Source organism: Pongo abelii, chromosome 4 (assembly GCF_028885655.2).
Source record: "Pongo abelii isolate AG06213 chromosome 4, NHGRI_mPonAbe1-v2.0_pri, whole genome shotgun sequence".
Classification (NCBI taxonomy): Eukaryota; Metazoa; Chordata; class Mammalia; order Primates; family Hominidae; genus Pongo; species Pongo abelii.
Window position 1 is genome coordinate 139531642 of NC_071989.2, and position 70859 is coordinate 139602500.

The 70859-nt window shown below is 39.7% G+C and overlaps 2 protein-coding genes across 5 annotated transcripts; one reads left to right on the forward strand and one right to left on the reverse strand.

Annotated features, from left to right (window-relative positions):
* Positions 1–1839: 1839 nt before the first annotated feature.
* HINT1 (histidine triad nucleotide binding protein 1) lies at positions 1840–10023 on the reverse strand. The gene is given in 3 exon segments (NM_001131229.1): positions 1840–4388; positions 7364–7468; positions 9865–10023. Coding segments are annotated over 3 exon segments (381 nt in total). The 5' UTR covers positions 9976–10023; the 3' UTR covers positions 1840–4223.
* Positions 10024–15587: 5564 nt separating this feature from the next.
* On the forward strand, positions 15588–50112 carry LYRM7 (LYR motif containing 7). Of its 4 annotated transcripts, NM_001131406.1 has the most exon segments (6): positions 15756–15821; positions 24884–24956; positions 26858–26928; positions 31617–31698; positions 44208–45868; positions 47321–49351. In NM_001131406.1, coding segments are annotated over 5 exon segments (315 nt in total). In that variant the 5' UTR covers positions 15756–15803; the 3' UTR covers positions 44279–45868; positions 47321–49351.
* The last annotated feature ends 20747 nt before the right edge of the window (positions 50113–70859 follow it).

Below are 70859 nucleotides of genomic sequence, written 5' to 3' on the forward strand. Positions count from 1 at the left end.
GCCACAAGAATCACCTGAACCTGGGAGGCAGAGGTTGCAGTGAGCCAAAATCACATCACTGCACTCCAGCCTGGGCAAGAGAGTGAGACTCTGGCTCAAAAAAAAAAAAATGTGGTGCTATGGTCCCCACAGGAACTGGCTTACACTCTACTTAAAAGCCCAATTGTTATCTCCAAGTTCTAACCCCTCTTTACCCTGGCAATCTCAACCTCTGAGCTATTTCTAAGAGCAGAACAATCAAATAGGCTGCTATGATTGTTAAAATCCCAAGCCACCTTATATAAAAAAGTTTCATCACTCCTGAATCATAGGTCTTATATTAATTACAATAAATACTCCTAAGTATTATTACCCAAACCATGAAATCTCAGTGGCTTAACAAAATTCAGTGTGGGTCAGGAGTGTGGCAAATACTCCCCCATGCAGTCATTTGGAGACTTAAGCTCATTCCATCAAACATCTCAATCTCCTCTGTTGAATCCTTTCTGCATCTTGTCAACTAAAGAAAAGAAAAAGCAAAGGAGTGCATGGGAGATATTTCAGGGTCTTGGAAATGACATACATCAGTTCCTCACACATTTCATTAACCAGACAATAGGTATATGGCCCCACACAGCTGAAAGGATGCAGGGAAATGCAGTCTAGCTGTATGCTAAAAAAGAAAAAAAAAATTAAGACAACAAGGTATTTTGGTTAACATTGCTGTTACAAATTACCCCAAAACTTGGTGACTTTATTATCACCCCATTTCTGTGGATCAGGAATTTGGGAGATTAGACAGGTGCTTGTACTGTGGGGTCCTTCTCATGAGGTTGCAGTCAGATGCTAATCAGGACTGCAGTCATCTTGAAGGCTCAACTAGGGCTGGGGAGGGTCTGCTTCCAAGATGGTTTATTTGCGTAGCTGACATATTGCTGGCTGTTGGCAGGCCGAGTTCCTCTCAACATAACACGTTTCCAGTGGGCTGCTTGAGTGTCCCTGGCCATAGCAGCTGGCTTTCCCAAGTATCTTAGTCTGTTCTGGCTGCTAGAAAAGAATACCATAGCAGCCTGGGCAACATGGTGAAACCCCATCTCTACAAAAAATACAAAAATTACCCAGTGTGATGGTATGAACCTGTAGTTCCAGCTACTCAGGAAGAGAGGTGGGAGGCTCACCTGAACCCAGGGAGGTCGCGGCTGCAGGGAGCCACGATCATGGCACTGCACTCCAGCCTGGGTAACAGAGTAAGAAAAAGCCTGTTTCGGGGAAAAAAAAAATACTATAGACTTGGGTGGCTCATAAACAACAGCAATTTATTTCTCACAGTTCTAGAGGATGGGAAGTCTAAGATCAAGGCACTAGCAGATTCAGTGTCTGGTGAGCCCACTTCCTGGTTTGTAAGGACTTTATTCTCATTGGGTTCCCACATGGTGAAAGGGGCAGGAGCTCTCCAAAGTCTCTTTCACAAAGGCACTCATCCCACTTATAAAAGCTCTGGTCTCATCATTTAATCACCTACCAAAGACCCCACCTCCTAATACCATCACATTGGAGGTTAGAATTTCAACATACAAATTTTGGGAAACATAAATGTTCAGTCAATAGCAGTGAGCAATCCAAGAGACCACAGTCTAAGTCATAATGCCTTCTGTGATGCAGCCTCAGAAATCATACTATCATTTGTACCATACTGTTTATTATGAATCAGATTCAGTGAGAAACACAAGGGTGCAAATACCAAAAGTGAGGATCCTTGTGGGCTATCCTGGAGACTGGCTACTATATGAGGTTTGGTGAATATATGCCACAAGACAGTTTTGGGCAGAGGTCACAGACAGAACCAGCAAGACAACTTGGTGGTTGTCTACCTGATTTATTAACATCAGCTTAACTAAATCAGTGGTAAAGACAATATGCATGATAAAAGCCCAGCCAACCCTCTTATACGTAATACAAATGCATCTCATTACTTCATTCTTTACTGTGGCACAAATCCCTCCAAAACTCCTCCCTACACCTTCCCTCAACATAAAATATAAAGTCATAAAAGTACTAGGAAAGGCCGGGCGCAGTGGCTCACGCCTGTAATCCCAACATTTTCGGGGGCCGAAGCGGGTGGATCACCTGAGGTCGCGAGTTCGAAACCAGCCTGATGAACAAGGAGAAACCCCGTCTCTACTAAAAATACAAAATTAGCCGGGCGTGGTGGCACATGCCTGTAATCCCAGCTACTCAGGAGGCTGAGGCAGGAGAAATGCTTGAACCTGGGAGGCAGAGGTTGCAGTGAGTTGAGACTGCACCATTGCACTCCAGCCTGGGCAACAAGAGCGAGACTCAGTCTCAAAAAAAAAGTACTAGGAAAAAAAAGAATAATATTTTAAAATCCTCTTAGGGTGGGAAAGGCTTATGAAATAAATTTAAGATGGATGTATTAACTATATAAACATTTTAAACACCATAAACAAAGTAAGGGGACAAATGACAAATTGGGAAAAAATTATGTGTTGCACATAAAGAGCCAATTTCCCTCGTCTCCCCACCTCCAAAAAAAAAAAAAAAACTATTTTAAAAAATCACTAACAGGAAATAAAATTTTAAGAAAAACAACTTTCAATTAAATGTGTCAAAATCCTACAACAATCTTTTTAGAGATTAAAAATGGAAGGCTGGTCACAGTGGCTCACACCTGTAATTCTGACACTTTGGGAGGCCAAGGTGGGTGCATCACCTGAGGTCAGGAGTTCGAGACCAGCCTGGCCAACATGGTGAAACCCCATCCCTGCTAAAAATACAAAAATTAGCTAGGCATGGTGGTGTGCGCCTGTAGTCCCAGCTACTTGGGAGGCCGAGGCAGGAGAATTGCTTGAACCTGGGAGGCGGAAATTGCAGTGAGCCAAGATCATGCCACTGTACTCCAGCTTGGATGACAGGATGACTCTGTCTCACAAAAAAAAAAAAAAAAAGGAAAAAACCTGTAAGTATGAAGAGAATGGGAGAAGAAACAAAAAAAAATTATTAAATTTTGGAAGCTGGAAAGTGCCCACACAAAGAAAAGCAAAAAAGCAAAGCTATTAACCTTGTATTAAATAGAACCTTAGAGGCCGGGAGTGGTGGCTCACACCTGTTAATCTCAGCACTTTGGGAGGCCAAGGTGGGCAGATCACCTGAGCTCAGGAGTTCGAGACCAGCCTGGCCAACATAGTGAAACCCCATCTCTACCAAAAATACAAAAATTAGCCAGGCATGGTGGCACACACCAGTAATCCCAGCTACTCGGGAGGCTGGGTGAGGCAGAATCACTTGAACCCAGGAGGTGGAGGTTGCATTGAGCTGAGATCACACCACTGCACTGCAGCCTGGGCGAAACAGCAAGACTCCGTCTCAAAAAAAAAAAAAAAAAAAATTAAAAAAAACAGAACCTTAGAAAGGCCAGGGTACATGGTGAGACTAAAAACAAAAGGTTGGTTGTCAGTCTACATGAAAACTCAGACCCTGACAAGTTCCCTTTCCTACTCTATATGACGTAGCCAGATTTGTGCACAACTTAAATATGTTTATTAATGTGAGCATACACATTTAGAACAGTGGGGTTTCAATTGGAAAAATGAATTATAGGTAAAATGTTTTCAAGTCTTTATAATAAATATTCAGATGGAGTTTAAATAGCAAGGAAATACCAATGTATGGCTTCACATGGTCATCAAAGATTATGTCACAAACCTACTTTCATCCCTTCCAAATTACGCCCAGAGTCCAGGGGCAATGTGGGCAGAACATAAAGCACTGTTTCTAAACCCAAAATGGTCAATTTCCAATGTTCTTAGAAAATGTGAGAATTAGTTTAAAAATCTAAGTTGGACCTATTTTAGCCTGGAAAGATATTTCAAAGTTAAAGCTAAATTTATAAACTCTCATTATTTGTCTTCAAAGACTAGTAACACCATTAAAACAATGCAATGTTCATATGTTGAGTCCTCCTTGGGAAGAAAAAGCAAGAAACGTCCAAAATTATAAACCCACCTTCACATATTCCAACAAATATATTTTTAAAATAACAAATCAAATGCAACATTCAGCGAGACTATAAGCCATGCAACAATGTCTTTTATTATGTATGCGGCTTTAAAATTATTTCTTGAATCTCTCCATACACAGGCAAAAATAAGTGTGTTACTTAACATACTGGAACTTGCCTAACTTAATCATTGCCTAGAGAAGAGAAAATTATCCCCAAAACGTGCTTAACCAGGAGGCCAATGCATCTGCCGACCTCCAAGAACATGGAGATGAACATGATAGACAGACTGTCCACCATCTGAACCTTCATTCACTACCATTCGATAACCCTTATTCAGGCCCAGATCAGCAGCACATTTCTTGCCAACAATCATTAAGTGTCCAAGAAGCTGGAAAAGGAAAAAAAAAGTTTCTTAGGCACAGGCAATTTATTACTTCTTGCCATTAAATAACAAACTGTCAAGCTGAAATATCAAATCTTAAAACTCTCATTGAAATACACCCCTTTGAGCAAATATTTGGAAACTCTTAATCCCAACAGAGCATAATCTATAACTGGAGACCCATTAAGCTTAGGTATTTATCATTACTAATTTCAAGAAACAAATTAGAAATAAAATCTGCTGTTCAATTAAACTTTTTTTTTTTTTTTAAGAGATGGGGTCTTGCTCTGTCACTCACGCTGGAGTGCAGTGGCACGATCTCAGCTCACTGCAGCCTGGACCTCCCAGGTTGAAGTGATCCTCCTGCCTCACCCACCCAAGGAGCTGGGACTATAGGCACATGCCACCACACCCGGCTAATTTTTGTATTTTTTTGTTGAGATGGGGCTTCTTCAATGTTGCCTAGGCTGCTCTTGAACTCCTGCGCTCGGGCAATCTGCCCACCTTAACCTCCAAAGTGCTGGGAATACAGGCACAAGGCACTATGCCCAACCAAAAAAAAAATTTAATTATATTCCAAGTGGTGTTTAAGTTTTCTTAATAAAGCAAGACATCTTGCTTTCTTTATGACTTCCTTATGACCATTATGGATTTTCCTGTGAACACTGCCAGATCTATTGCATTGTCTGGGGACTTGTAGGATCCTGTGGCAAATACCTAGTCTCACTCTGTGTCATCCTGTTTGTTTTTTGGTTCTATCTACAGTCAATTTGTCTCTATTTACACATGGAGTCCACTTGTGTGTTGCCAGCTTTCTTCCCTAATAAAAGTTAAAGGGGAGAAGGTTGGCAGGAGAAAAGAACTTTAACTCCCATTTCACTGCTTATGCTTTCCCATTGTGAGAGAAAAAAGTTGGGAGGGTTAACTTCAACATTCTAAAAAGCTCTCAGGAAAGGGAACTCCTTTAATTCCTTTGGCAAGAAAAGAGGGAAGGGAGAGAATCTTACGTTTCTATTCCCATTACCTTAGTAAGCCCCAGGACAGTGGACTCTGCTTACCTTACTCATGCAGTAAGGTCCACTGTACAGATGGACAACGGACAGAAAGTGTAAGTTGGGGAAATTATGATTTTTCAACTTTACAATGGTGTGGAAGCAATATGCATTCAGGAGAAACCATACTTCAAATTTTGATCCTTTTCCAGACTGGTGATATGCAGTAAAATACTCTTACATGAGATATTCAACACTCTGTTACAGAATAGGCTCTGTATTAGGTGATTTTGCCCAACTGTAGGTTAATGTTAAGTGTTCTGAGCAAGCTTAAATTAGACTAGCCTAGGCTGTAATGTTCAGTAAGTTAGGTGTATTACATGCATTTTCAACAGACATACAATATTTTCAACTTATGATGGGTTTATCAGCATGTAACCCCATCTTAAGTTGATGAGCATCTATATAAAATCTTGTACAGCAGATACCTATACTGGTCACAACATTTAATTATGAATTAGCACAGTTTTAAAGCTGGTTCAGTAAACGTTTCCTGGCAAACAACTGTCTTCTAAGTAAAAGAGATGACCTTAAAACACTAATTTAGAATGTTAACTGAGTAAAAATTAACATTTTATTATCCTTACAGAAAAGAGCTGCATTTGAGTAAGAAGCTCTGACCTTAAAATGCCATGACTGTCTAATTATACTAAATGTTAAAAATTTGTATTCTGGGGCTGGGCATGGTGGCTTACACCTGTAATCCCAGCACTTTGGGAGGCTGAGGTGGGCGGATCACCTGAGGTTGGGAGTTCGAGACTAACCTGACCAATATGGAGAAACCCCATCTCTACTAAAAATACAAATAAGCCAGGTGTGGTGGCACATGCCTGTAATCCCAGCTACTCAGGAGGCTGAGGCAGGGGAATCACTTGTACCTTGGAGGCAGAGGTTGCGGTGAGCCAAGATCGTGCCATTGCACTCTAGCCTGGGCAACAAGAACAAAACTCCGTCTCAAAAAAAAAAAAAAAGAAAAAAATGTATTCTGAGGTTTTAATGTTACTGCATATAAGATGGTATTTTACCATTAAGTACTCGCTCTAATCTTTGAACTCTGTGATTTGTACAAATATATTGAATTAAAAATTAATGCCCTGAAGTTTCTAAGTTTCAGAAATAATGTCTCACTTTACAAAGGTATCCCCAAGTAAATACAACTGACCCTTGCACAATATGGGTTTGACCCGTGCAGGTCTACTCATATGCAAATTTTCTTCTGCCTCTGCCACCCCTGAGACAGCTACAGCTAGACCAACCCGTCGTCTTCTTCAGCCTCCTTAACATGAAGATGACAGGGATGAAGACCTTTATGATTCACTCCACTTAATGAATAGTAAATATATTTTCTCTTCCTTATGATTTTCTTAACCTTTTTTCTAGCTTACTTTAAGAATATAATAGGCCAGGAACGGTGGCTCACGCCTGTAATCCCAGCACTTTGGGAGGCTGAGGAGGGCGGATCACGAGGTCAGGAGATCGAGACTATCCTAACACGGTGAAACCCATCTCTACTAAAAATACAAAAAATTAGCCGGGCGTGGTGGCAGGTGCCTGTAGTCCCAGCTACTTGGGAGGCTGAGGCAGGAGAATGGTGTGAACCATTGCAAGGCGGAGCTTGCAATGAGCGGAGATCATGCCACTGCACTCCAGCCTGGGCGACAGAACGAGACTCTGTCTCAAAAAAAAAAAAAAGATAATAGCAAGTGTTGATAAGGATATGGAGAAGATGGAACGCTCATTCATTGCTGGTGGGATACAAAATGATGCAGTAACTTTGGAAAACAGCTGGGCAATGGAAGTCCTAATGGTTTTTCTGGTTTTTCCTTAGTAACGACCTTAGGAAGATGAAAATGTGACAGCACTTTAAGGACAAAATTAATCTCACAATTTAAAAAGCAAGAAAATAAATCATGTTAGAAATGTACTTACACTTTCATCATCATCTTCTGCCACAGAAATCTGGGATATATGTTTCTTGGGTATCACCAGAAAATGTGTTGGTGCTTGAGGGGAAATGTCATGGAAAGCAAGGCACTAGGGAAAAGGGAAAGAAATAAATAAATCAAACTTTTAGTATATTGGTAGGATAAAACTTATTTCAACAAGTATTTACTGAGCAGTAACTACATGGGGGGCACTAGATGCTACGAAAACAGAAGTGTACACATTACGAATGGTGCCATGGTCCTTCCCATGGAAGTCTTTTTTTTTCTTTTTGAGATGGAGTCTCACTCTGTCACCCAGGCTGGAGTGCAATGGATGATCTCAGCTCACTGCAACCTCCGCCTCCTGGGTTCAAGCGATTCTCCTGCCTCAGCTCCCAAGTAGCTGGGATTACAGGCACATGCCATCATGCCCAGCTAATTTTTGTGTTTTTGTAGAGACGGGGTTTCACCATGTTTTCCAGGCTGGTCTCAAACTCCTGACCTCAGGTGATCCACCCGCCTCGGCCTCCCAAAGTGCTGGGATTACAGGCGTGAGCCACTGCACTCGGACTCAATGGAAGTCTTACGGGAAGACCAACTTTAAATAAAGGTATAATCACCAAAGGTCACACATGTTACAAAGGAAAAATACGAATGATTATTACAGGAAAAGCCTGATTTAGATTAAGTGTTTAGGGACAACAACTCTGAGGCAGTGACATTTAAACTGGGAGCCAATGAATGCATAGAAATTGGCCATGCTAATCCTTGTCTGCCTCTCCAGATCTCCTGCAGCTCTTCACATGGAACTGACCTTCTGAGCTCTCTGCCCTCAGAGCTTTTTCAATGATCCTCTCCCCCTCCAAACCCCAACTTCCGTCTAACTTAAACTGCTAGACATTCCTCCATTCCATTCCCAGCACATACATGATTTCTGGGAGAAAAAAGAAAAAACAGAAAAAAACCTCTGATTCCCCTCCCCGTCCCATTACTCCCAGGTCAGAGTCCTAGTTGTGCAATTTCCTGTTTTTTTTTTTTTTCTTTATGATAGCAATGAGTTTTGTAACTACATATTTGTCTGATACTTGATTAATATCTATTCTCACTTTACTCAACTATTTAAGAAATATACCTATCCTTTTGTGTAAAGCTGAAGAGTCTATATATGATACACATTCTTCAGCATTTAGACTAATTATTTAAAACAGTGTCTGTAAATACACATACGACATGAATATTTTCGTATCTCTTGCTCACTGCTGAAGTGAAAGCTGTTTTAATAAAACCCATCCACACTTATTTGTCTCAGGAGTAATTCTACTGGGTACTCCCTACAAAATGCTGATTCATTTAGAATGCTTCCTGCTGTTATACAGTTGGACTTCGGTGGTTCAAATGTAAATTTTTCAACAACCACTTCTCAAAGGCAACTGCAAACTTTAAAAAGAAATATTTTTTCTAAAACCAAAGAATTTCCCCTGAGTAGAGACAAAGTATTTTTTTAAAAATTCACCTAGAGGAACCTAATTAAATCTTTGATAACGTTTTGAATCTAACTAAATGACACTAGTAGAATAAATGTTTTTCTTATATTTTATATTTCCTAAATTTAACAAAACTGTTTACAATATTTGTTCTAAATCAGCCAATCTGCCCAGCTTTATCTGAGATCCAATCCCAAAAATACAACTGTCCACTAAATAATTTACACAAGATATCTCAAAGTCACATCAACTGGGATTTCACCTACAAGAAGTCAACAAAAACTACAGTCTTAGTCTCTTGGCATAAAATTACTTCCTGTTGAATACAAAAAGAATCATTCAGCTGTTTGTAAGTCCAAAATGTTCAGCGGGAGAGGTCAAAGGAAAGCAAATCTCAGACGCGGGCCCACTTCTTATCTCAGGAGATCGCCTCGCTAGCCCAGGGTAGGCCTTGGGGTGGAGAGAGGGATAGGAGTAGGGGTAGGGGTGACGGTGGCAAGCCGCACCCCGCGGAGGAAGCCGGCAGGCCCAGCCGGTCCGCGCACCTCCCAGCGCCCCTGGGGCCCTCGAGCACAATGCCTTGCTGAGCAGCGCCCAGGAACGCCGGGCCCTGGCAGGCCGGCTGTGCGCGGGAGATCGCGGAGATTGGGCCTGAGTCAGGGAGCGATCGGGTTTCTCTGTCAGGCAGAGCGCTGGCGAGATTTCGAGATTCCTGATACAGGCAAGGTCCGAGGCAGCCGGGGAGCCGGCGGGCTTCCACGCGGGGGCCCCAGGGCGCCCGGCGGCCTGGCCCGCGCCCGGGGCAGATAACAAGTAACCGGAGCGCCGGCACGCGCCGGCAGGCCGCCTCGGCGTGCCCGGGCCCTGTCCGCTGGCTGGGGGCCCGCTGGGCCAGGGCGGCCAGGTCCCTTCCCGTCGCCGATGCACTCGCGACCCCTCCTCTCCCTCCGCGAGAAACCCGAGGATCCGCGGACGATACCCCCCCCCTTACCAGGCGAGCGAGGTGGTGCCCAGTACCTACCCGGTCATCCTCGAAAATGATTTTGGCTGGTATTTCCTTGCGGATGATCTTCCCGAAGATCGTGTCGCCACCAGGCCGAGCGACCTGAGCCTTGGCAATCTCATCTGCCATCTCGGCCTCTCTCCCGCGCGGCGGCCAGCGGAGAGGCTCGGGAGGAGTGAGGAACCCGCTGAGCGTGCGGCGCGAGAGGGCGCAGCCAAGCCTGCGCAGGTGCCCCGGCTCTGGCGCCCCAGCTAATCTTGCGCGTGCGCACTGGCGACCTGGGCTGCGAGTGCGGCCAGCGAGCTGCAGCGCCGCAGGAACTGCCGCAGGGACCGGCTTGGGGAAGTTCCTAGTCTTGAGCTCTAAGGAGATTCCTAAGTCGTTTTTCTATCCTCCTTTCTTGTCTCCTGGGGAATGCAGTTACTGGTATAAACCCTTCGTCTGCCCATGGACAATGGTAGGGAAAGTTGGATATTGTAACTGACAAGATTTGATAATTTAAGTGGTGCTGGTTGCAACTTAGCACTTAGATTATTTAAGGTCTTGCAGCTGTAGCAGATTTTAAGCCTTCTCTTCAACAGATTTTTTTTCTCTCTCTACCAGTGGTTCTCAAGCTTGACTACACATTAAGATCACTTGTGGAGCTTTTAAAAATCCCCGTGAACCTGGCTGCACCCCAGATCCATTAAATAAGAATCTTTGGAGATAAGCTCCAGGCATCAGTAGTTTGTAAACCTCCCTAGACTGCTCTGCAAAGAATTTTTCCCAGCAGCAATCAACATAATGTATTAATAAAATGACCCACTTTAAAAAAAAAAAAAAAAAACCTTCCTTAATCCCACATCCCCCTCCATATCTTTGCTCGTTTTATAAAGAAGTTTTCTACATACCATGTCAGCTTTCTTATCTTTCATTTTTGAGTCCATTTCCCTCTTGTCAAGGTCACTAAGGACATCCATTTATAAAATCTTATAGACAATTCCAGTTATCATACTAGACCTCTAAGTGTACGTATTAAGAAAAAGTATGGCTCCTCAATGCCTTTTTTTTAGATAGATTCTTTCTCTGTCGCCCAGGCTCGACTGCCGTGGCACAATCTCGGCCCATTGCAACCTCTATCTCCTGAGTTCAAGCGATTCTCAGGCCTCAGCCTCCCAAGTAGCTAGGACTACAGGCGCGCACCACCACACCCAGCTAATTTTTGTATTTTTAGTAGAGACAGGGTTTCCGCATGCCGACCAGGCTGTTCTCAAACTTCTGACCTCAGGTGTTCCACCCGCCTCAGCCTCCCAAAGTGCTGGGATTACAGGTGTGAGCTCAACTGCCTTTTATGATTACACTACTACTCTGTCTTGGCAAAATTATTGAATGTGGTTCCCTTTAATCTCAAAAGTGTTCATTTGGTACTTTTGCTATCAAAGACATTACTGGGACAATTGGTAAAATCTAAATAATGCCTATAAATTAGATAATAGTTTTGAAGTCATGTTAATTTCCTTTCATAACCACAGAAAAATTGTCAAAATCAGTTGGTCTGGGGTGGGGCCCTACAAGTTAGGTTTCTAACTTTCCAGGCGATACAGTTGCTGCTGGCCCAGGAACCATACTTGAAGAACTACTGATACAAGGGAATGTCTTTGTAGGAAAAACCCACTGAAGTATTTAAGGCTATGGGTATCATGTCTGCAACTTACTTTCAAATAGTTCAGAGAAAAAGTGTCTGTCTATAGGTAAGTAGAGAAATAGAAAAGGATAAAGCAATTACAATAAAATATAAACATTTGGAGAATCTGAGTGAAAGGCATATGCAAATTCTATGTATTATTCTTGCAACTTTCATGTGTCTGAAATTGTCAAAATAAAAAAATGTGTGCTGGTTTGGATAATAAATAATATGGTCAGCTTTCATTCCATCTGAAGGCTTTACCATCTATATAGTAGTGACTCTCAAGTATTTATCTCTTGACCTACCTCTTCCCTTAATCCCAGACTGGTCTGTGATATACATTACAGCCTATTGACCACCTCCGCTTAGATGGCTACCAGGCACTGCGATTTTATTTTGACTCCCTCCACAACAAACAAACCAAAACCTCCTTTTGCAGGATTCTGTATCTGCTGTACCACCATTCACCCAGTTACTCCAGCCAAAAAGCCTTGAAATCATCCTTAAATCTTCTCTCTCTACTTTCAACACACATCGCTAAGGATCTAATCACTTCTTATCTCCTCTACCTCCACTACTCTAATCCAAGCTACTAACATCTCTTTCCTGGAGTACTTTGAAAGGCTCCTAGTTGGATAACCTATCTGCTTCCATTGTAGTTAATTTGTCACACAGCACCCAAAATGATCTTTATAAAATATAAATCATAATGTCACTCTCCTGCTGGTAATATGCTAGTGTATAACATCACAGAATAAAATCCAACACCCTTACCTTGGCTTATAGGGCCCTGTGTGATCAGGCCCATTGCTGCTGCTTCTACCTCATTTCTTTCCATTTCAACCTTATTGACTGGCCTCACGCAAACTCAGTGTGCTAGGCAGAAGATGCCCATGTCCTAATCCCTGGAGCCTGTGAATATGTTACCTGGTAAGTGGGATTTTGTAGATGTGATTAAGTTAAGGATCTTGGAATAGGGAGGTTCCTGCATTATCTAGGTGGGCCCAAAGTAATCACAACAGCCCTTGTAAGTGAAAGAGAGACACAGAAGAGTGAGAGTAAGAGAAGGAGATGAGACCACAGAGGCAGAGGTGAGAGTCTGAGATTTGAAAATGCTCGGCTGGGTGTGGTGACTCACGACTGTAATCCCAGCACTTTGGGAGGCCGAGGTGGGCGATCATGAGGTCAGGCGTTTGAGACCAGCCTGGCCAACATGGTGAAACCCTGTCTCTACTAAAAATACCAAAAATAGCTGGGCGTGGTGGCAGGCGCCTGTAATCCCAGCTACTCAAGAGGCTGAGGCAGGAGAATCGTTTGAACCTGGGAGGCGGAGGTTGCAGTGAGCCAAGATCGCACCATTGCAGCCTTGGCAACAGGGTAAGACTCTGTCTCAAAAAAAGAAAAAAAAAAAGAAAAAAGCTCCATTATTGGCTTTGAAAATGGAAGGAGTTGGGCCGGGCGCGGTGGCTCACGCCTGTAATCCCAGCACTTTGGGAGGCCAAGGCAGGCGGATCACGAGGTCAGGAGATTGAGACTATCCTGGCTAACACGATCAAACCCCGTCTTTACTAAAAATACAAAAAATTCGCCGGGTGTGATGGCAGGCGCCTGTAGTCCCAGATAATCAGGAGGCTGAGGCAGGAGAACGGCGTGAACACGGGAGGCGGAGCTTGCAGTGAGCCGAGATCGTGCCACTGCACTCCAGCCTGGGCAACAGTAGGAGACTCCTCCTCAAAAAAAAAAAAGAAAAAGAAAAAAGAAAATGGAAGGAGCCAAAAACAGGTAGCATTTGTAAGTCAGAAGCCCAAATTGAGTTTCACTGAGCTAAAATCAAATCAAGTGTTGGCAAGGGTGCATTCCTTCTGTATGCTCTAGGGAAGAAATCATTCCCTCACCTTTTCCAATTTCTGGAGTAGGCTTGCTTGGTTTGTGGCCCCTTCCTCCATCTTCCTCCATCTTCAAAGCCAGCAGCAGAACATCTTCAAACTTCTCCCTGACTCTGCTTCCTTCTTTCACTTATAAGGATCCTTATGATTACACTGAGTCCACCAGACAATCCAGGATAATCTTCCCATCTCAAAATACTTAATTTAATGACATCTTCAAAGCCTCTTGTCATATATAACATAGTCAGAGCTTCCAGAATCTGAACAGAGACATCTTCTGGAGGCCATTATTCTGCCTACTACATAGTTCTGTGAACTTACATGATGAACATGCTGGAATTTCCTGTTCAGTTCTGCGACTTATACTTTGAAATGCAAACTTTAAAAAGACAACGAAATTTCAGAACCTTCCAAATTTATTAAGCCAAGGGGGCAAAGTTAAGCCTTGAAAACTGAGTCATGTAATACAGCTGTTTTTCTTCTCTGGTGCATGACTATTGTTGCTTCCAGACCTTTGTGTTGAGATGTTATACATTAATCAGACTCCCTATTCTTCATTTCAAACCTAGACTACATAATATTAGAGCTGTAGACCCTTGTGATTGTTACTTTTTTACAATAGAATATTAAGCAACCACCTTAGAGTGTAATCAATACTATTAAGCAACCACCTTAGAGTGTAATCAATACTAGCCAATCAGATCTTAAATCTGGATGTTATCCATTGTTTGGAAAATGTTGTAATTCTGTTCGGCATCTCCATTTTGTCTTATATAAACCATCTTCAATTTTCCTTACACTGGAAGCACTGATCACCATTCTTTGGTGTCTACATGTTCCCATATGACTGCCCTCATACTTTACAGTTGAATAAACCTTTTTAACTGGATCCTTAGCCTTTTGATTATTTTGGGGTGACAAGACAAACCAAGCCATGTTCCCAGAACAACTAGAATAGTGAAGAGCCCACCTCATATGTGGAACAGTTAAAGGAGACATGCAAATTTATTTAAGAAAAGAGGAGCCACAGAACTGAACTGATTCTGTCATTATAGAACTGTTTTAAAATATCAGCAGATGAGGGACTTTGGTTAACTGAATGCAGGACAGTACCTAGCAAGAAATCATCACAATAAGTTACGAATTTTCAGGAAGCTGCACTATGAGTCTACAGTGAAAATGGGGGAGCGGGGACGGGGCATCTTTTAAATCACTGTCAGCATTCAGAAAGCACAATGCAAGGTCCAAGATCATCTAGTTTATTGTTTCTCAGATAAAAGACAATATCCACTATACTTGGTTTAATCGCTTCATTACGTTAAATGTTCTGCAAATAGAATGCATCTTAATTTTAAAAAAATTGATTATCTTGTTATTCTCAGAATGACTTGCAATAATTCCTTAAAATAACATAGATGACAGAGAAGGAAAAGGGCCTGGAAATCCATTGGTCCAGATCTTTCATTTTTAATAAGAAGTCAATTTTACCTAAAAGTTAACCTGAAAGGCTATACGGGTAGGGAAGGAGAAAAATTATGCAGTAGGAACAATAGGAAAAGGTTGTGGCGCGTTATTAACGTGACTACAGAGTTTTTTCTTGATGCTTGCAAGGTCATAAGTTAAAACGCACTTAAATACTTATGATTGTTTCTAATTATGATGCTGCTGATTAATTACCCATTTCTGACCTCTTTATCAGCAAAACCAAGGTGTAGAGAGAGTTGAATAGGCAAAATGTAAAGGGTAAGACTAAGCTTTACGGTCAGACATAGCAGATTTGCATCCCAGATCTCCATTTACTAGCTGTGCGAACTTCAGCGAGTAATTTAACCTCACCTTCTGAGGAAATAAATGAGAATATACGCATAAAATTTTTAGGAGTCAGTGTTTCAATCAATGCCCGCTGCAGTTGTTAGGACTTGGCTTTTATTTATGCACATTTCCAGAGAGATAGTCGCAACTGGGAAACGTTAAAATAAAGGTTCTTTTACAGGCGATCCTATACCCTAAACAGGAGGTAACAAAACGCGGGTGCCGACGCCATCCACTAAATACAAACCCAATCCGCCTAGCAGAGGATCCCTGCGCCGGAAGTGACTGTGCCCCAACTAACATGGCGTCCAGGTGATTTCCGTTCTCTTCTGGCCAGTAATTGGGCTCTGCGGCTCCTCGCGATTTTACCAGTTCCCGTCCGTTTAGCAAACGCTTTTAGCAAACGCCCGTTTAGCAAACACCTCCTCCCTCCTTTGGAGGAGGGCGGGGCTAAAAGGGAGATGCTGCCTGGTGATTGGTTGTGGCGCGTTAGTATCGCGCTACAGGGAGTTGGACAGTTAAGTCTTTGATTGGTTGCTGAGGGGCGGGGCTACTCGACTGCTCCGGAGGTAGCGGCCGCGGTGAGGAGAGCCATGGGACAGGCAGTCAAGGTGACAGGGCCCGAGAAGGGGTGGGGACGATGCCGTCGGGGAGGGTATGTTCGCGGCCTTGAGAAAACTGTCTGGAGTCTCTGGAGGCTGGGGCTCCGGACCCTTTACGGAGGATGTGGCTGTTACCCCAGAGAAGCCAGATGACCAACTTCGAGGGGCAGTTGAGGGTTTGTGCAGGTGCGGAGAGCGGGAGGCACCAGTGTGGTTCCTACTTCTTGGTACTAACTTGGTACGCAGTGTTTATCCATGATACAAATCCGCGACTTGAGTTCTGCCTTCGTTTAATCTTCAGACCGAGTATTTGTCTGAGGGACCCATTTCACATCCCTGGGAAGTATAGGAGACGCCAAAGGCTGACCTGAGCAACAGCAGTTCAATGAGGTGAAAGTTTATTCAGATAAACAGAAGGTGCACAGAAGTCTAGCAGCCAAGGAAACCGAACCCCAGCAAAATTACTTGTCAAAAGTAACATAGCAAGACAGAGCAGGGACTGGTGAGACCTGAGCTCACTGAGCTTGGGATGTGGTGGCTGTGCTCGGATCATCTCTCTGAGTACCTACCTGGTCTCAGATTCATTTATCACTCCCAAGCATGATGCACGTTCCTGCCCGGCGCACAATTCTCATTGGCAGCCATCCTTTAACGTTTAACATCAGCATGGCCAGTTGGGATCTGTAGTTGTCACTGGCTGAAACATAAACATGGGGAAATGGCCCGCTATAATATGGCGAAGAAAAGCAGTGTTTACATCTAGTCAATAATAGGGAACCACCAAGCAGCCCTCATGTACTTTTGTACATAATGTCACAGCACCAATAGAAACAGAATTGCTCAGGGTTATTCATTCAAAAATTTCTTTGAATGTCCATAATAGCTATTATTATAGCCAACAACCAACATTTAGCCTATATTGTCTAAGCATAGTGGATGCAACAATAAGCTGAACATCTTTGCCTTCACAAAGAAATCTAGCAGGTGGGGAGAGCTTAAACAGTTATTTCATTACAGTTGTAATAAATGCTTTGATTTGAAACTACAGTGTTTTGTGAGCATATAACTAGGATTTCACATACGATCTCTCAAGGGGCTGGGTGCAGTGGCTCACACCTGTAATCCTAGCACTTTGGGAGGCCGAGGCGGGAGGATCACGTGAGGTCAAGAGTTCAAGACCAGCCTGGGCAACATGGTGAAACCCCATCTCAACTAAAGATACAAAAATTAGCTGGGCATAGGGGTGGCTGCCTGTAATCCCGCTACTCGGGAGGCTGAGGCACAAGAGTTTCTTGAACCTGGGAGGTGGAGGTTGCAGTGAGGCGAGACTGCGCCACTACACTCTAGCCTGGGTGACAGAGCAAGACTTCATCTCAAAAAATAAGTAAATAAATAATCTCTCAAGGAAGTTCAGACCTGACGTTTGATTAGAAATTAGCTAGAGGAGAGAAAAAAGTATTCCAGAAAGGGCAGCTAGCACATGGAAAGTCCTTGAAGTGGGGATTTGGTTGGAACACTTGGATACAAATGGAATTAAGTAGGATTCATATCAAAAACACTTTTGGTAGAGCCTACAGTGTATAGAAGGCACTTATGCTACATGTGGGAAGATACAAAGGTGACCAGTCCAACAAGGGTGACAAGATCCTACGTCCAAAAAAAAAAAAATAGGAAAGTGAAACCTAGCACAGAAATTATAACCCTTAAAATTAATCCATTATTCAAGAAAATTGAGGCAAGAAGACTGTTACTTGTCCAAGCTTACATTAAGTGACAATCTCACATTCAAACTCATCTGACTATAGAGAATCCACTTTTCATCTACACTGCCTGAATTGTCCAATCAGTATAAGTAAATGAGGAAGAGAATACAATCTGTGACCTGGCTTTCTGCATTTTAATAAAAGCTTATCTGCTTCAAGGTAATGTTAACTCCAATAGTGCTATGGCAATAATGATAACATTTTCTTACACTAGTCCTCTTAAATTAGGGATGCTAATTTGTTGTACTAATGTTGTACTTTAAATAGCATGTAAAACCATTAGGTTTACTTACTTCTCATTTTTTTAATCCCATGCAGCATGTCTTCTCTGCTCTTGCAATATGAAAGTCCCTGGGATTCTATGATGCTTGCAAAGCCCGTATTTTTACCAACAATCTCTTCAAGGCAATCCAGGCTTTTACTATCAAGCACCTCAGAATTATTCCAGCCTCTGCACATTACTCAGTTCCAAAGCCACTTCCACATTTTTAGATACAGGCATACCTAGGTGATGCTGCTGGTTTGGTTCAAGCCCACGGCAACAAAGTATATATTGCAGTGAAGCGAGTAACAGAAGTTTTTTGGTCCCAGTGCACATAAAAGTTATGTTTACACTATAATGTAGTCTATTAAGTGTGCAGTAGTATTATGTCTTTAGAAAGTACATACGTTGGCTGGCAAAGTGGCTCACGCCTGTAATCCCAGCCCTTTGGGAGGCCCAGGTGGGTGGATCACGAGGTCAGGAGTTCGAGACCAATCTGGCCAACACAGTGAAACCCCGTCTCTACTAAAAATACAAAAATTAGCTGGGTGTGGTGGCACATGTCTGTAATCCCAGCTACTCAGGAGGCTGAGGCAGGAGAATCCCTTGAACCCAGGAGGCAGAGGGTGCAGTGAGCCGAGATCGCACCATTGCACTCCAGCCTGGCCAACAAGAGCGAAACTCCGTCTCAAAAAATAAAATAAAAAATAAGGAAGTACGTACCTTAAATAAAAAATACTTTTTTGCTACAAAATGCTAACAATTATTTGAGCTTTCAGAAAGTTGTAATCTTTTTGCTGATGAAAGATCTTGCCTCGATGTTGATGGCTGCTAATTGATCAGATTGGTGGTTGCTAAAGGTTAAGATGACTGTGACAATTTCTTAAAATAAGACTACAGTAAAGTTGACCACATTGATTGACTCTCTCACCCACAAAAGATTTATCTGTAGCATGCGGTGCTGTTTGATAGCATTTTACCCACAGTAGAGCATCTTTCAAATTGGATTCAATCCTCTCAACCCCAGCCACCACTTTATCAACTGAGTTTGTATAATATTCTAAATCCTTTGTTGTTATTTCAACAATGTTTACAGCATCTTCACCAGGAGTGAAGTGATGTGAGTGATGATCTTCATAAACTCAAGAATCCACTTTCTTTGCTCATCCATAAGAAGCAACTCCTCATGCATTTAAGTTTTATTGAGATTACAGCAATTCAGTCACATCTTAAGGCTCCATTTCTTATCCTAGTTTCACTTGCACTTTCCACGTATCTGCAGTTAATTCCTCCACTGAAGTCTTGAACCCCTCAAAGTCATCCATGAGTGTTCAAATAAGTTTCTTCCAAATGCCTGTTATTGTTGCTATTTTGACCTCCTCTCTTGAATTCTCTGAATGGCATCTAGAATGGTGAATCCTTCCCAGGAGGTTTTCAATTTACTTGGACTAAATTCATCAGAGGAATCACTATCTATGGCAGCTATAGCCTTATGAGTCTTTTAAATAAGACTTAGAAGTCTGGCTCACGCCTCTAATCCCAGCACTATGGGAGGCTGAGGTGGGCAGATTGCTTGAGTCAGGAGTTCAAGACCAGCCTGGGCAACATGGCAAAACCCGTCTCTACAAAAAGTACAAAAATTAGCTCAATGTGGTGGCATGCGCCTGTGCTCCCAGCAACTTTGGAGGCTAAGGTGAGAGGATCGCTTGAGCCCAGGAGATCGAGGCTTCAGTAAACCATGATCGTACCACTGCACTCGAACCTGGGTGACAGAACAAGGCCCTGTCTCAAAAAAAGGACTTGAAAGCCAAAGTTACTACTTGACCTTGACCTATGGGGCTGCAAAATGGATGTTGTATTGACAGTCATGAAAACAATATTAATTTCCTTTTACATCTCCATCAGAGCTCTTGGGTGATGAGGTGTGTTGTCAGTGAGCAGTAATATTTTGAAAGGAATCTTTTTTTCTGAGCAGATCTCAACAGTGGGCTTAAAATATCAGTGAACCATGCTTTAAACAGATGTGCTTTGTTGATTTGTAGAGCTAGAGTAGTTTTAGCATAATTCTTAAAGGTCCTAGGATTTTGGAATGACAAATTGTCGTTGGCTTCAACTCAAAGTCACCGGCTGCAATCTTTTTTTTTTTTTTTTTTTTTTTTTGGTGACAGAGTTTCACTGTTGTTGCCCAGGGTGGAGTGCTGTGGCGCAATCTCGGCTCATCGCAACCCCCGCCTCCCGGGTTCAAGCGATTCCCCTGCCTCAGCCTCCTGAGTAGCTGGGATTGCAGGTATGCGCCACCATGCCCGGCTAATTTTGTATTTTTAGTAGAGATGGGGTTTCTCTATGTTGGTCAGGCTGGTCTCAAACTCCCGACCTCAGGTGATCTGCCTGCCTTGACCTCCCAAAGTGCTAGGATTACAGGCATGAGCAACATGAGCAACCGCACTCGGCCTTTTTTGGGTGTGTTTGTTTGTTTGTTTTGTTTTGTTTTGAGACAGCGTCTCACTCTGTCACCCAGCCTAGAGTGCAGTGGCGTCATCTTGGCTCGCCGCAACCTCTGCCTCCCAAGCTCAAGAGATCCTCCCACCTCAGCCTCCCGACTAGCTGGGACTACAAGCACCCTCCACCACGCCTGGCTAATTTTTTTATTTTTTGTAGAGACAGGGTTTGGCCATGTTGCCAGGCTGGTTTTTTTGTTTGTTTGTTTTGTTTTGTTTTTTGTTTGTTTTGTTTTGTTTTGTTTGAGACGGAATCTCGCTCTGTCACCCAGGCTGGAGTGCAGTGGCACCATCTTGGCTCACTGCAACCTCCACCTCCCAGGTTCAAGCAATTCTCCTGCTTCAACCTCCGGAGTAGCTGGGATTACAGGTGCCCACCACCACGCCCAGCTAATTTTTTGTATTTTTTAGTAGAGACAGGGTTTCACCATGTTGGCCAGGCTGGTCTTGAACTCCTGAGCTCAAGCAATCCACCCACCTCAGTTTCCCAAAGGGCTGAGGTTACAGACGTGAGCCACTGCATCCAGCCTGCATTAGCTTATTAAGAACTAATTAAGTTCTTATTAATAAAGATATTTCACATTTCACTTCCCCGTTCATGAGTTCATGGACATTTAGGTTATTTCTACTTCTTCGCTATTATGACTAATACTACCATGAACATTAGCATACATGTTTTTGTGTGAACATGTTTTCATTTGTCTTGAGTATATACCTAGTAGCAGAATTTCTGGGTCATAAGATAACTGTGGGTTTAACTTTTTTTAGCAACTGCCAAAGTGTTTCCTAAAGCAGCTGTACCATTTTAAATGCCAAACAATGTATAAGAGTTCCTATTTTTCCATGTCCTTGTCAACTCTTTTTATTGACTGTCTTTTTTACAGTAGCCATTCTACTGGGATGAAATGGTATCTCATTGAGGTTTAGATTTGTATTTCCAGATGGCACATGACATTGAACATCTTTTCATGGCTTATTGGCCATTTATGGGTTTTTTTTTTTTGGAGAAATATCTATTCAAATCCTTTGACTTTTTATTTTTCTTAATTTTATTTTAGATTCAGAGAGTACACATGCAGGTTTATTACATGGGTAAATTACATAATGGTGAGGTTTGGGCTTCTAGTGAACCCATCACCCAAATAATGAATATTGTACCCAATAGGTAATTTTTCCACCCTCAACCCCTTCCTATCCTACTCCCTTTTGGCGTCTCCACTGTCTATTATTTCCATCGTTCTATCCATGTGTACCCTTTGGTTAGCACCCACTTATAAGTCAGAATATGCAGTATTTGATTTTCTGTTTCTGAGTTATTTCATTTAGGATAATGGTCTCCAGCAGCTGCTGCAAAGGACATGATTTCATTCTTTTTTAGTGTTCTGTGATGTATATATACACCACATCTTCTCATTTGTGTCCTATAAAGCAAACAGCTGCCCTCACAGTTCTACTAGCACCTAGTACTTTTAACATCTTTGATGTTATTATTGCTATAAAAATTACCCACAGCTGAGCCCTTTAAGTACATTATATGATTGTCTTTTTTCCCAATTCTTCATCTTTAAATTAATAACTGCCTTTTAAAAATTATTACTTTTTAAAAATATCCTTTAATAGATATCCTAGATATCTATTCCCAAATTCTAGGCAAAACCAGTCTACCAGTTTCATTTTTCCTAGCAATACCTTTCCTGGAGCAATTCAGTCTTTTGCTATAGTCCTGCCTAGTTGCTTTCTAGTCTGGCTGCACAAATGTTGACTAGCATTTGTCCTTCCCCATGGTCTTTGCCTCTCCCATGTTAGACCACCTGTCTCCCGGGTTCCCATGTCTTTTCCTTTTGTGGTTCATTTCCTTATTTTGGTGGAGCATATTCTTCTGTAGCTTTCCAATAAAGTATGTATGACAGATAAGAGACTTTGCATTTCTGAAAATATGTATTTGCCCTTGTCTTTGAGTGATAGTTTGAGTATCTATGGTGTTCTAAAGCAGACATTTTTTCAAAACTTGAATATCTTATTCCATTGTCTTCTTACAGTGGTGCTATTCAGAAATCAGGTACCATTCTGATTTTTTCCATCCTTTACATGTGAAATGTTTATTCTCTGAGATAGTTCTCATTATCAGCATTGCACTGAACTTACATCGTGCTGTGCTGTGTTATGAGTTTTATGTTGGGCACTTGGTGGAACCCTTTCTATCTTGTAATTCTTGTGCCTTACTTGGTGGAATTTTTTTCCTTCCCTTTTACCCAAATATTAAGTGAAAATTTTAAAATTTCTTCCCTCCCTTTTCTCTTTTCTCTCTTGTTGGCCCTTCTGCTAATCTAGCTGTTGGGCCTTCTCCCTTAATTTTCTTGTCTTTCCTCTCCTCAGTTTCTGTTTCTGAACTTTTATTCTACATTCTGGGCAATTTTTCTCAACTTAATCCTTACTTTCACCTGTTCGATAGCCAAGAGCTTTTGGGAGTTTTTGGAATGTTTCTTTTTCAATTTACTACAGCTTTTTATTGATGTTATTCCATCTCTGTGATAACATGTTTCTGAGGAAGTTTTTTATGGCTGCTTGGTTTTTATTTTTAAGTTCTTTTGCTCTGTTTCTTATTTCTGTTTTCATGTCTGCCTTTGATGTTATAGGTTTTCTAATATATGTAAAACACTTAAAATGGTGTCTAGCACACAGTATGCTTAGTAAATGTTAGATATTATTTGTAGAACAGACTGGAGGACAGGAGGGTGTGGTGGCAAAGTGACAAACTTTTGTAAATAGTCTAAGAGATGGGGAGTGCCTGACGTAAGTGGTTTTGTTGATAGAGGATAAAAGAAAGATTACAGAGACATTCCTAAAGTTTCCACAACAAGAGTAAGGTAGAATAAAAGGATGACCTACAGATTTCTGGCTTCAGAAACTTGGTGGCCTCCAATAAGTAAAATAGAGAAGAGTGGAGGAAGAGCAATATTGAGAGAACAATATTGAGTACCTTTTTGGACTTGAGAAGTGTGAAGTGACCTCAGCCTATGACTAAAGCCTCTTCACAATCTGTCTTTTACCAAAATGCCAGGCTCTTTTCTCTCTTTTTTTTTTTCAATACAGACTCGGAATATTCATAAGTCTCAACATTTCACTTATCTTTTATGAAATAGCAATTAAAAGGGCCAGACACAGTGGCTCACGCCTGTAATCCCAGCACTTTGGGAGGCCAAGGCAGCGGACCACGAGGTCAGGAGTTCGAAATCAGCCCAGCCAACATGGTGAAACCCCGTGTCTACTAAAGATAACAAAAAATTAGCTGAGCGTGGTGGCATGCGCCTGTAATCTCAGCTACTCGGGAGGCTGAGGCAGGAGAATCGCTTGAACTTGGGAGGCGGAGGTTGCAGTGAGCCGAGATTGTGTCATTGCACTCCAGCCTGGGTGACAAGGTGAGACTCCATCTCAAAAAAAAAAAAAAAAGAATAGCAATTAAATTTGTCTAAATTGTCTAAAACATCTTCCTTCTGTGGCCTCTTTTAAGATGCAATAAATTCATAATTTTGTATATGTGTGTGTATGATATTAAGAGCGGATTAAAACTTCAATAGGTTAAGAAAAATGAGAACAGATACATACCAGACTGGTAAAGTAGCAGACTGGTTTTTAGCATGAGGATTATTAACTTTTTAACCATCCTTATATTGTTTTATTTATTTCAAAGAACTTTGTATTATTTTTGTAAATAAGGCTAAAAATGTTTTTAATGTAGAGACAAATAATCAAAGGAAAGTTATTTTGGCAAGTCCTGGTTTTCACCAACTATTTTTAAAAATAGTCTATGAAACAAACAGAAAAGGAATACTGTTTAATCCTTGTAATACGATTTATGTAAAATGTGAAATGTTTTCCTTTTGAGGTCTGAATTCTGATTTTCTTTTTCTTTTTCTTTTCTTTTCTTTTTTTTTTTTTTTGAGACAGGGTCTTGCTCTGTCACCCAGGCTGGAGTGTAGTAGTGCAGTCAGAGCTCATTGTAGCCTCAACTTCCTGGACTCAAGCAATCCTCCCACCTCAGCCACCCAAGTAGCTAGGACCACGGGTGCACACCACCATGGCCTGACTAATTTTTAAAAAATATTTTGGCCAGGTGCGGTGGCTCACTCATGTAATCCTAGCACTTTGGGAGACCAAGGCGGGTGGATCACCTGAGGTCAGGAGCTCGAGACCAGCCTGGACAACATGGTGAAACCTTGTCTCTACTAAAAATACAAAAATTAGCCAGGCTTGGTGGCAGGTGCCTGTAATCCCAGCTACTTGGGAGGCTGAGGCAGGAGAATCGCTTGAACCCAGGAGGTGGAGGTTGTGGTGAGCCAAGATCATGCCACTGCACTCCAGCCTGGGCGACAGAGTGAGGATCCATGTCAAAAAAATTTCTTTTTTTGTAGAGATGGGGGTCTCACCATATCGCCCAGTGTCTCGAACTCCTGGGCTAAAGCAATCCTGCTACCTCAACTTCCCAAAGTGCTGGGATTACAGGCATGAGCCACTGTGCCCAGCCTTGAATTCTGATTTTCTTAACAGGTTTTACAGCTCTTTAAAACACTGCACAGGACCAGACAACAAGTTTTTAAAAATGATGCCAGAGCATTAGAAGGTAAGTATGTTCTTTACCCCTTCGGAGCCAGTCTACTTTTTAGATGACTACTAATCTGTCTGAGAAACCCTGTGTGGTCAAGACCCATCTTAGGGAATGACCTTCACTATCTCTCTCTAATATCTTTTATAAAGATTAGCTTATATTACACTTATTTGAGAAATATCTACTTAAAGAAAAATTTTTAAAGATCAAGTCTTCATAAAGAGTTGGTCAAAAAAAAAGGCGAGCGACCAGAATTTCAGTGTTTATCATTGCTTGCCTTATATTCAAGCCATTGAACTTTCTGTTACATAACCAAATTTTCACACTCTCTAGGACCAGATATTACCATGTTGTTAATGTCTTATGTCAGTCTAAAAGAGCAGCTGTGAAAGAGAATCCATCCCAAATGATTCCAAATTCAGTACCTCCCTGTTTTAAGTAGTTTCTATCTTAATCTGGAAGTCACAGGCTCTGAAATTTAGGTTCTGTGTTATTCATGTTCAGTTCCACTCCTCATACATTTCTGAACCTCCTTAAGAGTGCACCTAGGTAAAGTGTCCCCACTGTTTCCAGGGATTTAAGTTTTTGTAACTCATCAAATATAATTTCTAAACAAATAAGATGTATGTATTGTATTATACATACTTTACATGAATTCCTGATTTAATTATTGTAATATTTCTGTAAGATAGTTGCTGTTATAATTCCTATTTTTACAAATGAGAAAATTGACAAAATGTGAAAATATCTGTCCCATGTCATACTTAGTAAAAGGTGGGCCTGGGATTTAGTCTAAGCAGTCTGATTCAAAAGTCCAAACTCTAAACCACCTTATGTATTGAAATATATGCAACATAGGCTGGGCTCTGTGGCTCACACCTGTAATACCAGCACTTTGGGAGGCGGAGGCAGGTGGATTACTTGAGGTCAGAAGTTGAGACCAGCCTGGCCAACATGGTGAAACCCCGCCTCTACTAAAAATACAAAAATTAGCCGGGCATGGTGGCACACACCTGTAATCGCTTGAGGCAGGAGAATTGCTTGAACCCAGAGGCGGAGGTTTCAGTGAGCCGAGATCACTCCACTGCACTCCAGCCTGGGCGACAAAGCCAGACTCCATCTGGAAAAAAAAAAAAAAGGAAAAAAGAAAAAAAATGTATATATAACATATATATATATACACACACACACACACACAACATAGAAGGAAGTTTTTATGGTAATTATCAACATGGAATATTTTTGTTGCTTTAAATTTTTTAAGTGAAACAGTTATAAGAACAGCTAACAATTTGGTTGCATATTTGCTAAGCACTTTATATGGATTGTTCCATTAAATGCTCACACCAGCACAATAAGGCCAGTGAGATTCTACCAAATTATGCTGCTATAATGATATCAAATTCTCAGTGGTATATGTAAACAAAAGTTTTATTTGTCACTCACTTCGTATGTCAGCCAAGACACTTAAAATTTTACATATATGTACACATGTATCCTGTTTGCTGCCAGTCTTTGTGTATGTGTGTATGTAGTTTAACATACTTGTATGTATTGAATTTTACCATCTTAAAAAAGCATTTTAATAGAAATCCTTAGATTTGTAAAAATAAAACATTAGATTTATTGTAATTCAATAGCTATAGGTATACAAATGAATTTGAGAGTAAAAATCAGTGGAAGAAAAAATATTAGAGTGCCAAAGGTTTATGGTAGGTTTACCTACAAACTTGTCATCCTGTCAAAAGCTCTCCAAGGGACTTCATTAACAAATTTCTTATTCTTATGCTTTGTTTTTCATGAGGGCAATTTCTATACTAGAGAAGTAGCCATTCATAGTGAATAACGTGTAAATTATTGAGATAGGAATTATAGATTACAAAAGCGAATAACTATATGTACTTTTCTCTTTGTAGCAGCCAGAATAAAGATAAATGAAGAATTCAAAAAAAATAAAAGTGAAACTTCTCCTAAGAAAGTAGAAGAGGTACAGTAATTTTTTCAGTTATAGTAAAACTTATACAATTATCTTGTCAAAGAGGAAATGATGAAGATAGAGGGGTTATGTAAAATAAAAACCATTACTTGATAGTTAAGGCCATCACAATTGTAGATAACCTTCACTTGTTTGGTGTGGCTCACCTCCTCAGGCTCATCTGCCAACACCAAAATACAGCAAGGTACCCCATGAACAGAACATGGAAATAGCCATGGTCAAAGCCAGAACAGCTGAACAAACTCAGAAACCTACAGAACTTCTATCCTCACTTAAAGCAAGTGACTGGAACTAGAGAGAATGAGTGTTGTAGTAACTCAGAACTACAGAGGAAACTTCTACTCTTAACTGAACTAAGCAGTTAGATATTTATTTTTAATCCCATCTTGGCAATGACAAACAGCCGCAGTATGAACTATTCTTGCTTTGCTTTCTGTATTTACATTTTGGTCACTTGCTCTAGTTGAAGACACTATACAGACACTACTCTCTCAGCTCCCTAATACTCCTAGTAAAAGTTCATTGAAAAAAGTGCACAATTTTTCTTTTCCTATATGTTATGTATTCTGGCATATACATATTATCTCTGTCCTCAGCTTCCTGTGTCTAACTATATAAAGATAAGGAAAGGACCCTTAGGAAGAAAACAAAACAAAAAAATGGAAAATAATTTGCAAGATAGTTATGGTTCCAAGAATTGATATGGTTCCAAGAATTAATTCCTTTAAAAAGGGTAAAGGAAGGTACAAACTAGAGAAATTCTTCCATGTTTATAGAATTTCCAGATGTTTAAAAAAAAACTGATAAAAAATGCATTTATATTTAGTGGAGAAAATGCTATTTTTGAAATAGTAAATACCTGTAATAATGGAGCTCATGAGACAAAATGAGATAGCCTAAGTATTCCCTCTCTAAAAAATAAACAAAAAGGGAAAGATTTTACTGAAACATGATAGGGCAAATAGGGAATATGTAATTTTTATTCATGGCAGAAATTAAAATGACAGTATAATTAACTCATAACTTGAAGGGAGGTTAAAAGGTATATGAGGAAGTTTGTACTGTTTGCTATTCAGTAGACTAATTCATAACAATATGATAATTTTTTAATTTTGAAATTATGATTAAAGACTTTTAAATTGAGGTCTGTTTATATTAAGTAAACTGGGAAAATGAACTACAATCTCCCAAATTCATTTTACTTATAGAGCATTAATTTAACATTAAGCATCTAGAAATTGCATATTTGTTATATACAAATGTATATTTTGTACTTTCTGCAACTGAAAAATATTAAGATTTTAGTAATTTTTAAATAATTGCATTGTTATTAGAGGGTTGATAGAGTCTTGGCACTAAAAGGAGTCTCAGGCATCCTCTCTAGATCAGCAGTTCTCAAACTTGGTCATCTCAAAGAACCTTTACACTCTTACAAATTGAGGACCCCAAAAAGCTTTGTTTATATCAACATTTACCATATTAGAAATGTAAACTGAGAATTTTTAAAAATATATATTGATTAATTCATTTTAAAATAACAATTTCATTATATGTTAAAAGGTAACATGATATTTATGAAAAATAACTATTTTTAAAAATTTAGTGAGAAGAGTGGTATTGGTTTTTTTGTTTTTGTCTTGTTTTTGTTTTTGTTTTGAGATGGAGTTTCGCTCTTGTTGCCTAGGCTAGAGTGCAGTGTCATGATCCCAGGTCACTGCAACCTCCACCTCCGGGTTCAATCTATTCTCCTGCCTCATCCTCCTGAATAGCTGGGATTACAGGTGCATGCTACCACACCTGGCTAATTTTTGTATTTTTAGTAGAGATGGGTTTCACCATGTTGTCCAGGCTAGTCTTGAACTCCTGACCTCAGGTGATCCACCCACCTCAGCCTCCCAAGGTGCTGGGATTGCAGGCGTGATCCACTGTGCCCAGCCCCCTGCATTATGTTTTTTAGGTTGAAGTATATGAAGAAAATTCAGCCTCACACAAATTTGTAGTTGGAAAAGAGTAGAACAGCCTTTTAGATAATTGTGATTTTTTTTCTTTATTTTTTTGGGTAGAGATGAGGTCTTGCTTTGTTGCCCAGGCTGGTTTCAAACTCCTGGCTTCAAGCGATCCTCCTGCCTTGGCCTCCCAAAGTTCTGGGATTACAGGTATAAGCCACATAATTGTGAATATTTTTTAATACTACGCCTTGACATGAGGTAATTTCTTTTTTTTTTTTTTTTTTTGAGACGGAGTCTCACTCTGTCACCTAGTTAAAGGTTAGTTCCAATGTGCAACTCTGTTATCTGTCAGACCAATGGAATTTTTTTGGAGGGGGCGGTTCCAGGATTCATGCAGACCACCTCCTCCTCATCTCCTCTGGACCCCCCTAATCCCTTATTCCTCAACTGGCCTTGTTTCCAGCCTTATATCTAGGACTTGACTCAGTTTATGTACCTCCAATGGCTGAGGAGACCCATTATTTTCTCCTTCTCTGCCCTGCTAAGCCCCTTCCCAGGTGTCAGGAGATGAAGCTTTGCTCTCCCACAGCTCTCTCCATGGCAGTTAATTCCAGCTCCCTCCTTTTGATGCTCAGACCAAAAACCTTGGTGCTTTCTTGACGGCTATTCTTCTCTCACACTTATATCCAATCTGATAGCAAATCCTGTTGACTTAAATCTCAAAATATTAATATATATAGAATTCAACTACTTCTCATCCTCCCTGTCATTATCTCCGAGTCCAAGCCACCATCATCTCTCTTGTTACAACAGCCTCCTAATGGGCCTCCTGCTTCCAGCCGCACTCCCTACAGCCTATTCTCAGTACTTTTGAAAACAGAATAAACCTTAAAAAAGAAAAAAAAGGCATATCTCAGCACTCTACTACTCACAACCCCATGACTCTTCATCTCATTCAAGAAAAATCTAAAGTGTCTAACATGACCTACAAGACTGTCTGTCATCTGACCTTTGTTACCTTGCCCCCTCAACTTGAACCACATCCCCCTCACTTTTCCAATCTCAGCCCCTTCATTGAGGGTCCTTGAATTTACCAAAAAGTTTCCTCACTTAGGGTTGTTATGCTGTTGCCTCTTCTTGGGATATTCTCTCACATGCCCTCAAAGCTTCATTTAGGTAGACAATGAACTTTAATTGATATTTCCCTGTGAATGGATTTTTTACCCATGCATGATTTTGTAACATCATGCAGTGATGATTTAGAAAATACAGGTTCATTAAATACTACAGATCCTCCAGATGTTGACATAGTTCATTACATATTTTAAAATTATATCTATCAATACTAATATCCATCTCATCAGAAAAATCTTTAAGGCTGGGCGTGGTGGCTCACACCTGTAATCCCAACACTTCTGGAGGCTGAAGTGGGACGGTCGCTTGAGCCCAGGAGTTCAAGGCTGCAATGAGTTATGATTACACCACTGCACTCCAGCCTCGGTGACAAAGCAAGACCTTGTCTCAAAAACAAAGCAAGAAAAAAATATTTAAGTATTGTGAAGCTATGAAGCTTACCCTGGCAGATACAAATTCTCCAGAATTCTGATATTTGCTTGAAAGCTTCAGTTTTGTCATTGTCAGCAAATACTGTCAGTTGTTTTCTTTGAAGTGACACACTCTACTTTTCTAAGAAAATAAGAAAATGTCTGCCAAATAGCTAAGTCTGAATGATCTTGTGAGTGGTTCTGTCAAGTAAAAAATGGTATTTTGATGGAGAAAGCTCTACTGCTCACAACTCAAACCATGCAAAAGGCTGTAGTGTTTTGAAAGTAATTTTGACCTCACAGATCCCTGAAAGGGTCTCAGGGTCTCTCAAGTACATATTATTTGATGAGGTCTGAAACTCAAAGAGAGTAGGTGATTAACCCAAGGCCATACACTTAATGATACAGCCAAAGTTGGAGTTCAAGTGAAGAAACATTCAACTGCCCTCCCCAAAATGTGCATTTTAAACACACTTAAAACTACACATTGTAACAAAAAATACCCTAAATCTGTTTTGGAAGAAAATATAGAATTGATAGATAAAAGCTAAAACTATATGCATATCTGAGCTTTCTATACTAGTTGGAATGGTTATAAAAAGTTAAAAGCAGTACAGTAGTCCCCTTTTATCCTTGGGGGATACATTTTAAGATCCTCAGTGGATGCCTCAAATCTCTGATAGTACCAAATCCTATATACTATGTTTTTATTACATATACTTTCCTATGGTAAAGTTTAATTTATAAATTAGACACAGTACTCTTGTGCTTTGGAGCCATTATTAAGTAAAATAAGAGTTACTTGAATATAAGCACTGCAGCATGGCAACAGTCAATCTTGATAACCGAGATGGCTACTAAGTGACCACAGGTGGACAGTGTATACAACATGGATATGCTAGACAAATAAATGATTCACATCCCAGACAGGCTGGAGCAGATGGCGTGAGATTGCATCATGCTACTCAGAGTGACATGTGATTAAAAACTTATACATTATTTATTTTGGGAATTTTGTATTTAATATTTTCAGACTGCAGTTGACCACGGGTAACTGAAACTGCAGATAAGGAGAAACTACTGTGTTACTTGAAAAGAAATTATAGTAAAACTATCGTTTTCAAAAACAGTACATTCATATGAAACACCTAAAGGACTTATTCTATTTGTTTGGTTTTCTTAACAGCTAATGAAAATAGGTTCTGATGTTGAATTATTACTCAGAACATCTGTTATACAAGGTATTCACACAGACCACAATACACTGAGTAAGTAAAATTAAAGAAAAATGGTTTCTAACTGCAGTGTGTTTTAAAATATTGAATAATTATAGCACATGTAATGCTGAGTGGTAAAACAGCTTGATTTTGCCAGACAATGTGGTACATAGCATATATATTTTACAAGGTTATAGTCTATGATACTGAATTATGAAACTTTGTTTTGCCACATTTGTTCCCTTTTAATTAATTTTTATTTTTTATTTTTTATCTTGTTATATTTCAAAACTAATTACAAAGACAGTACAACTGTATATTTTTATCATATTTATTTACAGTTCTTAATTTTTCTGGCATCATTTATCACTTACCTAGACTATCTCTTTGCCTTTTACTCTATAATGAGTTTTGTTTTTTGTGTTTTTGTTTTTTTGGGTTTTTTGAGATGGAGTCTCACTCTGTCGCCCAGGCTGGAGTGCAGTAGTACAATCTTGGCTCGCTGCAACCTCCACCTCCTGGGTTCAAGCATTTCTCATGCCTCAGCCTCCCAACTAGCTAGGACTACATGCACACCCCACCATGCCCAGCTAATTTTTGTATTTTTGGTAGAAACAGGGTTTTACTTTGTTGGCCAGGCTGGTCTCAAACTCCTTACCTCAGGTGATCCACCTGCCTCAGCCTCCCAAAGTGCTGGGATTACATGCATGAGCCGTCGCACCTGGCCTATAATTAGTTATTTTAATTCGGAAGATTTAGGATTATAGGAAATGGAAATATAGTTGAGATCCTCCATTATACCTCGAGACTCCAGATGGTGCTTCAGCAAAATCTCATTTCACATAATATTTTGTTTTTATTCTCTAAAGTATCTTTGGGGACAGTAACAACAAAAAGATGACATTCAAAATTGTTGGCCAGGTGCAGTGGCTCATTCCTGTAATCCCAGCACTTTGGGAGGCCAAGGCAGGAGTCTAGATTGAGCCCAGGAGTTCAAGACCAGCCTGGGCAACATGACAAAACCCCGCCTCTACAAAAAATACAAAAGTTATCAGGATGCGGTGGTGCATACCTGTAATTCCAGCTAGTAGGGAGGCTGAGGTGGGAAGATCATTTCAGCCCTGGAGGTTGAGGCCTTAGTGAGCCATGAGTATGCCACTGTACTCCAGCCTGGGTGACAGAGTAAGACCCTGCCTCAAAAAATATATATATTGAAAGGCTGTGTTTTTTAAGCAGACTATGGAAGCATAACATACAAACAAAAAAGTACTCAATTTGTAATTGTATAGCTCAGTGAATTTTCATAAAATGAATACCCATGTAACCAACATGCACAACAAGCCACATGTAAAAAAAAAAAAAAATGGCCTTTCTGATGGATATATGGTGGTATCACATTGTGATTTTAATTTATATTTCTCTGGTAACTAATGAACTATGAGGACCTTTTCAGTTGTTTAGTGGACATTTGGATATTCTTTTTTATGAAGTGCCTGTTCGAGTCTTTTGTCCATTTTTCTAAGGGGTTGTCTGCCTTTTTAGTGTTGATTTAAAGGATTTCTTTATATGTTCTGAATATAGAAATTTGGTGGGTATATGTATTACAAGAATCTTCTACTCCGTGGCTTTCCTTTTCACTTTGGTAATGTTATCTTTCTGTGAGAAGTTCTTAATGTCATATTTATGGATTTTTTTATAATTAGTGCTTTTTAATTCTATTAAAGAAATCTTTGCCTAGCTCAAGCAAGATCGTGAAGAGATTCTCCTATGCTTTCTTCCAAAAGCTTTATTGTAGGCTGGGCGCAGTGGCTCACACCTGTAATCCCTGAACTTTGGGAGGCTGAGGCAGGTGGATCACTTGAGGTCAGGAGTTCAAGATGAGCCTGGGCAACATGGTGAAACCCCATTTTCACTAAAAATACAAAAACTAGCCAGGCATGGTGGCGCATGCCTGTAATTCCAGCTACTCAGGAAGCTGAGGGAGGAGAATCACTTGAATGCAGGAGGCGGAGGCTACAGTGAGCCAAGATCATGCCACCACACTCCAGCCTGGGCAACAGAGTGAGACTCCATCTCAAAAAAAAAAAAGGCGGGGCGCGGTGGCTCATGCCTGTAATCCCAGCACTTTGGGAGGCCGAGGCGGGTGGATCACGAGGTCAGGAGATCGAGACCATCCTGGCTAACACAGTGAAACCCCGTCTCTACTAAAAATACAAAAAATTAGCCAGGCATGGTAGCAGGCACCTATGGTCCCAGCTATTCTGGAGGCTGAGGCAGGAGAATGGCATGAACCCGGGAGGCAGAGCTTGCAGTGAGCCAAGATCGAGCCACTGCCCTGCAGCCTGGGTGACAGAGTAAGACTCTGTCTCAAAAAAAAAAAAAAAAAAAAAAAAAAAAAAAAGCTATATTGTTTGATCTTTTCCATTTGGTTGTTTATATCAACTAGAGTTGGTTTGTATATGGTATGAGATGGGGGGGGTCAAGATTTATTTTTTTACATGTGACTATCCAGTTGATCCAGCAACACTTATTGAAAAGACCACTCTTCCGCCTACTACTCTACAGGATCACCTTTGTCATAAAATCTAAGAACTATATATGTGTGCATCTGTTTCTGGACTTTATAATCTCTTCAATCTGTTTTTCTGTCCTGCATCATTACCTTCATGTCTTGATTATTACAGCCTTATAATAGATCTTCCTACCTTATACTTATACTACCGTATAAGTCCAAAGGGCTTTTAAAGTTACTTTTAATTAATGGGGACTTATCAGAAATTATTAGATCTTGGGCTGGGCACTGTGGTTCACACCTGTAATCCCAGCACTTTGGGAGGCTGAGGTGGGCAAATCACCTGAGCTCAGGAGTTTGAGACTAGCCAGGGCAACATAGTAAAACCCTGTCTCTACCAGAAATACAAAAAATTAACCAGGCATGGTGATGTGCACCCATGGCCCCAGCTACTAGGGAGACTGAGGTGGGAGGATCACTTGAGCCTGGGAGGCGGATGTTGCAATGACCCGAGATCGTACCACTGCACTCCAGCCTGGGTGACAGAGCCAGACCCTGTCTCACAAAAAAAAAAAGAAAAAGAAAAGAAAAAAAAGAAATTATTAGATCTGAGTTATGGTTTTTTCGTTTTGTTTTGTTTTGTTTAGATGGAGTCTTGCTCTGTCTCCTACGCTGGAGTGCAGTGGTGTGATCTTGTCTCACTGCAACCTCCGCCTCCCAGGTTCAAGCAATTCTCCTGCCTCAGCCTCCTGAGTAGCTGAGATTACAAGCGTGTACCACCACACCTGGCTAATTTTTGTATTTTTAGTAGAGACGGGGTTTCACCATGTTGGTCAGGCTGGTTTCAAACTCTTGACCTCGTGATCTGCCTGCCTTGGCCTCCCAAAGTGCTGGGATTACAGGCGTGAGCCACCTCGCCCATTTTTTTTTTTTTTGAAATGGATTTTCACTCTTGTCACCCCAGGCTGGAGTACAGTGGCATGATTTCCACTCACTGCAACCTCCACCTCCCAGGTTCAAGTGATTCTCCTGCCTCAGCCCCTCAAGTAGCTGGGATTACAGGAGCTTGCCACCACACCCAGCTAATTCTTGTATTTTTAGTAGAGACAAGGTTTCACCATGTTGGCCAGGCTGGTCTGGAACTCCTGACCTCAGGTGATCCACCTGCCTCAGCCTCCCAAAATGCTGGGTTTACAGGTGTGAGCCACTGCACCTGGCTGATCTAAGTTATGTTTATAAGGGCAGAAAACATAGTTAATCCTAAATTTAAGATGTGTAGTCATCAGCTTTTATCTTAATAATGATCTTTAGAGATTCTGTGTAGTATAGCCAACATTTTATATAGGTAATCACAGATCTATATTATTTTTATCATATGAATAAAGTTTTAGGTTATTTTAAATAACTAAATTTAGTATCTATATTTCAAATGCCTGGTTTTAGATATAACAGTATTGAATATTGTTTAGATTTCTTTTTATCCTTTGGTTTTATGTATATTTTAATTTTCCCACAGAATTATATATTTTGACTCTTTATGAGTATTAATACATATTGCCTTAATAATAGCCTCATTCTTTGTGTGTGTGTGTATATATGTATACACACATATATACATATATACATGCATATATACATGCATATATATATGCATGTATATATGTAGAGGTCCAAAATGTAAGAAATTTGATTCCTTAATCTCTCTTTCTAAAAGTTACTTTAAGCAAAATTCCTTCAAATATTTTAGCAGTGTCTATACTGTCACATAGAAATGACAAGAATAAAAATTCTGCTTCTTGTTTAGAAAATGGAGAGTTGTGATTATGTGTTTCTAAAAAATATCATATAATGTCTCAAAATGAAAAATAATAGAAATTGAAAGTAATAAAATGAAACTTCATTTGGAAGAGTAATCACCTTGTATGCGTGAATTCTAAATCCATCTCTCTTTTTCTTCCATTCAAATAATATCTACAGTGGAAATTAAATTTTGAATCCCAGCAGGAACTCTTTATCTTAAACAATTTCTCATTTTTAATTTTTTTTAAAAATCACTTCCAGACATCTCTCAAAAGGAGACACACAAATGGCCAACAAGTATATGAAAAAATACGCAACATCACTCATCAGGGAAATGAAAATTAAAACCACAATGAAATATCATCTCACCCCAGATAGAATGACTGTTGTCAAAAAGACAAAAAATAACAAATGCTGACAAGGATATGGAGAAAGGAGAACTCTTATACACTGTTGGTGGGAATGTAAATTAGGATAGCCATTATAGAAAACAGTATAGAGGTTCCTCAAAAACTAAACATAGAACTATTGCATGATCTAGTAATTCCTCTACTGGGTATGTATCCAAAGGAAAGGAAATCACTGTATCCAAGAAATAGCTGCATTCTCATGTTTATCTTAGCACTATTCACAGTAGCCAAGATACGGAATCAACCTAAGAATCCATCGACAGATGATTAAAAAAAATGTGGTGTGTATATATACATATATATATGTATATATACACACACACATGTACACACACACACATACACACACACAATGGATATTATTCAGCCATAAAAACAAGGAAATCTTGTCATTTGTGACAACATACATGAACCTGGAAGACATTATGTTAAGTGAAATAAGCCAGGCACAGAAAGACAAATACTGCATGTTCTCACTCATGTGGAACCTAAAAAAGTTCAACTTATAGAAACAGAGCGCAGATAGTGGTTGCTAGAGGCCAGGAAGGGTCAGAGGGGTATACTAGAGGTTGGTTAATGGGTCCAAAATTACAATTAGCTAGGAGGAATAAGTTCTAGTGTTCTATAGCACTGTAGGGTAACTATAATTAACAACTTATTGTATATTTTCAAATAGCTAGAAGAGCAAATTTTGAATATTCCTAACACAAAGAAATGATCAATAAGGTCATAGATATGCTAATTACCCTGATTTGATCATCACACATATACATGCATTGAACTATCACTGTACTCCTTAAATATGCATATTTAGTATGTATCAGTTAAAAATAATAAAAGGAAACATTTACTTCCTTTATCCTTGCCGGTGAATTCAAGGTTCTTTATTACAAGCATAATTTCATCATTTGAAATAATTCCTTATTTTTAAAATCTTTAAAAAATATTTTGGAAACTATTTTTCTTTCCAAATATTTTCTACTCTATTTTTTATATTATCTCAGGTGCCTGAATTTGTATAAATCATAATTTTTTATTCATATCATTCATGATTGGTCTAGCATAGCCTTTAACTATGAGTTAGAAAAATACTCAGGTTATTCATTATTCTATACTTGCTTTCTGTTTGATTATTAACATTTGTCAAAACCCTCTTTCTAATGTGGATATTAGTCACCTGGTTTCAGTGTTGGCCTTTAACAAACATATATTTTCATTCATACAAATTTACGATAAAGATGGTCCCAAGAAAACCCAGGACTTCAGGTCATTATTTTTTATGGTACTTAGTTTTTTAATAGTATCTATATTTTTTAACTTCCTCTCTGGCATATATGTAAGAAAAAATAGGGATGTACTTCTAAACGAATGATACGGTTAAAAAAACAAAAAGCTCCAAGAAGCTGTTCTTTAGATGTATTTTAAACTTCTGCCTTTTGGTTTATTTAGATTTGTCATTGTCTAAAACTATCTTATGGTTTGTGTTCTAAGACATGTTAATGTGACTCAACAAACATTGAATCGCTGTTATGCTAGATGCCAGGGATAGAACAATGGGCAAGACAGATCTGGTTCCTATCCAGTGGAACTTAGAGTGCTGTGTAAAAGACAGGCAATTAAATGTACAGCTACAGTTCTTGCAATGCCAGGATAGGAGGCAGAGATTGCTGAGGCACGTAAGCAGAGCTACAGATCCAAACTTGATGAGTTAGGGACGGGTTCTTGGAAGAAAACACTTTTGTGTTACAGTTTCCCCAATTTGAAGTCATCATTTATATAATATACATAATGTGCTTGAAATATTTAGAAGTGTTTCTGGAACTTCAGTGTGAAATATTTTAATGTCCTTTAAGTTATTTGGATTCAAAATATCTCTATGATTGTCACACTATTATAAACTATGCTATCCATAATAGTTTATTTTAAAATCTTTACCTAAATTCGTATTTTGGTCCAAAATTGAGATAAAGACTTTATTTCAAGGAATTGCTTTTTGGCCGGGTGCAGTGGGTCACGCCTGTAATCCCAGCACTTGGTGGGAGGCTAAGGCAGTTGGATCACCTGAGGTCAGAAGTTCGAGACCAGCCTGATCAACATGGAGAAATCTCATCTCTACTAAAAATACAAAATTAGCTGGGCATGGTGGCACATGCCTGTAGTCCCAGCTACTCAGGAGGCTGAGGCAGGAGAATCGCTTGAACCCGGGAGGCAGAGGTTGCAGTAAGCCGAGATTGCGCCATTGCACTCCAGCCTGGGCAACAAGAGCAAAACTCCGTCTCAAAAAAAAAAAAAGAAATTGCTTTTTATTGATATATTTAATATGACCAGAGTAGATAAGGCGTTTCAGGGCCCTAAAGTACAGGAAATAAACCATGATCTCAATGCAGTTCCTTTTTAAAGATCTGGCAACATCAACAAACTAAGGCTGCTATAGTACTCAGTATCTAATGTGGAAAGCAAAAGTCAGGGATTTTATAATCTATAAGACAAAATTATAATAAAAACAGTATATAGCATATAAATATACTTGGGGTGCATTTGACCTAATTAAAGTGTTAACAGTTAATGAATACAGAAGAATTCAGTTGTAAAATATCTTTTGATGCCAAAGATTATCCAATAAGGTGAATTGAGTAAAGAAGTAGAATAGTGGATATTTGACAGGTTTTCTGGTAATTTACTACTCTTCAAATAACCCTGCTTTGTTTCAAGAATTTCCATCTACCTGAATTCTAAATCCCTAAGACAGAACCTAGAAAATTTAAGTTCCTCAGTTTCCTTTGTAGCTCAGGCACAGGCGTTTGATTAGGTGAAGCACACTCACTTGTATTCAGCACAGAATCTGTTTTGCTGGCAGGAGTAGCATCAGTGGTGTCAGGATCAAGTTCCTCATGGAGAAGAGAAGTCGCACTGGTATGGTGGCAAGAGCAGACATAGTAAGGTTGGTTTCTGGCAACATCCGAAGTGTAGCATCTTGTGTTCCATGAGGGTAAAAATGGCGGCATTTTTTTCTGGCACCCCACGAGAGAAAAGCAGTTTTTATCATTAGCCTATTTCTGTGGTATGGCTTTGGTCATCGTTCCTGGAAGCTTAGTCTCAAGACTGCCTGGTTCTGGACAATTTGAAACAACCTGTTTAATGCCTTTCCAGCTTCTAAGCAGCCAGAGGCTGCTTCTGTGACTAGTAACAAAGACCAACAGTTAAAGCTTTTATAGTCCACTTCCTGGTGATATGAGTTAGGCAAAATAAAATTGGCCTATTGGCTGGGAGCGGTGGCTCACGCCTGTTATCCCAGCTCTTTGGGAGGCTGAGGTGGGCAGATCACCTGAGGTCAGGAGTTTGAGACCAGCCCCCTGGCCAACATGGCGAAACCCCGTCTCTACTGAAAAATATAAAAATTAGCCGGGCATGGTGGTGGGCACCTGTAATCCCAGCTACTCGGGAGGCAGAGGCAGGAGAATCGCTTGAACCTGGGAGGTGGAGGTTGCAGTGAGCCAAGATCACAGCCACTGCACTCCAGCCTGGGCGACAGACAGAGCAAGGTTCTGTCTCAAAAAATAATAATAATAATAAATAAAATTGAAAAAGAGGTTGAATGCAGATTAAGCTAGCCCACAAAGCAGAGATAGAAGTATTACTTTGCTAAAAGGCATGCTTCTGTCTACAGCCTACAGTCTAATTGATTAAGAGTCCCATAATTTAGAGCCTTGGAGAGTTAAAAATGCTAATTGTTCTTATCCACTAAAACTAAAGCCAATACAAGCAGGGAAATTCTGAGCTGTAACATGAAATAAGATCGATGCCTCAAGACTTTCTCATTCTTCCAGACAAAGATTAGATATATGATTCATTTACTGACTGGAGCTTACTATTCTTCATTGCTTTAAGAGGTGGCCCCTAAGGTAAGGGTTAGGGAGATGGGCAGAACGTAGAGGCTGCTACCAAAGGATGACAGTCTTCATGCTTATTTTTCTGTGGCTACTTGTGCATGGAAATGACTGGAAACCAATTTGAAGCTTATAAAGTTTTTGAGTGAATTTTATTGCCAAGAAACCCCAGGCCTGGCTAGCTCTTTTCACCTCTTAAGGCCACCCCTGGGCCCCTAAACTCCTATCACCAGGAAGTAGACTATGAAAGCTTTTAAAGCCCCAAAGAAGGGCATCTTCCCCAATATCTCCACCCAATATGTTCCACCCGCTGAACAATGAGGCTCAGCGGGACCTAATGGAAACACTAGCACTGTAACCAAACATCCTTGATTTCAGTCTGGATGAGACCTGAGGGGACAGGTAGTGAGTGGATGTATGCTACAGATGGAAAGAAGGATGTATATGCATTTTGCATAGCCAAAGGGGTGGTGCTTGTTGCCTCTCCAGTATCTATTCTCCTGTTCTTTTTTTTTTTTTTTTTTGAGATAGAGTGTCCTTCTGTCGCTCAGGCTAGAGTGCAGTGGCACGATCTCGGCTCACTGCAACCTCAGCCTCCCGGGTTCAAGCGATTCTCATGCCTCACACCTCCTGAATAGCTGGGACTAGAGCTCAGGCAATCCAACCGCCTCAGCCTCCTAAAGTCCTAGGAGTATAGGTGTGAGCAACCGCGCTTGGCTTCTCCTGTTCTTTTTTACTAACTGAAAAATTGTGTTCAGGGTGCAATGTACCAAGCAAAAAAAAGTTATTTTCCAGACCATGTGACACCTTTCTGGTCTATATAAACCCTGTCTATTGGGTGTTACTTCCAAGAAAGTCATTGTTTTCCTGTTTAAAAGGAACAGGCTGAGTTGGCACTCTCCTTTTGCCCTTTTCTCTCTTCTTCCCATCTGGAGTGCAGATGTGATATGACAGCAGCAGTGAAGACAAAACCACTCATGGAAGGTAGAACAGGAAGAGAGAAAGAGCCTGGGTCCTTAGTATCACTAAGGACAAGCACTAGCCCAGAACTGCCTTAATCTGTATTTCTTTTTTTTTTTTTCCGAGACGGAGTCTAGCTCTGTCGCCCAGGCTGAAGTACAGTGGCACGATCTCGGCTCACTGCAACCTCTGCCTTCGGGTTCAAGCGATTCTCCTGCCTCAGCCTCCCTAGTAGCTGGTGCCTGCCACCACGCCCAGCTAATTTTTTGTATTTTCAGTAGAGACAGGGTTTCACTGTGTTGGCCAGGCTGATCTCGAACTCCTGACTTTGTGATCCGCCCATCTCGGCCTCCCAAAGTGCTGTGATTACAAGCATGAGCCACCATGCCTGTCCTTTAATCTGTATTTCTTGATAATGTGAGAAAAATTAAATCTCTTATTTAAACCAGCTTATTGGACTTTGGTTATTCAGAGCTGAACATACTCTAAAATGATATGGGTGTATTTAACCATTTATTTTTCCATTCTCCCATAAAAGTCTTGTTCCACTTTTGTAACACATGACATCATACTATAATTTGTTGTTTGTCTAGCTGTCTTTTCCATTAGATTGTGAGATCCTTGAAGCTGAAGAGACTATTATATATTCACCTTCATATCTTAATTTCTTGATGTAATGTCTAGCATGATATAGGCACATATAGGTTTGATAAGTGAAACAAATTATTACCATTGTTAACAAGTTAAAACGCACACTACAATTTATTCTCTGATGAAATCTCCATAGGTTTGGTAAAAGCAAGTGAGATATAAACAATGGTTAAATAATACTTATTTAGCTGGTTTTCATTTCAGTAAGCTAAATTTATCATCTGGCTAATAAAAGCACTATTTTTAGTCAGACCAGTTCTTTTTTAATTAAGTGAAATATTCAGTTTGCCTTTTGGGTTGAATTTGTTTTAGTATTGTCTTCTGTCTTTTTTTTTTTTTTTTTTTTTTGAGAGAGAGAGTCTGTCTCCCAGGCTGGAGTGCAGTAGCATAATTATTGCTCACTGTAACCTCAAACTCCTGGGCTCAAGCAATCCTCCTGCCTCAGCCTCTTGAGTAGCTAGGAATACAGGTGTGCACCACCATGCCTAGCTAATTTTTAAACAATTTTTTGTAGCGACAGAGTCTCGCTGTGTTTCCCAAGCTGGTCTCAAACTCCTGGCCTCAAGCAGTCTTCCCACCTCAGCTTCCCAAAGTGCCAGAATTACAGGCATGAGCCGCTGCGCCTGGCCAGTGTGTGTGTGTGTGTGTGTGTGTGTGTGTGTAAATATATATATTTTTAAAATATTTTTATTTTGAAATAATTCAGATTTACAAAAAAAGTGCAAAAGTTGAAGGGTATAAGAATTTCCTTTACCCAGATTCTACAAATGCTAACATTTTACCATATTTGCCTTATTGTGTTTCCCTCATTTTTTTTTCCTGAACTTTCTGAGAGTAAGTTGCAGACATACTACCTATTTACCCCAAAATGAACATTTTTAGAATTATGACAGCCCATTTGGGTCTAGATCTTCTGGAGAAATACTTTAGAGTATATTTTTTAAAGATACTTCAATATGTATTTCCTAAATATACAAGGACATTCTCTAATGTAACTGCAATATAATGACCAAAACCAGGGTATTAGTATTGATGCAATGCTATCATTTAAATCTTTCCATTTGTCCTAATAATGTATTTTATGGCAAAAGGAAAAAAAAATTCCCTGTGGACCAGTGTCCTATTGGGGATCACACATTGCATGTAGTCATCATGTCTCTTTAGTTATCCTTAATCTAGAGCAGTCCTTCAGTCTTTCTTTGTCTTTCATGTCCATGATGTTTTGAAAAGTATAGGCAGGTTATTTTATAGAAGGTCGTGCAAGCATTTTTTGATTGATAGCTCATCTAGGTTAAGCTCTTCTAGAGAAAAGAAGAAGAAATCAATGTATCTCCTCAAAAATTTGGAACTTTTTTTTTTTTTTTTTGAGATGGACTCTCACTGTGTCCCCCAGGCTGGAGTGCAGTGGCACCATCTCGGCTCACTGCAAACTCCGCCTCCCATGTTCAAGCGGTTCTTGTGCCTCATTCTCCCGAGTAGCTGGGATTACAGGCATGCACCACACACCCAACTGATTTTTTTTTTTTTGTATTTTTAGTAGAGATGGGGTTTCACCATGTTAGTCAGGCTAGTTTCCAACTCCAGACCTCAAATGATCATCCCTCCTTAGCCTCCCAAAGTTCTGGGATTACAGCCATGAGTCACCACGACCGGCCAAAAATTTGTATCTTAAGAGCTTTATCTTGACTCCAGCAAGATGTCTTACCTAGGACTCAACAGGTTTTTGTTGTTGTTTTATGATATTTCTCAATGTGGGCACTATTGGCATTTTTGACAGGACAGTTCTTCACTATGCCAAACTGTACCACACATTACAGAAGGTTTAGCATCCCTGGCTCCTGCCCACTAAATTCCAGTAGCATTCTCCAGTTGATATGACCACACAAAACACCCTCTTTTAAGAACGATTGTTATTTAAAATTTAGAATCTTTAAATTAGGAGACCAATCTTGCTTTTCATATAGTAGATAGTATAAGCAAAATTTCCCATTGTTTTCATTATCAGTAATTGGTAATTAAATGGCCAATAATAGAAGTTTTAGCTGAATTCTCTTCAGTTATTTGATTTGCTATATTTAATGATAAAGGGTTAAGTGGATCATATATGTTTTTATATAATCTGAAATGAGAATGCTATTAATTCTAATTAGAGTCAAGGATGCCACCTTAGATATCAACTGAAATAAAATATCCCTGGAAGATTTATCTTAAAACTAGATATTTTACTATTTTAAATTTAAATTTATCTTAAAACTAGATATTTTACTATTTTAAATGTCCTTGCATTTAATTCTAATTTTAGTGATGTTAATTATTCTCTTTTTTTTTTTGTTCTTTCAGAACTGGTCCCTAGGAAAGACCTTCTTGTAGAAAATGTGCCATATTGTGATGCACCAACTCAGAAGCAATGAATTTTCTAGAATACAACAAGTCTTTGTACTTTTTAACTTTAAAATCTACAACTCTGGCAAAAGTCCTGGAAATGCAGACATTTTCCCTGAACTGGCATATTGAAAATGAATGAATTACAGAATAGCTTCATATTTAAATTTCATGTTAAAAGGTCATTACTGAGAACTAAAGAACATAATTAAGTATTTCTAAAGGAAATTAGATAAGAAAACATTTCATTTTCATTGAAAATCAAATTTCATAAAGCAAAATAAATGCTTAGGGAGATATATTCAATCTTTGACCTTGATGAGTATTTGGTCTTACCATAGCTATTTGAGAATGTGGTGCTTTTACAAATTGGTGAGTTTTCCTGCCATGTGAAATGCAATTATTGCATTTAAATTGTTAGATTAAAATGATATTTAGTCCTGAAAAATATTAAATTGGTTAAAAAAATCACAGTGTATGCCAGCTCTCTACAGAAAGTGGCCTTTGTTTTCTAAAGCACTGGGATTATTTCTGTAGCTAATATGTAATTGCACAGTTTCTTTTTAGAGATAGAGAGTATCTCTGTGTTCTTATGAAGACATTTTTTATCAGTTTTCTGAAAATAGATGAATAAAATATTATAGTCACCTAAGGTCACTATGGAATAAAGAAATCCTAGTTTAAAGAGGAAATAGTGGCCCTTGATCAAACTATTTAATATGGCCTTAGTAGAATTAGCTGTATTTAGACCAAGTTAGACTTTACTGTGAAATGTAATAGGTGGCTACATTATCGTTTTAATTAATGAAACTTAAATGGCTTCTCTTCTTCCACATGTCCTGTCCTTGACAAGATGGGCAGTATCACAAAAGGTCCTGGCATTCTACCATCTAACACTAGGAACTGTAAAATCCTGTTTAATATTCTTCTTGTTTCTCTTTTATCGGTGTATCTTTGCCATGCTATTTTCTCAGTGAGTAGTATGTTTTCTCCCATTCACTGATAAATTCTCTCATTTGATGATGATACAGGGTTTTTAATTTTTGCAAGATTCTCAATGCAAGCATTATTATGTATCTAGAAATTATACCTAGAGAAAAATGAAAGTTGTTTCAAATTTGAAATTTGCCCTTTTAAGAGAATGCTGAATGTCATCACAGTATATAATCACTATATAAATGTGCTGACTTACAGTTATTTTAGTGTCTATATGACATATTTTGAGGAAAGTTGGCTGACGTTATTTAAATTTAATATACTATATTTTAGTGTTATTGAATATTTTATCACTGAGCTTTTTTTCTTTAACCTGAATTCCCTGGTTCCATTTTTCATTCATATTAATCTAAATAACTCCAGATTTCTTTCTTATAGTCATTATTAGTAGCAGATGAGATTAATAATTCACATGTTTATTAAAGATAGTGGCTTAGAGATTTTAAGATATATTGATATAGGCCCGGGCGCTGTGGCTTACACCTGTAATCCCAGCACTTTGGGAGGCTGAGGCGGGCGGATCACAAGGTCAGGAGTTCGAGACCAGCCTGGCCAATGTGGTGAAACCCCGTCTCTACTAAAAACACAAAAATTAGCCAGGTGTGGTGGTGGGCGCCTGTAGTCCCAGCTACTTGGGAGGCTGAGGCAGGAAAATCGCTTGAACCTGGGAGGCGGAGGTTGCAGTGAACCGAGATTGTGCCACTGCACTCCAGCCTGGGGGACAGAGTGAGACTCTGTCTCAAAAAAAAGATGAAAAAAAAGATATATTAGTGTAGATAGGTAGATATGATATTGTACTTTCATGCCATAAGACTACACAATAAAGTTCCTGAAAGTTCCTGGCTGGGCGCAGTGGCTCATGCCTGTAATCCCAGCACTTTGGGAGGCCGAGGCAGGCAGATCACCTGAGGTCGGGAGTTCTAGACCAGCCTGACCAACATGGAGAAATCCCGTCTCTACTAAAAAAAAATACAAAATTAGCCAGACGTGGTGGCACATGCCTGTAATCCCAGCTACTCGGGAGACTGAGGCAGGAGAATCGCTTGAACCCAGGAGATGGAGGTTGCGGTGAGCCGAGATCACACCATTGCACTCCAGCCTAGGCAACAAGAGTGAAACTCCGTCTCAAAAATAAATAAAGTTCCTGTGAAGTATATAAACATGTCAACAGCAGGCTTGACTGTCACAAAATTCTAAAAGATGTGGTACTCTGTTCTTATATAGCGTATGCTAATTTATTTATTTATTTTTTGAGATTGAGTTTTGCTGTGTCACCCAGGTTGGAGTGCAGTGGCACGATCATGGCCCACTAAAGCCTTGACCCCTGGGGCTCAGAAGTTCTCCCAACTAAGCCTCCCAAATAGCTGAGACTAGAGGTATGTACCACCACACCTAGCTATTTTTTTTATTTTTAGTAAGGACAAGGTCTCATTATGTTGGCCAGGCTGGTCTCAAATTCCTGAGTTCAGTTGATCCTCCCACTTCCCAAAGTGCTGGGATTACAGGTGCTGAGTTCAGTTGATCCTCCCACCTCCCACCTCCCAAAGTGCTGGGATTACAGGTGTAAGCCACCTCACCCTGCCTATTCTTATAATCATACGTTTATATTTCAAATGGATTTTAACTGGTTATTTAATAGTTTAATTAGATAAAGTAATTCATGGCTGGGTGTGGTGGCTCACGCCTATAATCCCAACACTTTCGCTGGCTGAGGCAGGTGGATCACCTGAGGCTGGGAGTTCGAGACCAGCCCGACCAACATGGAGAAACCCCATCTCTACTAAAAATGCAAAATTAGCAGGACGTGGTGGCACACACCTGTAATCCCAGCTAGTCAGGAGGCTGAGGCAGGAGAATTACTTGAGCCAGGGAAGCGGAGGTTGCGGTGAGCTAAGATTGTGCCACTGTACTCCAGCCTGAGATAACAAGACTCCGTCTCAAAAAACGAAAAAAAGAAAACTTTTTTACACATGGGTATCTCACCATGTTGCCCAGGCTGGAGTGCAGTAGCTATTCATAGGCACAGTCATAGCACACTGCAGCCTAGAATTTCTGACCGCAAGCAATCATCCTGCCTCAGCCTCCTAAGTAGCTAGGACTACAGGTGCATACCACCATAACCAGCTTTAATTAAATGTTTTTTATTTGGTTATTTTTTTTTAAGTTTTCTGTATTCACACAAGGGGTTGCCCAAATATAATTTTGCTTTGACTATTGAGAACTAGTGAAAGTGGGGTATATGAATTCTAATTGCAAATATCCAGGCTCAGAGGCCCAGCAGGACTTTCTAACACAATCTTTTAGCGGAAGTTAGAAATGGTATATAGCAGGAGAGTCACATTTGAGAAGCATATGTAGATTAGAAGCTGGGGGAATATGGCAGGTAGTTTGTACAACATCTAATTCAGAACATTAAAATTAAGATTTTAGTCAAACAGTGTTTAAGTTAGCTCTTATTTTCCTGTAGATGCATCTCACAGCATCAGTACAATACCAAAAAAACACACAAGAATAAGAATATGTGGAATTTCTATACCTATTGACAAAGCACATAATTTAACCATAAACACAAAGCCATAAGTCAACAAAGAAATGAAGATTCCATTTCTGAAGGCGAATTTTCTGAAGTCAAAGTGGATACATGCAAAATTAATATAGTTTTACTGTATATCAGTTGTCACCAATCAGAAATGGAAAACAGATCCTATTTATAATTGCAAACAAAACTATAAAATAGACTTTTTAAAGTCTGGGAGTAGACTTTTAAAATAAGCTATAACACTTAAAAAGGAGAGATATACTATGTTCCTAGATAGGACAATTGAAAATTCTGGAGATGACAGTTTTTCAAAAATTTATTGAGGCCAGGTGCAGTGGCCCACGCTTGTAATCCCAGTACTTTGGGAGGCCGAGGTGAGTGGATCACCTGAGGTTGGGATTTCGAGACCAGCCTGACCAACATGGAGAAACCCCGTCTCTACTAAAAATACAAAATTAGCCAGGCGTGGTGGTGCATGCCTGTAATCCCAGCTACTCAGGAGGCTGAGGCATGAGAATCGCTTGAACCCGGCAGGCGGAGGTTGCAGTGAGCCGAGATCGCACCATTGCACTCCAGCCTGGGCAACAAGAGCGAAACTCCATCTCAAAAAAAGAAAAAACATTTATCGAAATCCCAACAAATCGACAAATATATCCACATAAAAATATAAAACGTCTGTATTCTGTGAAAGCTACTATAAATAAAGTTTAGAGAAAGTTATTTGCCACCTATGTCATGATTGAAATAGTTAATTGATCCTGTGAATCAATTAGCAAAACATAATAGAAAGATGGGCAAATGATACAAATAAATTCACAAAAGAAAAAATACTAAGTCTCTCTAGTGATGAGAGAAATGTAAATTAAAATGAAACATGTTTGTTCATTAAGTTGTCACAAGTTAAAGAAACAATCATATCCAATATTTGTAAAGGTTGTAAGACTGCAGTCATATCATTTTTAAAGGAATATAAATTATAGGGCCTTTTGTTTCTTTGGGTTTTTTTTTGTTTGTTTATTTGTTTTGTTAGAGACAAAGTCTCTCCATGTTGTCTAGGCTGGACTCGAACTTCTGTACTCAAGCAATCCCCCCAACATCATTAATAGCTGAGAGTAGAGACTCCAGCCACCACACCTGACTTTTTGAAAGGAAAATTGACATCATCAAAATTTTAAATATATTCAGTCTATTTCTCAAAAACTCAAAGAATACTAATAAATGTGTACTCAGATATATGTACAGAAATTGCTGTAACATTATAATTTTAAAACAATTTAAAACAGACTAAGTTTCCAAAGTTAGGGTACAATGAAAGAAAAGGTGGCTTATTTATACTCTGGAATATTTTCCAAAAGTTGAAAAGGATGAGGATACACACACACACACAGATTGGGTATCCCTAATCCAGAAATTCAAATGCTCCAAAGTCCAAAACTTTCTGACCCACCAACATGACTGATGCTCAAAGGAAGTGGCCACTGGAAGATTTCAGATTTTCAGATTTGGAATGCTCAGCCAGTAAGTATATAATGCAAATAAGCCAAAATACAAAAAAAAAAAAAAAAAAAGAAAAGAAATCTGAAACACTTCTGATCCCAAGCATTTCAGAAAACGGATATTCATCGTGTGTGTGTGTGTGTGTGTGTGTGTGTGTGTGTGTGTGTTTAAGCAGGTATTGCTAGAAATTCACTTATATACAAGAAAATTATTTTTGTGTACATATTTGCATATACATGTACAAATGGGTAGAAAGGATACATGATAAATGTTAATCGGGGAGGAAAAGAGATTTAGGGAAGGAAGCAGTAAATGAGAACTTTTATTCTGTTTACTCCTGTACGTTTAAATATTGTTTACAGTGAGTATATCAACATGTAAGTGTTAAAAGACAATAAGCTACTAGTGATTTTTAATATAAAATTAATTATAAAATATTTTAAATATTAGCAAATAATATAGCACACTCATGAACCTAATTCCCACGTTTGATAGCTATTACATTTTGCCATATTTGTTTAAAGGTCTAAGTCATAAAATCTTATAAAGCTAAACCCCACCCTTCTCTTTCTCCTCTCTCCAGGGATAATTACTGTTTTATAGTTTGTGGATATCATTCCCATACTTGTGTTTATACTTTTACCAAGCGTGTATGTATTCAAAAAACAGTTGTTTTGTGATTTTAAAATGTAAATGAATGGTGTTATGCTCCATGTATTCTGCAACTTTTCATCATACATTAGGTTTTGGCGATTTAGCCATAATTTGGCATGAATTCAGGTCTTTTATGTTTTATTCCATTGTAAGAATAAACAAGTTTGTTTATTCATGTCTCTGTTGATGAGTGATAGTATTGTCTCCAGTTTTTTTATGTTGCAAACCGATTTGCAAAAAACTCCAGCACGTAGATTTTTACACCCATGAAAAAGTTTACCTGGACATACACCAAGGAGCAGAACTGTTGAGTCCTAGGGTATGTGCATATTCAGCTTTTCCAGAAATTTCTAAATTGCTCTTTAAAATAGTTGTACCAGTTTACATTCCAATTGACAGTGTGTGAAAGGTCCCATTTCCCCACATCCTCACTGTTATGTATGATTTTTCTTATTGTCAAACTAATGGGTATAAAATGGTATATTGTTTTAATTTGCGTTTCTTAATTACTGGGGAGGCAGATCGTCTTGTCATATGTTTATTGGCTATTATGGTTTCCCATTATGAATGTGTGTCTCTGTCTTTTGTCCTCTTTTCTCTATTGGGTTGTCTGGCTTTTTCTAACCAATCCTTTATATATTCTGGGTACTAGTCGTTTGTTAATTATCTTTTTCCAATATGTGGCTTGTCTTTTAGTTTATGATAAACTTGACTGGGCTAAGGGATGCCCATATAGCTGGTAAATATTATTTCTGGGGTGTCTGTGAGGGTGTTTCTAGAAGAGATTAGCATTTCACTTGGTAGTCTCAGTAAAGAATGTCACTCTCACCAATGTGGGTGGGCATCATCCAAGTTTTTGAAGTCCAGACTAGAATCAAACGGGTGAGGAAGGGCAAATTTGCTCTCTCTGCTTGAACTAAGACATCTATCTACTGAGATCACTGCTCCTGGTTCTCAGGCTTTCAGGCTAAGACCAGGACTTACACTGTCAGCTCCCAGTTCTCAGGCCTTTGGACTCAAGCTAAATTACACCACCAGTTTTCCTGGTTCTTCAGCTTGCACATGGAAGATTGTTAAACTTCTTAGCTTCTGTAACTGTGTGAGCCAATAGCTTTAATGGATTTCCTCTATCAGTCAATACATAGGTATAAATATACATATATCCTATTGATTCTGTTTCTCTGGAGACCTTGACTAATAACTATGTTGAAAACAGAGTAGGTTTGTGAAGACAGAGGAGTTCTGGACATGTCTTGATTGAGATGTTTATTAAATATCGAAGTGGAGATGTTAAAAGGACATTGGATATAACATCTGGAGTTCAGTACATGATCTGAGCTGGAGATATAAATTTTGGATTTATTAGCATAGATAAAATACTTAAAATCATGACATTGGGTGATATCATCAACAAATCTATTATAGATAAGAAGAAAGTTCAAAAATTAGGTCCTGGGGTGCTCTGATGTTAACAGATTAAGGGAACAAGGAGCAACAAACACAAGAGACAGAACAGGTAAGGTAAGGATGAATGAAAGGTAGGATTAAAACGAGGAGAATGTAGAGCAAAAGTTGGCAAACTATAGCTCACAGAGACCAAATCTGACTTGCTGCCTTTTATTTGTTTACATACTGTCTACGGCTGTTTTCACACTGTAGTCAGTACAGGCAGAGTTGAGTAATTGCAAAAGAGATTATAAGGTCCTCAAAGTTTAGAGTTGCTATCTGGCCCTTTTCAGAAAAAGTTGGCTAATCTCTGGTATAGAGTCCTGGAAACCAAGTTTCACTGAAGAGGAAATGATACCCTTTGCCAAATGCTACTGAGAGGCCAAGTAAGATTTAGATTAAAACTTGCCTGTTGGATTTAGCAACATGGAGGTAACTGATGACTTTGGCAAGACAGTTTCAGTGAAACAACTGGAGAAACACTGAAGGCTCATGTTGATTCTCCCCCAAATTGATCTCTACATTGACTGTAATTGAAATTAAAATTCCAGTAAGATTTAAGGAACTAGTAAAACTCAAAAATGTATGAGGAATAATAAAGGTCCATAAATAGCTGAATCAGTCATAACAAAGATTAAAATTAGGTCTCCATATCCAAAAAAATTTGATCCATACCTCATACCATACCCAAAAATTAAATAAAAATCAATATTTAGAACTAAATGTAAAACCTATGTGAACCCCCAAAATTTGAGACAGGTCTCACTCAGTTAATTTAAAATGTTTATTTTGCCAAGGTTGAGGATGCGTGCTCATGACACAGCCTCAGGAAGTCCTGATGCTATGTGCCCAAGGTAGTTAGGACAAAACTTTGTTTTATACATTTTAGGGAGACATGAGACATCAATCCATGAGAGACAAAGGCAGCATTCTTTTGAGTTTCTGATTAGCCTTTCCAAAAGAGGCAATCAGATATGCATTTATCTCAGTGAGCAGAGGGATGACTTTGAATAGGATGGGAGGCAGGTTTGCCCTAAGCAGTTGCTAGCTTGAATTTTCCTTTTAGCTTACTGATTTTGGGGGCCTAAGATATTTTCCTTTCACACCTAAAACTACAAAACTGCTTGAAGTAAATGAGAAAAATCTTTGTGACCTTTTTTAGGAAAAGATTTTTTAGATACAACGCTAAAAGCATAATATATTTTTAAAAAACTAAACTTCATAAAAATATTTTGCTCTGTAAAAGTAACTATTAAGAGAATGAAAACACAAGCCACAGACTTTGAGAAAATATTTATAAATTGTGTATCTGATAACTTTTACCCACAATATATAAAGAACTTTCAATAATAAGAAAACAACCCAATTTTAAAAATAGATAAATATTTGAACAGACACTTCCTCCAAAAAGATACTTAAGTGGAAAATAAGCACTTTTTTCCACTTGAAAAGTTGTTCAACATCATTAGTCACTGGAAATTAAAAATTACAATGAAATACTACTATATACCTATTAGAATGGCCAATATTAGAATGGCTGACCATACCAAATGTTGGCAAGTCTTATGCCTCAGTCTCCTTAGTAGCTGGGATTACAGGCATATGTCACCACACCTGGCTAATTTTTGTATTTTTGGTAGAGATGGGTTTCACCATATTGTCCAGACTCATCTCAAACTCCTGACCTCAAGTGATCCATCTGCCTCGGCCTCCCAAAGTGCTCAGATTACAGGCATGAGCCACCACATCCAGCCTGGAATTTTCATAAATTGGTGATGGGAATGTAAAATAGCAGAACAACTTTGGAAAACTGTTCACCTTCTTTCCTTTTTTTTTTTTTTTCTTCTGAGACAGAGTCTTGCTTTGTCACCCAGGCTGGAGTGCAGTGGCACAATCTCAGCTCACTGCAACCTCCACCTCCCGGGTTTAAGCAATTCTCCTGCTTCAGCCTCTTGAGTAGCTGGGATTACAGGCGCATGCCACCACACCAGGCTTATTTTTATTTTTATTTTTATTTTTTGTATTTTTAGTAGAGACAGAGTTTCACCATGTTGGCCAGGCTGGTCTTGAACTCCTGACCTCATGATCTGCCCGCCTTGGCCTCCTAAAGTGCTGGGATTACAGGCGTAAGTCACCGTGCCTGACTGTTCAGTTTCTTAAAAAGTTAAACACATACCTCACATATAATCCAAATTTTCTACTCCTAGTATTTACCTAAGAAAAATGAAATAATTTTCTATACAAAGATTTATTTATAGTAGCTTTATTTGAAATGGCCAGAAACTGGAAACAACCCAAATATCATTAACAGATGAAGGGATAAATTGTGATATATCCATACAAATCCAAACCACGGAATACTTCTGAGGAATAAAAAGAAACAGCAATAGCTACATGCAATGTCATGGATGAATCTCAAGATATTTATCCTGAATGAAAGAAACCAGACCAAAAAAAAAGGTGTATGTATATTGTATGACTCCCATTTATATGAAATTTTAGAAACTACAAACTAATTCATAGTGTTACTGGCAGGTGCCCTGGATTCTTGCAATCCCCCAGTATAGAAATCAAGAGAGATCACCAAACATAGCAGCAAAGGAAACTTTATTCAGCTTGTGCACAAGGAGCTAGCACCATGAAAGCAAAAGCAATGGGCTGCCTGAGGGTAGCGTGTGGATTAGTTTTAATGAGTCTCTCTATAGGGAAGGGTTGGGTCAGGGCATGTATGGGAGGGTTTTTTCTAGCACTTGCACAGTGGCTGTACATGCTTCTTCATACATCCTATGTAGCATTAGCATTTTAAATCTTCATGCCCTGGGTGTGATTGTTAGCACTGAAATGAGGAAGGGGTAACTGTAGGTTGGAGATAAAGTCTAACTGCACATGCAGAGCCCTGGGGAAGTCCCTAGCTCCCTGAGGGAGGAAGTTGTTTTTAATAGTTTCTTAGGCATTTTGTTACTAATTGGCTGAGAGGTAAGCTAGCACTTAAGCAAGGGGCTTTTGTTCTTTTCCTCCAGACCACATTAAAACGGAACCAACCCGCCTACCTATCTCAATAGTGACAGAAAGCAGAACAGTGGTTTCCAAGAGATGAGGGCAGGGGGACAGGTGGGTGAGAGGAATTAAAAATAAGCATGAGGAAATTTGGGGAGGATGATATGGTTTGGATATTTGCTACCCTCAAATCTCATGTTGAAATGTAATCCCATTGTTGGAGGTGGGGACTGGTAGGAGGTGTTTGGATCACAGGCACGGATCCCCATGCATGGCTTAGCACCATCACCTTGGTGATGAGTGTGTTCTCGCTCTGGTAGTTCATGAGAGACCTAGTTGTTTAAAACAGCTTGGCACGTCTCCCCATCTCTGTTGCTCCTGCTCTTGCCCTGTGATAAGCCGGCTCCTTCTTCATCTTCTTTCATGAGGCCTCATCGGAAGTGGAGCAGATGCTGGTGTCATGCTTGTACAGCCTGCAGAATGGTGAGCCAATTAAACCTCTTTTCTTTATGAATTACCCAGCCTCAGGTATTCCCTTATAGCAACGCAAACAGACTGATAACAGAGGTGCTAGAGGCAATTTATTTTAACATATTTGTCAATCTCCTTAAATTTAGTTCCACCTTGCTTTTAACCACTTCCTTCTATTAGTCATTAACTTTTCACTTTACACTAAATGCTTACTAAAATATAATTACATATTCAACATTTTCTTTGTACACCACTGCTTCTTGAATCCTTCTTCCTTTTTGAATTCAATTTCCTCCTTCTTGAAGTACATTCTTAATAGTTCTTTCAGTGAAACTGTCCCTAAAAATATTTATCTTCACCCTTACTCCTGAATAATAGGTTGGTATAGAATTCCACATAGGCTTTATTTTCCTTTAACACTTCACAGATAATATTGCAGTATCTTTTACCCTCTCATTTTGCTGCTGAAACGTCTGTTATCTCTTTGCAAATTCTTTTGGCTAATCCACCTTTTCTTTATGATTGCTTCTAAGATTTTTGTCTTTTCTTTGGTATTCTAGGTAGAGGTTTTATTTTTATTTATCCCACTCAACACTTGGTCTACTTCATCTTACTGAGGATTTATGTTGTGCATCAATTCTAGAAATTTCTCATCCATTTTCAAATACTACCTCACAAAAACTCTCCAGTCTTTTTTTTTTTTTTTTTTTTTTTTTTGAGATGGAGTCTCACTCTGTTGCCCAGGCTGGAGTGCAGAGGCCGGATCTCAGTTCACTGCAACCTCTGCCTCCCAGTTCAAGTGATTCTCCTGCCTCAGCCTCCTGAGTAGCTGGGACTACAGGTGTGCACCATCACGCCCAGCTAATTTGTGTATTTTTAGTAGAGATGAGGTTTTGCCATGTAGGCTAGGCCATCTTGAATTCCTGATCTCAAGTGATCCGCCCTCCTCGGCCTCCCAAAGTGCTGGGATTACAGGTGTGAGCCACCACACCCCGCCGTCTCTATTCTTTCATACAAGAATTCTTGTTGGGCACCTCTCACTGTGCTTCATTCTGGTTAATTTACTTAATTTCACAAATTTGGTACCTGCTGTAATTCACTACTCTCCTCAGTTGTGTCTAATCAGCTGTTTATCCACCCCATGTATTTCTCATTTAATTTCATAAATCTCATTTAATTTTGTTTTTTAATTGCTACATTATTAGAAATAAGTTGTTAGGAAAATTCATTGTTCCTTTTTTGCAGTGATTTGTTTAATTTTGGTTCCTCATTTATTTCATCATTTAAAGATTCTAATTTTATACTTTCTTTCAGAATGTCCTAACCTATCAAGTACTACATGGTCAATACTCCTCTTTGTTCACCTCACATTCTTTCCTCATGTGTCTTGTCATTTTTTATTGTGGGTACATCTTGAATGGCAATTGTTAATTCTATGAAGACACATTGAGTTGTGGATTGTGGGAATGTCCCTCCAAATAGATTTTTGTGCATGCCTTTGCTAGGCACCCTGAGGGTATCTTGGAGATTTCCATACCACACAAATCATTTAAAATTAAATTGCCTGGTGCAGTGGCTCATGCCTGTAATCCCAGAACTTTTGGAGGACGAGGCAGGAGGATTGCTTGAGCCCAGGATTTCAAGACCAGCCTGGGCAACATGGCAAAACCCCATGTCTACAAAAAAAATTTAAAAATGAGCCAGGCTCGGTGGCACGTGACTGTAATCTCCGCTACTGGGGGGCTGAGGTGGGAGGATCATTTGAGCCCAGGGAGGTGGAGGCTGCAGTGAGCCATGATGGCACCACTGGACTTCAGCCTGGGTGACAGAGTGAGACCCTATCTCAAAAAAAAAATAAAAAGTAAAGTAAAATAAGTTTATTTAATTAAATTTAAATAATTTAAATCACCATGCGTGGCAGGGTTTTTTTTTGTTTTTTTGTTTTTTTGGTTTTTTTTTTGAGATGGAGTCTCACTCTGTCAGCCAGGCTGGAGTGCAGTGGCGCGATGTTGGCTCACTGCAACCTCTGCCTCCTGGGTTCAAGCAATTCTCCTGTCTCAGCCTCCTGAGTAGCTGGGACTACAGGAGCCTGCCACCACGCCCAGCTAATTTTTGTATTTTTAGCAGAGACAGAGTTTTACTGGATTGGTCAGGCTGGTCTCGAACTCCTGACCTCAAGTGATCCACCCGCCTTGGCCTCCCAAAGTGCTGAGATTACAGGCATGAGCTACTGCGCCCGCCATGGTGTGGCAATTTTTATCTCTCACCAGTGATTTTTTCCGCTACCCAAAGTCCCTGGAACCTTGCTGTCCTTAGGCTTATGGATAGAGTTTCTCATTCCCCTTTCATGGCACTTACAGGTCCTAGCTTTACACCAAGCCAAAAACTTAGCTCTACTCTCTGCTACACTCACCACTTACGGATATGTGTAGCTGTTAGGGTTTATTTCTAAGTTCCCTAATTACCTCCAGGACTACATCAGTGTCAGTGTACAGTTACACACCACTTTGGCTTTCAGATCTCTTTTCTTTCTGGCATATGGGGATTTCCTTTCTTGTGAGTTCAACCATGTAGTACGTGCCAGAATACAAAGAAATAACAAAAGATTAGTGGGGTCATGTTAAAAGGACACGGAGGTCAGATCGAAGGAAGACTTGCTGATCAAACATGGGGCAATTTATGCATCAAAAATAATAATGACCATGATAGACCAGCACATTGTATTAAAAAAAAATAATAATCCGGCTGGCAGTGGTGGCTCACGCCTATAATCCCAGCACTTTGGGAGGCCGAGGTGGGTGGATCACCTGAGGTCAGGAGTTCAAGACCAGCCTGACCAATATGGTGAAACCCCGTCTCTACTAAAAATGCAAAATTAGCCGGGCATGGTGGTACATGCCTGTAATCCCAGCTACTACTCGGGAGGCTGAGGCAGGAGAATCACTTGAACCCAGGAGGCGGATGTTGCAGTGAGCCGAGATCGCGCCATTGCACTACAGCCTGGGCAACAAGAGCGAAACTCCCATCTCAAAAAAATATATACATAATAATAATAATCCATTAGTTCATAAAGATAAAGAAAGAGAGAGAGGGAAAAGGGGGAAAGCTCTTTTTTGTTCTCCAACTTTTAACTTTACTCTAGCTTTGAAGTTTTTCAAAATAAAATGTTGGAGGAAATTAAAATTGAATCTCATACATAATTTTGTTGTGGGTAGGGTTCTATTAACTTAGTCTACATGTTGCCAAACTCAGAATTCCAGATACCAATTTTTTTTTCTTTTTATTTTCTTTATTATTGTTATTATTATTATTATTTTGAGACAGGGCATTGCTCTGTCACTCAGGGTGGAGTGCAGTGGCACAGTCGTGGCTCACTGCGGCCTCAACCTCCTGGGCTCAAGTGATCCTCCTGCCTCAGCCTCCCAAGTAGCTGGGACTACAGGTGCACACCACCACACCTGGGTAATTTTTTTTTTAGTTTTGTAGAGACAGGGTCTCACTATGTTGCCTAGTCTGGTCTTGAACTCCTGGCCTCAAGTGATTCTCCCATTTCAGCCTCCTAAAGTTCTGGGATTACAGGCATGAACCACTGCACCCAGCCTGGATACTGATTCTTTTTTGAAGAAAGCAAGTTTCTAATATGTCTTTCTGGCAATTCATTGTTAATATCTCTAGTCTTCTGAGGATAAGAAATCTTACTCAATGAAATGTGATTTGGGCCTTTAGGGTTTTTTTTTCTGCTATAATCTTTTCCCCAATTTCGACTGAATCCAGTCTCTCCGTTTGTTCAACCAAGATTAACTGAATACTTGCCCAGGGTCAGTCTCAAAGATAGGTGCCAGTGATTCAAAGACAAGACAGTCTAGGGTGGAAGACCAGCAAGGAAGTAGGCAATTGCAATGAAACTAGTGCTAATTAGCAACTAAATACAGTGTTTTAAAAATATAAAAATAATGTATTAGAACAAGCTTTGTAAAATATAATAAAAACACAGTATGATGTATTTTTAGTGTCTTAAAGAAATAACCTGGTATGAAATAATTCACACCTAACACCGTTTTAAAAAATGTCAATTGGAGATGAGTGCGGTGACATGTGCCTGTAGTCCTAGCTACTCGGGAGGCTGATTCCTTGAGCCTAGGGAGTTCAAGTCCACAGTGAGCTGTGATCACATCTGAGAATAGTCACTGAATTCCAGCCTGGGCAACACAGTGAGACCATATCTCCAGAAGAAAAAAAATTAAAAATATATAAATTGGAAAGAGAAACAGGATTTTGTTTGTGAGGGAGGAGTACTTTGAGGGATCTTAGGCTTCCTGCCACAAACTGCTCTATGTAGCCTTTTTTTTCCCTCTTATCTTTTACTCTGGCAATGGAACAGTAAAAAGTCTACTGTTTTAGATAGGATTCCCAGAGAAACAGACTGATGTAGAGATTTATACACAGGAGCTTTAAATTAGGGAGTCCTCTCAGGAAGGGAGGGAAGCAAAATTGGAGGGAGTAGTTGAATTTCAATGCAGCTGCAGAGGGGGACTGGAGTTGAAATAGCCTTCAGAATTGTTCCGAATTAAGGCAAGGGGACCAGGCTTTTGTTCCCTGGCATTGAGGGCAGGCCTGCCCCAGGGAAGAGACGTAACCTTGGTGAGACCATTCCCGTCAGTGGGGCAACTCTTAGAAAGAGCCATAGCTGTCAGCTTCTGCAGCCAACACTCTCAGGAGCTAGGGAAATAAATGCCTGTTTCTGAAGGGGACATCTGGATGGTGCACAGAATTCACTATACCAAATAAGGCTTTTCCATAATTAGCTCAAATTGCTGAAGCAGGAGGAGCAAAACTGTAAAGCTGAGTGTTTCTCTTCTGGTCAGTAAGGACCTCAGGGACAGTCTGTTACCTACTCAAACCAAAAGAAAAATGATAAATCCATTCAAAAAGAACTAATTCCAAGCTGAGATTCAAGGTGAGTTCATTAAATAAATGTCAGTCTAGCATCACCCGGAGAAAAGTCCACCAAAGAGGGAGAAGGAGACTGAATTCTAGTCACAGCTGTGTTGCTGAAAATAGGTCTCTGAGCAAAGCATTGATCATTCCTGGGCTTCTGTTTCTTTTCCTGTAAAATGAGAAGTCTGGACTAGATGATGCATTAGTTAGAATTATTTTAATTGCAAGTAACAGATACTCGTTTTAGCTAGCCTTTGAAAGAAAGGAGAGAGAGAAAAGAATGGAGGGATTTGTTTAAAGAATGAATTTGTGTCTTGTAGACCTACGTGTTGGAGCTGGGCTGACAGAACCACCTGGAATGCTATGAGCAGTCTAGGGATGCCCTGCACCCCCTAACTCTGCTCTTTTGTCATTCTTCACTATTGCTGCAGTCCACCTTAGTCTGTTTTTTAGTTTACATGATGAAAACAGCTACTGACAGTCGCTCCTGAGTTTTCAACTCCTCTGCTCAGTAGAGCAGCCACACTCAAGCTAAAATCTCTTTATCTGAATTCTGTGTTGTCTGAGAACAGAGTTCATTGGCCTTGTTTAAATCAAGAGAACAACCTCTCATTCAAAAACCTGTGTCTAGAAAAGGAACTCAGTGGAGAAGTTTCCAGAAAAGATTTAGAGGAATATTTGGCAACCAAGATGTTCACTGTGTTATCTATAAAGTCCTCTATTTTATTAAAGAATTAACTACTTAAGTAATAAGTTTTAATTACTTTCTCACTGCTCTTGAAGTGATGCTTTAAACTGTCTTTTAAAAATTATGATGGTTAATTAAGATATATAAATTGCTATTGGAAATGTGACAATAAATGAGGGAAGCTGAAGTAGAAAACTCTCAGCAAAATTCATTTATAAATTCACTTTTCTGTTTAGACCCGTAACAAAACTGATAGTGTTCACCTGGTAATAACACATCAAGCAGTACACAAAGAACATTTTCAGAGGAGGAAAATGCTTAGTGTTTAAACCACTTGGTAGTTTTTCCTGACTGCTGATTGGTTTATGGCTTAGGCCAATTTCTGACATTCCCTTAAAATAAAAGTCATAGTCTAGGCCCAGCACAGTAGCTCACGCTTGTAATCCCAGCACTTTGGGAGGCCGAGGTGAGTGGACCACTTGGGCTCAGGAGTTTGAGACCAGCCTGGGCAATATAGAGAGACCCGTCTCTACAAAACAAAATACAAAAAATATTAGCCAGGCATGGTGATGTGTCCCTGTAGTCCCAGATACTTGGGAGGCTGAGATGGAAGGATTGCCTGAGCCCAGGAGGTCCAGGCTGCAATGAGCTGTGGTCACACCACTGAACTCTAGCCTGGACAACAGAATGAGAACCTGTCTCAAAAACAAAACAAAACAAAACAGTAACAACAAACATTATAGTCTATAATTAAAAGTATAGCTGTCATAAGGGTTTGTGAAAAGATTGACAGAAAGAGGCCATCGACACAGGGTGAGGATACAGAGATACAGTCTCCTTTAATTTAGCTAGAGGACACAGCTCATCTACACACAGAGCAATGGATGTCGTAGTGTTTCCAATCCTGGGTGCAAACATCCCTAAACTTCAGGTCCCACAAAAATGTCAAGCTGCCAATAAAATGACCTGGGTGTGCGGGATTGTCTAGTCAACTCCTTCAAGAAATCTATTCCCTTCCATCCATAAAGGGAAGTTTATATTACATTAATCCCTCCAAACCATCCTGAAGACTCTCACCACATGACTACCTGAGGAAGGGTTCACTGGGGAAGTTGATATTGATTCACTCAGTCTTACCATAGATACTTAAAAAAGAGCCAAGGTAGCTTAGACTGGGTGAATCAATATCAACTCCATTGAATAATCATCAAGCAGGATCAGGCCAGGGAGCTGCCTGAGATCTATTCTTGTACCAGATTTTCACTGATGCAAGGAAATAGACAAACACATAATTATTTGATAATTTTGGTGGCAGACTACAGCAGGACTTTGACCAAATCTAGTCTTCCACCTGTTTTTGTAAATAAAGTTTGATTGGAATATAAGTATGCCCATTATTTTCATATTGTCTATGGCTACTTTCTTGCTACAGCAACACAGTTGAGTAGTTGTGACAGAGACTATATGGCCCACAAAGCCTAAATTATTTACTATCTATCTCTTTACATAAAAAGTCTGCTGATCCCTGGTCTAGAAACAAAGAAATTAATTTTCCTATGCTATCTGTATTGGCAATTTAGAGCATTCCAAATTTGGCACATAATTATACATAATTCTGCTTTTAAAGGCTTATGTTTTCTGAAAGTGCCTCTCATATAGGCTTGTCTCAAAAGCATAATTTAGAAAAGATGTCTTTTCAACAAACAGTACTGAGTGAATAGGACATCAACATGGGAAAAAATGTTGGACCATGTCTCACAAAAATCCATTTTGAATGGTATGTAGATCTAAACATAAAAGAGAAAACAATAAAACTTTTAAAGGAAAACTTAGGAAAATATCTTCATGACTTTGGGGTAGGCAAAGAGTTCCCATCTATGACACAAAAAAGCATTAACTATAAGGGAAAAAATTGATCAGCTGAACTACATTAAACTTAATAACCTCTGTTTGCCAAAGACACCAATAAGAAAATGAATAGGCAAGCTCTAGAATGGAAAAAGATATGTGTGATACATATATCTGATTTGTATCCAGAATATATAAATACTTCCAACAAATAACATACAAAGACATACATTAGAAAAATGAGGCTGGGCACAGTGGCTCACGCCTGTAATCTCAGCACTTTGAGAGGCTGAGGCGGGTGGATTGCTTAAGCTGAGGAGTTAGAGACCAGCCTGGGCAACATGGTGAAACCCTGTCCCTACAAAAATTGCAAAAATTAGCCAAGGCAGGGTGGTGCATGCCTGTAGTCCCAGCTACTTGGGAGGCTGAGGTAGGAGGATCACTTGAGTCGGGGAGGTCAAGGCTGCAATGAGACATGAATCTTGCCACTGAACTCCAGGCTGGGCAAAAGGAAGACCCTGTCTCAAAAAAAAAAAAAAAAAAAAAAAAAAAAAAAGAGGAAGAAGAAGGAAAGAGAAAAATGAGCATAAGACTTGAGTAGACACCTCACAGAAGGGGATATCTAATTGGCCAATAAACCCATGAGAAGGTGTTCAATGATATTAATCATCATGAGAATGGAAAATAAAACTACAATGCAATATCACTACATGGCCCCCAAAATGACTAAAATAACAAATAATACCAAGGGTTAGCAAGGATATGGAGCACTTGGAATTTTCACATGCTGCTGATAGGAATACAAATTGGTACAACTTTGGAACTGTGCTTGGTAGTATATACTAAAGCTGGACATGTACATATCCTATGACTCAGCACTTGCACTCTGAGGTATGGAATGATGTCCACTGAAAGACATGCACAAAAATGTTCACAACGTTACTATTTGTATTAACCCAAATGAAACAACTCACATGACTAATACAGTAGAAAGAGTAAATGATATATTCATACCATGAGATACTATACAGCAATGAGAATGAAAGTTTGAAAACAGGTAAAATTGATATATAATGTTATAAATCAAGATAGCGGTTATCCTTGTTGTGGGGGAGGAAATCACCTGATGGGGACAGGAGGGGGATCCCCTTCTGGGATGCTGATAATGTTCTGGTTTTTCATCTGGGTGCTGGTTAGATATAGATGTTCAGTTTATGAAAATTTGTTGGTTGTGTGCTTATGATTTGTGTGCTTTTTGTATATTTGTTACACTTTAATTAAAATGCTTATATTTTTAAAAGGCTAAAGCCAATCTATGTCTTAGAAGCCAAGATAGTGGCTAACTTTTGAAAAAAGACAGAAAATGATTACGAAAAAGAACAAGGAATTACTAGGGTACTAGCAATAGTCTATATTTTGATCTAAGTGGAGGTTATGCAATTGTGAGCATTCACTGAGCTCATACACTTGTGATTTGTCTGCTTTTATTTGTTATAAGAAAATGTTGTACTAAAAATGTTATGCTATGAGAAAAATTTTTATTTTAAAATGAAATGTAATTTATGTTAGGTTGTTATATCTTGTGATCTTGACATAGTGACTTCAACATATTACATAGTTGGGGAAAAGCATTTTTGTTATTGATAATGGTATAGATTGCACAAGTAAGTGATAAGCCTACAATCCTGTAATATTTAAAGATTTAAAAATCATCAATAACCATTTAAGTCATGGCAGCTTATATATAAGCCCACATTTGTTGCTTATTCTCAATGTACCTCAATATACTTTTCAGAATAATAAAATTCTGACCCTTTAAACTCAAAATAAAGTCTGGCCATTTTTTCTAGGAACTGTAAGGCTTTAATACTTCCCTCTATGATAGTGAACAAGTAAGATTGAAAAACACAATTCAATGAGATGAGTCATTAACTATTGTACTCAGAACTTGGGCTGCTATAACATCACTTACAAAAACATCATGTTGTGGCTTTGATACACAATGCAGAAAAAGAGGCGAGGCATGGTGGCCCATTCCTATAATCCCAACACTTTGGGAGGAAGAGGCAGCCAAATCGCTTGAGCTCAGGAGTTCAAGACCAGCCTGAGAAACATGGCAAAACCCCATCTTTACTACAAATTTAAAAATTAGCTGGGTGTGGTGGAATGTGCCTGTAGTCATGGCTAGTTAGGAGGCTGAGATGGGAGAATCACTTGAGCCCAGGGGGCAGAGGTTGCAGTGAGCCATGATTGCACCACTGCACTGCAGCCTGGGCAACAGAGCAAGAACCTGTCTCAAACAAACAAACAAAAAAAGTTGTGGGTTGCCACAGCAACTGTAATATAGATATCTTTTGGAATAAGATTTTGATTACTTCTGCTTGTAATCAGTCTAATTCCTCTATATTTCATGCCAATATGTTTGATCAGGGATTACTGAGAAACACTGAATTTTTATACATGTAAGTTGTCAGCGCATAATGCTGTGGTCATATGCTTACATTTAATTATGCCATTGTTTTAAAAATGACCCTGTTTTAAAAATACTTTTGACCTTTATCTCAGATTTTTGTTTGTTTGTTTGTTTTTTGAGACGGAGGCTCTGTCACCCAGGCTAGAGTGCTGTGGCGCCATCTCGGCTCACTGCAACCTCCGTCTCCTGATTCAAGCGATTCTCCTGCCTCAGCCTCCCGAGTAGCTGGGACTACAGGCGTCTGCCACCAGGCCCAGCTAATTTTTTGTGTTTTTAGTAGAGAAGGGGTTTCACCGTGTTAGCCAGGATGGTCTCGATCTCCTGACCTCGTGATCCGCCCACCTCAGCTTCCCAAAGTGCTAGGATTACAGGCATGAGCCACCGCACCTGGCCAGAAAATATTTCTAAGCAAGCAGCATATAACACTTATTTTCATCTGCAGCATCATAGTTAGCTAAGTGACTTTAGGTCACTTGATAGAATATTCCATTATAGATGTAGAAAACAAGCTAGAATGACAGAAGATAGTATATTATTTGTGATCACAAAATAAATCAAGGCAGAACTGTTACTGGAATTGTACTCAGGATGAGCCATTCACCAGGTATTGTTTTCCTGACAAGTATGCTATGATGCTATGGCCTGATTACTAGAGCACAGTTCAGTAGAATGTGCATGTGTCTATGCACATTTGACCACATTTCCAAGTCCTACATGCTCATCTGTGTGTCTGCCAAACCAAAATGTCTATGGGAGTACCTCACCAGAAACTTTTTTTTTTTTGAGATGGACTTTCACTCTGCCGCCTAGGCTAAAGTACGGTGGCGGGATCTTGGCTCACTGCAGCCTCCACCTCCTGGGTTCAGCCTCCTGCCTCAGCCTCTCGAGTAGCTGGGACTACAGGCACCCACCACCACGCTCGGCTAATATTTTGAATTATTAATAGAGATGGGATTTCACCATGTTGATCAGGCTGGTCTCAAACTCCTGACCTCAGGTGACCCTCCTGCCTTGGCCTCCCAGAGTGCTAAGATTACAGACGCCCAGCCTCACCAGAGACTTTAAATCAAACTTGTCCAACCCGCAGCCCACGGCCACATGCAGCACAGGATGACTTTGAATACTGCCCAACACAAATTCGTAAACTTTCATAAAACATTATGAGATTTTTTTGCGATTTTTTTTTTTTTTAGCTCATCAGCCATCATTAGTGTTAGTGTATTTTACGTGTGGCTCAAGACAATTCTTATTCTTCCAATGTGGCCCAGGGAAGCCAAAAGATTGGACACCCCTGCTTTAGATGTTCTGCTCATCTATTCTGTCTTCCAGTCAAATCAATATTCATCAACACCCTCCTGTATGCAAAGCACAGCAATAGCTACTATACAAAATACCAAAAAAAGTGAGAACTGTGACCCCACCCTCAGAATTCACAATGTAATATTCTCTTGTGTGAGCACATTATCAGTGGAAAAAAAAACAAAACAAAATAAGTGGCTCTAGAATACCCATTCTTTTTTTTCCAAAAAGTTAAGCTTTCTCACACTACTTCTATTTCGGGATGGAGAAGCTTCATGCCTAACAGAGGATCTGACTTATTTGTTTCATTTTTTTTCTCCTCAACAAAGAATTTCTAACACTTACTTACAAAGTTGAATTCTTCTTTCTCATGTTTTCACCTTCATTTACAGCAGTTTTTCCTCTCCCTTTTCCCACTTCCCATTAGCTCTTTTCCATAGGTGAATTGCGTAAATTTAATATTTTGTTAATTGTTAAATGTTGGTATTGAGAAGAATATAGCAAGTTACCATTCATTCATATGTATACCTGAAGTCAGAAATCATTTAAATAATATATGAAGAATATTTAGTCAATATAATTTTAGCATAATTAAACAATTAGCAATGTGAATAAGAAATCACTCCCAAGCCTTTCAGACAGCTCTGACTCATCATTACATAATGCTCACATGGGTGAGTGTTTCAGAAATTGTTTGAATTCATAAGAAAGAGTAGCTAAGTGTTTCTACTTTAATATATCTGTGATGACAAGAAATTTTCACTCAAATTTTACTAATTTGGGATGGAATCTCATAATACAAAAATGAAATGGATTTTTCACAAGCACACAGGAAGTCAGTAAGGAGTTCTTGGCCATCCAAAAGTCTCTAAGTCCTGAGATAGATTTTTATATACCGGTTAAAAGCATCGGCTTTTGCTACAAGACTGCCTGGGCTGACCCCCAGCTTCCTCTGTCCCTCAGTTTCCTCATCTATAAAGGGAGAATGAATAATAGTCCCTACCTGAAATTAATTAATATATTTGAACTACTTAGAACAGTACCTGGCACATTATAAGCACTGAACATGTTAGCTATTCTTTGCATTATTTGATAATGACATTGAACCAAAGAAACTAAGACTTTACTAAATGAAATTTTAAACAAACATAAAATGAATGGAGGTGGAGACTCTCCCATGTTGCTGCACTTGCTTTTGTATTTCTACTGCATGTATGTTGTCAGCTGAGTTCCCTGCAATCTTGTTTTGGCCTCAGATGGCACGCTATCTGCTCCTTATCCAGTTGTTTTATCTCAGCGTCTTCTTTAACAGTGAGATATGCATTGGTGTGGACACAGAAGAGGATGTGAGTGGAGGGCATGGCACACTTCGCTTCTCAATACCATTCCCAGTGATTCCCACAGAAAGACAGATACAATGACAATATCATTTGCTACCTTAATCCTGCCACTTACTCCAGCCTTTGCTTCTGACTCTGCTCCTGCTGCCAAGCTTTCAGCTTTGTCCTAGATTCAAGTCTCCAGCCCTCTCACCCTGAAAGGTACAATGAATGCTGACTGGCTTCTTAGCTAATGTAATTAAATCATTGGCACCCCATCCATTTTCTTAAAATAGCAGATTACTTTCTCCCCTACTTCCAAGCACTGTTTCTTAGCTAATTTGACTCATCATCATCCTATCCATTTACTTAAAAATAGAAAATTGTTTTCTCCCCTTTTTTTACTTCCTTTCCAATCCTATATGGAACTCAAGTGACTATAAAACGTAATTGTTTCTTTCTTTCCTCTAGTCCCACCAGACATTTTAATCTAATATGGAGCATCTTCAGACCATCAGGAATGCCCCTTCTCTAGCTTTCCCCTAAAAATACCTGGAGCATGTTTTCAGTCGTCTGGCCCTTGACCTTCGCTTTTGGGATAAGGCATGTTTCTGCAGGATGAGTACTGGGAAGATGTCTTGGGGGGCACAGCTGCCAAGTTTGAAGCTGTCTTTTCATTGATTCAGGGAACACTGTTGTTTTCTTATGATCAATATCACAACTCAGATCAAAAAATGCGATTTTCTACATAAAATAAAAACTCCACCCAAATTGCTTGTTACCATATATGATCTATTTCTGTTCTGTTTTAAAGCCTATTTCGGTTCTGTTTATTTACTAGATCCTAATTCCTCTCACCCAGTAAAGGACATTGTTCCAATAGTTCCTGCTCCCTAGCCCAATTTTTCACCCTTCACTAAATCATTTCCATCAGCCTACTACAATGCCATTATTTGTAGCATCTTTAATAAAATGAACAAAAAACTCTTTTTGACTACTTTCCCCTCTATCTACTGCCCAATTTTTTAATAGCTAAACTTCTTAATAGCCATCTGTAAATTCTGTCCTTGACTTTTCCTTTACCACTCTGTCTTGAATTGGCCCCAATAAGGCTTTTGCCCACATGACTCCACCAAAACTATTATCAAAGCCAACAAGTGTCCTCCATGTTGATCATTCCAAGGGTCAATCCTGAGTCCTCATCTTACCTGACCAGCAGCATTTTATGACACTGATCATTCCCTCCTCCTTGTTGCACCCTCTACACTTGGTTGGCAGGACAGCATACCCTCTTGGTTTTCTTCTGTTTCTTCTCAGTATCTGGCTGATTTGGCCTTTACTGTCTAACCTCTCAGTGTTGGAATGCCCAGGCTCTGTCCTGAGCCTGTTTTTCTTCTCTCTCCACACTCACTTTCTTAAAAATCTCATCTGTTTCCTGGGCCATAAGTGTCACCTCTAATCTGACAACTCATAAATGTATTTCTCCAACTCAAGCCTCTCTCTTGAACTCCTGACTCACATATCTAACTATCTAGTCAACATCTCCACTCGAATATCTACTGGGTATCTCAAACTGAATAGATCTCATAGAGAATTCCAGATCTTACTTTTCTAACCTACCTCATCTGCAGCCTTCATGGTAACTGCATCCTTTCATCTGCTCAGGTCAAAAGTCTTAGAGTTAGCTATGAATCTTCTCTCTCTGCCACATCTCACATCCAGTCTGTCAAGAGTTCCTATTGGGTTCTCCCTTCAAATATATGCAGTATCTGACCACCCACCACTTCCTTGGTTACTGCCCTGTTCTGAACCACCATCCTCTCTCACCTGGCCTAACCCAATAACCTCCTCCCTATCTCTCTTCCTCTAACTTAAACTCCATAGTCCATTCTCAAAACAGCAGCCAGAGTGAGCTTTATAAATGTAAGACAGCTGCTATCATTCATCTGTTCAAAGTCCTGCAATAACTTCCCATTTTACTCAGAACGAAAGTCAAAATTCTTACAAGAGGCTCAACATTGCCTCTTTTAAGAGTGAAGCGTGCTGAATGGCCACAGAGAAAAGGGTGACCGCAGCAGATGCAGGAGACAAAGCGGAAGGTCAGTCAAGGCAGTAGGACAAGGCAGCAGGACAAGCAGAAGCAGCATCTGGGTAGAGTGAAGGCATCGGGCCAGCAGCAGCCCATGTGGGGGTGCCCAGCAGGGGACCTAGAGGCAGAAGCAGCAGACTGGAGGACAGGGAATGGGGGGTCCACATGAAGCAGCTATGGTGGGCATGGCAGGCAGAGAGGGTAAGCAGTGGCCGCAGTGTGAACAGTGGCTTAGGTGGAGCCCTGAGCCAAGCTCAGAGGAGAGCAGCAGCCTGGTTGAAATCGAAGTGGTGGCCCAGAGCCAGGGGAAGCCCAGAGCAAAGCAAAGGAACATTATACACAGTGGCTTCTCTTGATTCATGATACTATGTAACAACCTCTAAAAACCCTGGAGAGGGGTCCATAGGAGAGAACCTTGAAAGACGTCTAGAGTTGTACAGTTACTTGTGTGAGAGCTTTCAAACTAACGGGATTTCAGGCCTAAATATTAAGGTGATTTTATGTGTACCTACAAGCCAGGGAGTTATAGGGACATTCAGAACTACATACTTGTTTATGACTGTCCTAAAAGAAACTGTCTCATACAGTAGCAAGGTCAAGATTTCTGAAAAACAAACATAGAGGCTAATCCTGTGGGTGATTGAATTACAAGGCAATTTGAATTTACAACCTCACAGGATTACTTTTGTTCAAGTACAACATTGATTGGGAAGAAGTGGGACTTTGGAAATTGGTATGAGGAGTCTACAGAAAGATTTGAATGAAGCTTGGTCATTGACCTCTATGTTCCACCAAGGCTCCTTTGCTTGCCCTACTTCCCTGCCTGAGAAAGTCAGTCTCCCCTTGCATGAGGAGCCTGGAAGAATGACTTTGTAAGAGACAAATCCTCCTCAGGACCTATTCCTACCATCTCTCATTGTTTCTAGACCTACAACCAGATTTAAATCCCAGCAGGCCTCAGGAGGTCAGTTACCAAATGTGACCTATGAGAAGGAACTAAACACAGCAAAAAAAAAAGTAAGATCTTACCAATTGTGATTGATAAAAATGTGTGGAGCATGTTTGGCATCCCAAGAGTGCTGGATCAGGGTGGAAGGAATTTAAAATAGGATCAGGCCAAATTTATTGATATGGGTACATGAAGCAGAGATTCTTGATTTGATGTGTTAGCTCAAGAAACTGAAAGTGGCTTTAACCATTTCCATGGCTGTTCACTGAAACCTGGAAATGAAGGATAATTGGTCCTGGGGTAGCAAGAATCAACTGGCGCTGTTTAATTGCCAAAGACAAGATGGGTATGGTTGACACAATTGGTGGCGAAGCAAAGTAGTAACCAGAAACGATTGTCTTGCAGAG

What these genes read in the sequence shown, in the direction of transcription:
- LYRM7 (XM_054555018.2), top strand. Translation starts at nt 15,868, where the DNA reads ATGTTCGCGGCCTTGAGAAAACTGTCTGGAGTCTCTGGAGGCTGGGGC. An exon ending in TGATGCCAGAGCATTAGAAG is followed by an intron (nt 24,957 to 26,857) that starts GTAAGTATGTTC and finishes TTCTCTTTGTAG; the next exon opens with CAGCCAGAATAAAGATAAAT. An exon ending in CTCCTAAGAAAGTAGAAGAG is followed by an intron (nt 26,929 to 31,616) that starts GTACAGTAATTT and finishes TTTTCTTAACAG; the next exon opens with CTAATGAAAATAGGTTCTGA.